The 71,823-nt window shown below is 41.6% G+C and overlaps 1 protein-coding gene across 3 annotated transcripts; it reads right to left on the reverse strand.

Annotated features, from left to right (window-relative positions):
- Positions 1-14,964: 14,964 nt before the first annotated feature.
- Positions 14,965-40,531, reverse strand: thrap3a (thyroid hormone receptor associated protein 3a). 3 transcript variants are annotated; one of them, XM_018726990.1, is made up of 11 exons: positions 40,116-40,531; positions 28,287-28,430; positions 22,888-23,772; positions 21,346-22,080; positions 19,890-20,062; positions 19,074-19,182; positions 18,652-18,736; positions 17,514-17,695; positions 16,798-16,996; positions 15,892-16,041; positions 14,965-15,406 (listed from the first exon to the last, which is right to left on the reverse strand). In XM_018726990.1, exons 2-11 carry the CDS (start codon positions 28,412-28,414, stop codon positions 15,158-15,160), a joined length of 2,895 nt encoding a protein of 964 aa, XP_018582506.1. In that variant the 5' UTR covers positions 28,415-28,430; positions 40,116-40,531; the 3' UTR covers positions 14,965-15,157. The 3 variants fall into 3 exon arrangements, with proteins under 3 accessions (XP_018582506.1, XP_018582505.1, XP_018582504.1); XM_018726989.1 differs by lacking the exons at positions 28,287-28,430; positions 40,116-40,531 and adding an exon at positions 24,671-24,944 and having other exon boundaries at positions 15,892-16,038; XM_018726988.1 differs by lacking the exons at positions 28,287-28,430; positions 40,116-40,531 and adding an exon at positions 24,671-24,943.
- Between the last annotated feature and the right edge of the window lie 31,292 nt (positions 40,532-71,823).

Here is a 71,823-nt window from a genome sequence, read left to right on the forward strand (position 1 = left end):
GGGGTCTTGCCGTGGCAGAAGGGTTTGCGTGATCTAGGGATCTCCAGAGCTATGTCATCTGGAGCAGTATGCTCCTGGTAGGGTCACCCAAAGCGAACAGGTCTGGTGTGAAGATCCAGACTAACATGATCCAAAAATACCCATCAGTACAACGTGTACCCTGCCCAGAATAAGGTCACCGGGACCTACCCCTGGAGGCAGGTCTGGGGGTCGTGTTCCTGGGAGAGCACCTGGTGGCTAGGCAGCCCAAGTAACACTCAGCCAGAAAAGGCAATGTGGAGGGGCCATGTAGACCCACCATCTGTCAGGGGTTGGGTACAATGCCTTTCAGGCAGCAAGAGGGGGCAGGGTGGTGCATATTATCGCGGACCCTCGTGGTAGAAACTGGCTCTTGAGATGTGAAATGTTACCTCACTGGGGGGAAATGAGATGGAACTGGTACAAGAGTTTGAGAGATACCAACTAGATAAAATTGGGCTCAACTCCACTCACAGTGTCGACTCTGGAACCAAACTCCTCGATAGGGTGTGGTCTCTCTCCTACTCAGGAGTTGCACAGGGTGAGAGGTGCCCGGCAAGAGTGAGGATACTCACAAGCCCCCGGCTGCTGCTGTACAGTTTGAGTTTGCCCCGGTGGACGAGAGGGTCACCTCAATGCGCCTTAAGGTCACACAGGGTAAAATTCTGACTGTTGTGTGTGCTTATGCATCAAACAGCAGTTTACAGTATTTGACCTTCTTGGAGCGAGTGGGTGGGGTTCTAGACAAGGTCCCACCTACAGACTCTATAGTCCTTCTGGTGGACTTCAACGCTCATGTTGGCAATGACTGGGAAATCTGGAGTGGGGTGTTTGGGAAAAATGGCTTGCCCGATTTCATCACAATGGCCATTTAAACCCAAATATTGAAATGTTATTGGACTTCTATGCTAATAATGGTTTGTCCATAACAAACACTATGTTCGAACACAAGGCTGCTCATAAGTGTACTTGGTACGAGAGCTCTTTGGGCCAAAGGTCAATGATCGACTTTGTAGTCATTTCATCTGACTTGGAGCCACATGTGACACTCAGGTGAAGAGAGATGCTGAGCTGTCAACCGATCACCAGAAGTAGAGGAAAGGCTCCAGACTCTTTGGTGGTGAGTTGGATCAGATGGTGGGGAAAACTGATGGACAGACTCGGTAGGTTTAGTGAGGGGGTGCTGGGAACGACTGTCGGAGGACCCTGTCCGGAATGGTTTTAACTCGCACCTCCGGGAGAGCTTCTCCCATGTCCCAGAGGAGGTAGGGGATATGGAGCCTGAAAGGACCCTGTTCAAAACCTCCATTGTGGAAGCAGCCAGGCACAGCTGTGACCAAAAGCTTGTGGGTGCCAGTAACGGCAGCAACCCAAGAACCCGCTGGTAGACGGAGGCCTCAAGGAACTGGTTGGTTCTGAGGACTCCGGAGTCACCAGATAGGTACCGGCAGGCAAAAAAAGGTGGCAGAGGCTACTCTTGGAGAAGCAAAATTCAGAGCATGGGAGGAGTTTGGAGATGCCATGGAAAAAACTTTCGGTTGGTCTCAAAGAAGTTCTGGAGAACCATCTGGCAGCTCAGGAGGGGTCGGAGGAGCTCCGCTCAAGCTGTGCTCAGGATTGGCAAACTGGGGTGGCGGTACCTATCTTTAAGAAAGGCGACCGGAGAGGGTGTGCCAGTTGATGGGATATCGCACTTCTCAGCCTCCCTGGGAAAGTCTATGCCAGGGTGCTGGAAAGGAGGCTCCGGTCGATAGATGAACCTCGGATTGAAGAGGAACAATGCAGATGTCGTCCTGGCCGCGGAACAGTGGGCAAGCTTTTCACTCTCCCACAGATAATTGAGGGGGCATGGGAGTTTGCTAATCCAGTCTACTTGTGTTTTGTGGACTTGGAGTAGACCTACAACTGTGTTCCCTGAGAAATTCCGTGGGGGGTGCTTCGGGAGGATGGGGTGCCAGGGCCACTGCTGTGTGCCATTCGGTCTCTGTACACATGGAGCAAGAGCTGTGTCCACATACTCGGCATTAATTCAAACCCGTTCAATGTAGGTGTTGGACTCCGCCAAGGTTGTGCCTTGTCCCCACTCCTGATTATGGTTTTCATGAACAGGATATCAGGCACAGCCAAAGTGAGGAGGACATTCTGTGTGGCGGTAGGCAAACTGCAGTGGGTCCAAAGTGTCTGGGATTAGTGTTCTTAATGTGTCCTGGCACCAATGGTGTCAAATATATCCGCAAAGACAGCAGCTGATCACTGCATGTTTTTAAAACATGTCCTGAGATTCTGCCCAGACCAGCAGTTTTGTGAATGCTGACTCGGTTGAAAGTCTTTCTTACTTCTGGCATAGAGATGGTGAAACTGGAGTCATGCAGCGCTGTGGGAGCTCGTACTGGAGGGTTTTTGTTTGCGAGCTCAAAACGGGCGTAAAATGCGTTCAGTTAGTCAGGGAGAGTAGCACCAGCAGTTGTGACTGTCTGCATCTGGGGTTTAAAGTCCATTAGAGTTTGGATTCCCTGCCACAACTGATGTGCGTCTAGAGCAGACCTGGGCATTTTACGGCCCCCGGGCCACATCCGGCCCTTTGGCTATCCCTGTCCGGCCCGCGAGAGATCAATCGGAAATTAGAAATCAAATGTAAACAAGTGTACGTCATGCACAGAATACAACCGCATTGATTTTATTTTGAAAGCGACGGCTTTTTTTTTTCAATTTACGTATGCGTGTGCCAGTAGGGGGGCGTGGTGGCACAGTGGGTTGAACCGGGTCCTGCTCTCTGGTGGGTCTGGGGTTTGAGTCCCGCTTGGGGTGCCTTGCGGCGGACTGGCGTCCCATCCTGGGTGCGTCCCCTCCCCCTCTGGCCTTACGCCCTGTGTTGCCGGGTAGGCTCCGGTTCCCCGCAACCCCGTATGGGACAAGTGGTTCAGAAAATGCGTGTGTGTGTGCGCATGTGCGTGTCGTAACGAGAAGGATCGAGGACATCGGTCGCGGGAAATCTGGAGCTTCAGCTGCAAAACAAAGCGGATAATTTTGACTTTTTCTCCTTCTTGGCTTTGATGAGAGCTGGGATGTCAGCAACACAGCCCAGTTACTCGTCTTTGTACGTTGGATAACGAAGGAAAGTTTAAGATTATGGAGGAGCTGGTAGCAATGCGGTCAATGAAAGGGACGACGACAAGCAAGGAAGGAGAGATTTGTTCACGGCATAGTTGGACAAGCTGGTAGGTGTTACAACAGATGGTTGTCCAAATCTGACGGGGAAAATGTCGGACTTTTGAAGCAGATGCAGGATAAAGTGACTGAAATTAACCCAGAAACTGCTATTTTTACATTGTATTGTATCAGGAGGTGTTGTAAGTCAGTGTAAAAATCTTCTTGATGTTGTAACTAAAATAGCTAAATTCATCAGGGCATGAGCATTGAATCAGAGATAGTTTGTTGCACTTTTCTCTTTCCCCCTGCAGTGTGGATAATACACCCAGTGATGTTCAGCTCAAACTCATTGACCTGCAGTCTGATACACTACTGGCAGAGCACTTTTAGTCAGTATCACTGCTGGATTTTTATTCTTCTCTCAAAGAGGAGAACTTTCCACACATGAGGAGGCATGCTCAGAAGATGTTTGTTCTCTTTGGATCTACCTACATATGTGAACAAACATTCTCAGTGATGAAGTTCAACAAATCCACATACAGATCCTCTCTCACTCATGATCACCTGTCAGCTGTCCTTTGCATATCCACCTCAGACATTCAACCAGACTTCAGTGCACTTGTTCAAACCCAAGACAGACTGGATTTTTCTCACTGAACACGAAAAAAGAACCAAAAAATATTAAAAGCACTTATTGCTTTTTGTATAAAGTTAATTAATTGCTGGTCTTTAACATACTACAAAACATACACATTTTCAGTATTGTTTTTGTGAAGGTTAAAAGTAAAATGAAATAGTGGTGTAATGATTGGCTTTTCTACTATTTTTTGCTGCTCTATTTGTGTCACGTTCTCCGCATCTGGCACATCTGCGACACCTGCCGTTCCCTGATGGGAACGACAATAAAGAGGGAAGCCGAGGAAGCCCAGATGCGGAACCTAGTTTTGCCTCTTTGTTTCCCTGCGAACCGTGTTACCAAGAGACCCACTCCGACTTTGACCCTTTGCCTGTTTCTTCCTGACCACGTTCTTTGCCTAGCCCTTTCTACGACGTTTGCTGATCGCCTGACCCTCGACACTGATTATGGATTCTGATTCGGCTTCCATGCACGTCGATCCGAGAACTCTGCACTTGAGTCCGTCCGCGCCGCGCGTAACCTTGACAATTTGACCTATTGCACACTTTCATACCCTTATCATAACATGTATTCTTACGCATAGCAGCTAATCAAAACCCCACACACACACACACACACACACACACACACACACACACACACACACACACACACACACATATTTTCAGAACCGCTTGTCCCCTACAGGCCAGGGTCACAGGGAACCGGAGCCTACCCGGCAACACAGGGCGTAAGGCCGGAGGGGGAAGGGGACACACCCAGGACAGGATGCCAGTCTGTCACAAGGCACCCCAAGCGGGACTCGAACCCCAGACCCACTGGAGAGCAGGACCGCAGTCCAACCCACTGCGCCACTGCACCCCCCCAAAACCATACAATTTATTGCTTTTTATGAAGCGATAAAATTAGTATTGATCAGAATTAAGTTCAGTCTATTGGTTTGGCCCTCCACAACAGTCCCAGTTTCTCATGTGGCTCCTTGGGAAAATGAATTGCCCACCCCTGGTCTAGAGTATAGTTAAACTCTGATTCTGCCTTCCTGCTTATTCCCGTTTTGTGCTGGTGATGGCTTTCTGCACGTAGTACTTGCATTTCTTGTACGCGTCTTTGTCTCTGGTCTGAAACGGGTAGGTACATGCATGGATCTTATTTTGGATTTCGAGGGTAATCCACGGTTTCTGGTGAGGACATGAGCGGCCTGTTTTATGGGGTATGCAGACACTTACACAGTACCGGATGAAGTCTGTGACCACTGTGGCATACTTGCCCAGATTGGAGGATGAGTTTCTGAACATGTCCCAGTCCGCGGAGTCAAGGCAGTCCTGGAGCCTTTCCTCCGCTTCTGGGTGTCCAGCACTGCATCATACGTATCACAGGCTCCTCTCCCTTGAGTTTCTGTTTGTAGACCAGGAGCAGCAGAATCGAGGCATGAGTTGACTGCCCAAGGTGTAGACGCAGTAGGGAATGGTACGCTCCTTTATGTGAGGTGTAGCAGTGATCGAGGGTGTTTGACCCCCTGGTGGGGCAGGAGATGTGCTGGTGGTATTTTGGGTACAGATTCCCGATGTTGGCTTGGTTAAAGTCCCCAGAGATAATGAACAGTCCATCGGGTGCTTATTCTTATATTTAGTGACAAGGTGGTACAGTTCATTCAAAGCGCTGTGTGTGTTCCCTTAGGGTGGGATGTAAACTGCAGCTATGAGCACAGCCGAGAACTCCCTGGGCAGGTAGAACGGTCATTTGATCAAAAGGTATTCAAGGTCAGGAGTGCAGTTCTGTGAAATTACTTCCACATTCATACACCATGCATTGTTTATGATAAAGCATACACCTCCTCCTCTTTTTTTTTTCCCCCGAGGAGTCAGTCCGGTCTGCGCAATAGATTGAGAAGGCCTTGGGCTGGACCCCGTGGTCTGGCATGCTGGCGGTGAGCTATGTCTCCATAAAGCAGAAAACACAGCAATTCCATAGATCTGTTTGGAATTTACGTTGTCCTCTGAGATCGTCCAATTTGTTGTCCAGAGACTGAACACTGGACAGGAAAATGCTGGGCATTGTAGCCCATGGTGTTTTGTTCTCACCGGTAGTACGCCAGCCCTGCGGCCCCATTTCCAAGCTCATGTCTTCTGAATGGTCCCAGGTGAGTCATGTTGGCTATGTTGTTCGCAGCAAAGCGAAGGTACTGACTTCAGCTCTCTAATGCCAAGAATTGTGTGTAACTTCCCTGTTTCACATATTTGCAGAAATGTTTGGCGATCATAAGTAATAGAGCAAACTGGAAGGACAGTGACACAAACAAGACAATATACACAATACTAACGAGTCTGCAAAGATTAGCAATCAACACGTCACCATGCACCGGCGGAATTACGTTTTGAGGTGGGGTGCCTAAATAAACAAAAGTCTTTAGTCTGCATTTGAAGACTGATACAGACAAGGCATTTCTGACAGTAACTGGTAGACTATTCTATAGTTTAGGTGCTCTATAACTAAAGGCATGACCTCCTACTGAGGTCTTATTGATCACAGGTACTTTGACGTAACCTGCGTTCAATGAACGAAGACATCATCCTGGGATATAGGAATTAGCAATCTCATGAAGGTAAACTGGAGCAATGGCATGTACTGCCTTATAGGTCAAAAGTAGGATTTTACAATGGACTCTAAATGTAACCAGAAGCCAATGCAATTATTTCAGTAGGGTGTTATATAGTTATACTTCCTAGTTCTAGTAACAATTCTTGCAGCTGCATTTTGCACCAACTGTAGCCTGGATACAGTCCCATATGGACAACCCAACAATAAAGTATTACAGTAGTCCAACCTACTTGAAACAAAAACATGAACCAGTTTATCAGCATCTTGCCTATATAAGAATCATCTTAATTTAGTTATGTGTCTCAAGTGAAGGAAGCACGACCTAGTCAATGTATTAACATGAGACACAAATGACAGCTTTCCATCCAACAAGACACCCAAATCCTTAACACAATCTGTACACTTGAAGCTTATACCATTTGTGGTAAAGATTGGTAACCATTGGACCACAATTATTCCCGTAACCATCGGATACTCACGCCAATAGTTTTATGTCTCTCTTAAACTTCGTCGGTTTTACTCAAGTTGTTAATGGTCCTACTCATTCCCGTAACCATACGCTTGATCTCATCATAACTTACGGCGTAAATGTTCATCATGTTAATATTATTCCTTTAAACGAGGATATTTCTGATCATTACTTATTAACCGTTGATCTATACCTGCCCGTGTCATCCGACCATAGTAAGACCAAAATCGTGCGGCATATTGATGAAAATACTACTGTTAAAACTGTTGATTAAATTAGAAGTTCAGATTTTGGAACGAGCATAGATATTGATCAAACGGCTTTAGATTATAGTTTGGTGGTAAAATTCTCCCTAGACTCTGCGGTTCCACCAAAATTTTACTTATTCGAACTGTAAGAAACTCGTCATGGTTCAACGAATCAACTCATGCAAAAAAGTTAGAATGTCGTAAATTAGATCGTAAATGGCGTACAACTAAACTAAACGTTTATTGTGTAGCCTGGTCCGATTGTCTAAAAAAATATAAAAAGGCACTTTTTCATGCCAGATCCAAATACTATGCACAGTTAATTGATGAAAATCACAAGAACCCTCACTTCCTGTTTAATACCATCGCTTACTTAACTGGTAAACACAAAGACAATGTATTTCTGCTACCATTAATGATGAATTTATGTTGTTTTTCAATAAGAAATTAGAGAATATCTGCAAATCCATAGTGCTCTCTAGTTCGGTTTTAGCCAGCATAAGCGCTTCTGAGAATGATAATATTAGTTGTCCGCACCATCTCAGTAACTTCGATGTAATAACCGTAGAGGAAATTACTGTGCTAATTCACTCTATGGAAGGTACTACCTGTCCTTTAGACCCGATCCCCACTAAATTACTGAAAGCCACAGTTTCCGTGCTTGCAGAACTTATTGTAAATATTATTAATACGTTGGTACTAAATGGCTGTGTTCCAAAAGCTTTTAAAATCGCCATTATTAGACCCCCTACTAAAGAAATTGGATCTGGATTGTAATAACACATCTAATTATAGACACATCGCCAATCTACTGCTTTTATCCAAAATCTAGGAAAGATCATAGCTTCCCAAATTGTAAAATATCTTAATCATCATAATATATTTGAAAAATTTTAGTCTGCTTTCTGCACTGGTCACAGCATTGAAATGGCACTCACACGTGTTGTTAATGATATTCGCACCTCTTCTGATCTTGAACAGATCTCTATTTTTATGTTACTGAACTTGAGTGCTGCATTCAATACTGTAGACCATAGTATCCTAGTAGACTTGAAAACCTGGTTGGACTAAGGGGTACTGTTCTGAAGTGGTTTGACTCGTATTTAGCTAACCGTGAACAATTTGTACTGAAATCTGATGACTGCACCCCCTCCATGTCAACTACGGTTCAGTATGGTGTGCCACAGGGCTTTGTGTTGGGGCCATTACTGTTGTCACTCTGTATGTTACCATTGGGTGACATTATTTGCAAACATAATGTGAATTTCCATTCGTATGCCGATGACACACGGCTATATGTATTGTTTAAGCCTGATGATCCATCACATGTGGTGTCGTTAGCTAATTGTTTTACCAGTATAAAATTATGGATGAGTAAAAGTTTTTTTTTTTTTTTTTGAATCTCTAAATGCTAGTAAAACAGAGGTACTTGTGGTGGGTGGTGATGCCAAAACTCTCGAGATAATCACACCAATCTTTACAGCAAATGCTATTACCTTCAAGGATAGAGATTGTGCCAAGGATTTGGGTGCCCTGTGGGATGCTGTCATTTGTATGTCATGTAAATGCTTTGACTAAGTTGTGCTTCCTTCAATTAATAAACATAGCTAAATTGCAGTAACCCCTATGTAGACGTGATGCTGAGAAACTGGTTCATGCTTTTGTTTCAAGCAGGCTAGGCTATTCTAATGCTTTATTGTCAGGTTGTCCATAACAAACTGTATCCATGCTGCAGCTGGTACAAAATGCTGTTGCAAGAATTGTCACTAGAAGTAGGAAGTATGACCATATAACACCCGTACTTACATCATTACCTTGGCTCCCAGTTGCATTTAGAGTTGATTATGAAATCATTCTTTGTACCTATAAGGCAGTACATGGTATTGCTCCTGCTTATCTTTGTGAGATTATTGATTCTTATATCCCAGGATGTTATCTTCATTCATTGGATGCAGGTTACCTTAAAGTACCTGTGATCAATAAGACCTCAGTAGGAGGTTGCATGTTTAGTTATAGAGCACCTAAACTGTGAAATACTTTGCCAGTTACTGTCAGAAATGTCCCTCCTGTTTCTGTCTTCAAATCCAGACTAAAGACTTTCATGCTCAGGCATTCCACCTCGAAATGTAATTCCACTTGCTTGTTTGTTTTTACCACCCTTATACAAATGCATATTAAATGGACTTGCTTAAGTTACAAATTACTAACTCTGTTCTTTCGTCTTGTTGAGCATTGCCTCGGTACATAAAACCTAAGGAGGCCGGCCAGTGGTGACAGACAAATCCTATGCTGACTGAAGATGATGACCAACTGCCATGATGGACAAGACGTACCATGCTGAGCTGGGGATTCAAGATACCACATAGCAACAATATCATTATTACTTGCTAACTGGCTTAGAATTGTTACTGTTCTAGAATGCCCAGGAGGGATGGGCAACCATTGGCCCTTGGACCCCCAGAGGTTTTTTTTTTTTTTTTCTTTCCCCCCCTCGATTTTCAGTTGGGAGTTTTTGTTCTTTTCCTCTGTGCCCAGTAGGCATACTTATAGCTCTATAAAAGTACTATATTATGGTAGTCATTAGTCAACTGTCTTCTTTGATGTATTTGTTTTTCTTGCCTTATGCCTGTGTTAAAGCGTTCTGTGTCACTCCGTGAGAAGAGCGCTCTATAAAAGTAAATTGAATTGAACTGAATTGAATTGAGGGGGGCGCAGTGGCGCAATGGGGTGGACGGGGTCCTGCTCTCTGGTGGGTTTGGGGTTCGAGTCCCGCTTGGGGTGCCTTGTGGCGGACTGGCGTCCCATCCCCCTCTAGCCTTACGCCCTGTGTTGCCAGGTAGGCTCCGGTTCCCTCCGACCCCATATGGGACAAGCGGTTCAGAAAGTGTGTGTGTGAATTGAATTGAATTGAATTGAATTGGTGTGATTGTGTCAAGAGTTTTGGCATCACTACAGGTACTTGTTTTACTGGCATTTAGAGATAAAAAATTTTACTTATCCATAGATTTATATTGCTAAAACAATTAAAGACACCACATATGATGGGTCATCAGGCTTAAACAAAATATATAGCTGTGTGGTATTGGCATAGAAATGGAAACTCACATTGTGTTTGCAAATAATGTCAATCAATGATAACATATACAATGAGAACAGTAATGAACCCAACACAGAGCCAGGTGGCATAGCGTATCAAACCGTAGTTGTGATGGAATGGGTGCAGTCATCAGAATTCAGTACAAATTGTTCACGGTTAACTAAATACGAGTCAAACCACTTCAAGACAGTACCCCTTAGTCCAACCAGGTTTTCAAGTCTATTCAGTAGGAAAGATTGGTCTACAGTATCAAATGCAGGACTCAAGTCCAGTAACATAAAAATAAAGATCTAACCAGTATCAGAAGACATGACAATATCATTAACAACACGTGTAAGCACCCTTTCAGTGCTGTGACCAGCATGGAAACCAGACTGAAATTTTTCAAATATATTTTACAATTTGGGACGCTACGGTTTTTTGTAAAATTTTGGATAAAATCAGTATACTAGAGATGGGTCAATAATTACTTAAGTTATTACAATCCAGATCTGATTTCTTTAGTAGGGGTGTAATAACAATGGCTTTAAAAGTGTTTGAAACACAGCCATTAAGTAACGATGTATTAAAAATATTAGCAATAGGTCTGCAAGGGCGGAAACTGTGCCTTTCAGTAATTTAGTGGGAATCGGGTCTAAAGGGTAGGTAGTACTTTTCATAGAGCGAATTACCATGGTAATTTCCTCTACAGTTATTATGTTGAAGCTACGGAAATGGTACAGACAACTAATATTATCATCGTCAGAAGTGCTTACACTGGCTAAGACTGAACTAGAGGGTACTATGGATGATCGGGTATTCTATAATTTATTATTGAAAAACAACATAAATTCATATATTAGTTAAGCAATGGTATTAAACAAGAAGTGAAGGATTTTCAGATTTTCATCAGTTAATGTTGTGTAGTATTCGGATCTGCCATGAAAAGGTGCTTTTCTGTAATTTTTCAGACAATTGGACCAGGCTACATAATGAACGTTGAGTTTAGCTGAATGCCATTTACGGTCTAATTTACGACAGTCTAACTTTATTGTATGAGTTGATTCGTTGAACCATGGGGAGTTTCTTACAATTTGAATAAGTTAAGTTTTGGGTGCAGTTGCAGAATCTAAGGCAAATTTTACCACTGAATTGTACCATAAGGTCAGGGGAGAAGTAAATACAAAAGAGTTTTGAGACCCTTTGTAAATGTAGATTCAGCAGTTTTGAGAAGGGGAGGTCATACTACTACATCGGAGCCAAAACCAAAAACTGTGCTTTTGATTTTGATGCTCTTGTGCATTGGACTACCAAGGTGGAGGAGCATAGCAGCCTCATTAAGCTGTAGTGAGTGATAAGGTTTTGTGAATATTGGGGAGCAGATCTGTTGATGGTGCTGTAGGCCATAATCAGAGTTTTGAATTTGATCTGTGCAGCTACAGGAAACCAATGTAGTGAGACATGGGGGGAGGGTATATGGGAACCCTTAGGCAGGTCAGCAGCATTCTGTATCAACTGGAGAGATTTGATGGAAGAGGCCAGAAGACCAGATAGGAGAATTTTGCAGTAGTCCAGATGGCATATTACCATGGCCAGAATAAGGAATTGAGTAGTTTGTTGTGAAATAAGGGCAGATCCTATGGATGTTATGCAGGATGTGTCTGCAGGACCAGGTTGTGGCTTCAACATGTCAACAGGAGGACAGTCTTGAGTCGATACTCCCAGGCTCTTAGCCAGCGAAGCAGGGAAAATGTCCAGATTGATAGAGTTCACGACAGGAAGATAGACCAGGTGGGAGGTGAAGAATCTGTTTTGGAAAGGTTAAGTTGAAGGTGGTGATCAGACATCCAGGCAAAGATGTCTGAAAGGCAGGCAGCCACACACAAGTTAACAGTCTGACAGTGCAGCATATCAAAAGTATCTAATCAGTGACAAGGGATGCCACTGTAGCTAGTCCCCAAGACAAATAGGGAATGTTGTCAGAACTGCTGAAATGCCACACACTCAAGTCAGAACCTATTGTGGTGACACAAATGATAGTTGGAATGACTTGTGTAAACACAAAGCACAAATTAACTGCAATAATTTTCAAACACCTGGGTTGCATACCGAGTTGTGCTGTTGTCTCCGAACAACTGGATGGTGTGAAAAGATACAAGTATTTTACCCACTCAGTCTGTGGGGAGTTTCCATGTTGGCTCTGTGTTTACAAGGGCCAAAGGGCCAGAGTCCAAAGATGCATTTCAACTGAAGTAGTGACTAGTGTACATGTGCATTACATTACCCTGTGGTGAAGATGAGTAAATGGCTGTAGGTAGTGTACTGTAGTGTATTTAGCATTATAAGTCACTTTGAATGACAAGGTATCAGGTAAATACTACACAGCCACTAAGTCACTTTGGAGAAAAGTGTCTGCTAAATGAGTAATCTCTGCTCCTAGCTCGCTACTTACTTAAAAACTAGCACTCCTGTTTTAGTAGCTCAGAGAAAACTCATCATTGTATTAATTTAAAGGAAAATTAGAATTTTAACATGCTACATTAAACATTTTCTTTTTTTTTTCCTAGAGCCAAAAGATTGAACATATTCCAACAAGAAATACTCTAGGGCAAGGGCATAAACTGGTATCACCCTTTCTTTTGATCTCTAAATCATCTAACTTTCTGAAGTTAGTTCATACAGTGGATTGTTACAAATGAACTGTATTATAAAACCACTTGGCTGCATCCAAATCTTTCCTGCTGTAGATGTAGTCTGTAATGCACTAATTCCATTTTTCTACGAGATATATGCTGCTTTGGAGAAAAGCATCTGCTAAAGGATTAAATATAAAGTTATCTGATACTTTTCTTCAAAGAAACTTGCAATGTTAAGCTACTTACAGTTATTTACTGGAACAATTTTAGGGTAAGTACCTTGCTCAGCAGTACCACAGCCAGAGGTGGGATTCCAACCTGCAACCTTTAGGTCCAAATGCAGCAGCTCTAGCCACTAAGCTACCAACTGTGCATGTAGATTTACATTTATTCATTTAACAGAGGCTTCTCTCCAAAGCGACGTACATCTCACAGAAAATACAATGTGTGCATTACATCAGTAGAAAGAGAGTTACATGAAGACACATCATGGTAAAGTGGTTTGTTACTTTCCACCATATGAACAAATGTACGACACAAGTAGCTGCATAAATGTAAATGAAGTCTCTGCTGAAAAGCATTTTTTTTTAAATTTTATAATAAACACAAATAGAAATGGGCTACATGTCCTCCAGAGATGTTAAGACCAATGTTAAGATACACCCATACTTCAGCTATTACTGAAATACATACTGGCTGACACAGGAATGGATCAACAACCATCCTACTTTGAGACACCTACCAGTCATTTTGAAATAAAGAAAACAAGAAATAGATTTGCCAGCCTTTAATGAGAGTTTTGGGGAAAGAAAGAAAAAAAAAAACTACAGGAACAATTTTAAAAAAATCTTATCCTTGCTTCTCGACATTTAACATAAAACATCAATCACAGTCAAAGTATATCCTGTATATTAAAATGCAGTGCAATCCAGAACTAGATGTACAAATCCACATAGTGCAATTGTCAGTATTTGCAACATCTTTCGAGCCAACACTAATATTCTTTGTACGTACTGTTACAGCTTTATACAAATTCAATCTAACAGGAAAAAAATTTCTGGCCTTGTTAGTGGCCTTGACATTTTGTGTGAAGTTGATTTTAAAATGCTGAGCTGCAGGAAGACTGGGACATACTTTACTGAAATACACTGCTAACAAAGAAAGTAGAAAGGAAAAACGTGATTCAACTCAAAACCAACAAAAAACTATAGTTTTAACCCATCAAATACGTAGAGAGAACACACTTCTTTACTGTAGCTTCCCCACAAAGGACAGAATAATTTAGTTTTCACAATCACATCTATTTCATTTTGCCTGTTTAAATGTTAAAGTGAGTACTCTAATATTCGATCAGCACTAACTCAAATCTTTCTCTTACAAAATTACTAAATACAGAAAGATGCATAAAAATACAAATGAAAATCTAGTACAGTATCCACAAAAGTTTTTGCTATGAAAACGAATCCATGAAAGACATGGAGTTAAATCTGAAAAAGAAAACCTCAACAGTGGAAAAACAGACAGGAATTATATTTCCACTGATTGTCACTTGACAACTTACACTGTGATCTCTGTGACAAATTAACGAGATGGCGATCTACAGTGCCATTCTGATATGACCTTCAATACCCCAGCAGATTGGTCCCCATCAGCAGGCGAGGGTCCTGGCTGGACCATGGACAATCCAAGCCCAATGTAATAACTTAAAAATATGCACTGCTTTCACCTAAAAAGTTTTCTATTCCTTTTCTAAAATTACATCCCCTTGCCACCCACAAAAACTTTTGGAAAAATACACTGCGCCAGTATTATTATCTACAGACATCTAAGGCACAAATACACTCTCTGCCCAAAAAAAAAAAGACTTTCCTCAAATTAAGTTCTGCTGTAATTTTCAAGCTATTTTCCCCCTTTGAGCTTGCAGCACATTATTTATGTCACAAGGCTTTTTGTCTTCAGCTGCAAACTGCAAAACTTACATTTGTTGCTTGGTTAATCAATTCCAAAAACAATGTATCTAGAGCAAGCGATTAAGAAAGGAGATTAACCATTAACATAATCTAACAAAAATAATGTCCTGAAAAAAATTCTGCAAGAATAAAATTTGTCAAAATAAAACCACTTTTAAAAAAAAAAAAAAAAAGTTACGGCTGCAGTGTTTCCCTCAACTCTACCTAATATATTTTGTGTATTTAAGTGGTTAAACACGGCTGGGTGCCTCTACACAACTAGCAATGTGGTTTAGTTCAAGAAAGCATCTTTAATGGTTATTTTAAAAAAAAAGACAGGGTTGGAGGGCATCCTGGGGGCCAGAGTGGGGCCGCCTTACTGCTCGGCCCCAGCAGTCCCCACAGCCTTATCATCCTCCTTATGGTCCTGTTCGCTGTCTTCATCATGCAGTTCACCCTCCTCTCCACTGCCCTGAAACTTGTCGTGGGTCCACTTGGGGCTGCTGTTGCTACTGGTGGCCGTCTTGCGGAAGATGAAGCGGCCTCGGCCACGCACAAAGTTGCCCCTACCACGGCCACGCGTATCCACCCACTTCTTCTCCCCTTCTCCTTCACGGTCATCATGCTGTGAGGAGGAGATGAAAGACACTGTCGTCCCAGGGGTCTTTTACCAGCTAATGCAATACTACAGTTGAGACAGATTTTTAATGGATTTACTGTGATATTATTGTTTGTTCATCTTTTCCTGAATATGCAATATGTGTGTTATATAGTGGGACAAATATACAAAGACACAGATTAAAAACAGCCTGAAGGACTTAATATACTAAACACAAGACTTTCTCCAAAGGTTCACTATCAACTTGTGTTTATTCAAAATAGAGAATATAACATTGGGTATTTTTATATCTATTTTAAGAAACTGCAGCACTCCCACCCAAAAATTAAACTGAAATTACATTCAAGCCAAAACACTAGAAGAGTAATTGTGGGGTAAACTCCAGGATGACTCAGTATCTCCACACATTGTTACCATATTTATGTAGCCTCCCTTCTGCTTGCCCATGCTAGACTCTGTCAAGGAGAAACGTGCAAACAGAAGGGACGTACCAAGTAATACTTCCTGCTCTTAGGGGTGTACTCTGGGTCCCAGTCCTCATTCTTGGGATGCGGAGGCATTCCCATGTTGGGTGGGTTGCCATTGCTGTGGTTACCTGGGTAGTTTCCCCTGTTCCAGCCCCGGCCTCTTATTCTGAACTGCTGCAACGACAACCCAGTGGAGAAGCCTTATGATTCACTCAGAAAGCAGCCAAAACCATTTTAAGATCACACAGTGGGTCAGTGAGTGACATTGAGATAAAGCCCATTCCAGTCCATTCTCACGCTTTGCACTACTTATAATCTAAGCTGACATATGGTCATGTGGGTAAACAATTCATTTCACTCACTAAAAAAAACTGTCACACAAAAATAGAAATTGTTCACATTTCACTATCAGCAACCCCAAAAGGACACACTGCATTCTAGCCCCCTCCAGAGGAAAAAACAGCCCTGGGGCAGCAACTAAGAAGGAAGACATTACCAAACATTGTTTGGAGCAAAACCAAGGATCCTTTTCACTGTGTGTATGAGCATGTACTTTTTTGGTATAATAATTTTAAATCTAAACAGAGAACCTGTAATGCAGAACACCATTTACATTATTTCATTTAGCTGATGCTTTCCTCCAAAACAACTTACACTGTTAAGCTACTTACAATTATTTACCAATTATACAGTTGGGTTTTTTTTTTTTTTTTTTACTAGCGCAATTTTAGGGTTAGTACCTTGTTCAACGGTATTACAACTGGAGATGAGACTAACCTGCGACCTTTGGGTCCAAATGCAATAGCTGTATGCTTTAAAGAAACTATGAAGGCCTGGAGCTTTTATTTTGTACTTTTGTTTAGATTTCATCAGAATTTATCAAGGAAATTAGAGTAAATGTGTGTGGGGGGTAGGGGGGGGGACACTTACAAAGCCACCACGAGCCCGGCCTCTCTCCATTGGGCCTCCGAAATCTCTGGGTCCCAGGCGGGCCTTGTTGAAGCCCTCTTCTCTAGGTTCAGCCTCCTCGTGGGGGTACTCGGCAGCCCGATGTGCATGGGTATGGGAGTGTGAGGAAGAGGAGGAAGAGGAGGAAGAGCGAGAGCGTTCACGCTTCTTCTTGCTTTTCCTGCACAGGAAGCAGGTGTGAAAAAAGAAAAAAAAAGAAAACATTGGCAGCTCAGTGAGACCATACTCATGACTACAAACCATATAGCATGTCGACCACATGAACCATCATTCCCTTTCAGTAAAGGCATGCTAGTGTTTGCTGCCTCTTTGGCAGACACAGGCCTCCACAGACAATGTTTTGGATACCGGGCTATTGACTACTCTTTCTCACACACACATACACAAATACCACCAATGACATCAAACATGCCTTTTTATTGTAGGCTGTACAACAAGCCAAAGAAAATGCCCATACCAGGTTTGATAAAGACACCAACATACATGGCTATTTTTCAGCCAACATGCAATATTCATTTTCATTAAATTAAACACAATAACGCTTACCATTCATTTGGGTAAGTTTTTCAGTTCTTAGTAGTTCTGTCAAATGTCATTATCAAAACTCCAATTCCAAAGGTGCAACACATTAACAATTTTTTAGCTTAGGCCTTTGTGAAAGTATCAAATCTGCATACTTGGACTTTTTGTGATACTTGGTGAACTTCTCGGTGGACCTCTCCCTGCTTGACCCCGGGGAGTCTCCAGAATCACGTCCTGCATCCCGTTTGTGATCGTGCTCCTTGCCTGAGTATTTTTTACGGCGCTCAATGTCCAGCCGCAGGTCCATTGAGTCACTCTTTGATTTTTTGCCATCGTCCTGTGGAACAGTGATGTGGACAGTCTTTGCATTAGTGCCAAAATGCCCTCAGCCTGTTGATGCATACTTTCTAAAACAGCAAGCCTGTAAGAGAGAGGATATAAAATCCAAAGTATAATCCAAGAGTAACTTCCATTTACTTTATAAATGCATATTACCACCGAATTACCGGCAACCAAGACTTGAAAGAAAAAAAAAAAAAAAAAACCAAAAACCAGTAAAAACGGGATGTTATTTTGCAGAAAGTGGAAACTAAATTTCAAAATATAATTAAATGAGTGTACAGTGCAAAAAAGTTCACCCCACCTAGTGGTAAGTACACATTACTGCAGGAGAAAAAACTCATGTAATGTTTATTCCTATTTTACACACTTAGCTACTCCAATTTTTGTTAAAAAAAAAAAAACCTGTAAGTGATGAGAACACAGGGAAAATGAATTGTGGGGAAAGCTGGATTGTACAAGGAATTTTATGTTATAGTTCTGAACAAAAAAACTGCATCTTAAAAGAAAATAACAGCATGCCTTCGTGTTTTGTCAATGAGAATGTGTGCACTTTCTTTTTTTTTTTTTAAAAAAAAAAAATCTGCAGGTTCTTTTGAGTGACTCAGGTAGGATTAAAAATACTTACGATGACAACGCTTAGATTCCTTTCACAGGCTGGGATACAGGAGCAATGGTCACCTCCATTTCTGACCCCTCATTGCCAATTGCCCTTGGAAGGCTTGTACTCACAGTATAACCATATCACAAACGTGGAAGGGGTATAGTAATACAAAACAGACTGAGTGTGGCTCATTTGGTTTTAGACTTATGCACCTCCTTTGAAAGAAAGCACAGGCTTAAGACAGAAGGCAGGTCTAAGGTGATCTGGTTCTGTTTTTTTTTCTTTTTTTTTTTTTTTGGTTTGTCTGCTTCTGCTTTCCAAACATGTCATATTTCAAAAGGTTCGGTCACCTTGTAGCTGCTTTCCCTGGAGCTTTTCATCTCCTCAAACAGGTGAGAGTGCTTCTTAAAAGCACTGGGAGAAACATCAATTCTCCTGGAAGAGATAAGGGATAGCAGGAGGAGTTAGTGGGCTTCCCTGGTCCTTCTTCACAAGCACTGCGAACAGAATCCTGAACAACCAGACATCAGATTCACACAGAACTACAAGAACAACACATTTTTTATGATGCTGTGTTCTGCTTCTGCTCAGGTCTATTTCCAACGAGTTATGTGTATCAGTTCAGTTAGGAAATTACAGTACATACACCAAAATATGTTTCACCAGAGAGAAAGAGGGGAAAATATCAAGGTTTAGAGGACAAACCTCAAGAAAGAGCCGAAATGGAATGAAAGTGAAATCTGGCGGTGTACCGTGACGAGCACGGCTCTACCTGTGTATCTCTGGGCTTTTCCTTGGCTTCATCATTTCCATTTCGGCAGCCCTTTGGTACATGGCGAAGCGCTCATTTAAAGTCATCCCAGAAGATGGGAAATGCTGTGCTGTAAATTGGAGGAAAGCAGGAGACACAGTTGATACCTGTCTTGCACCATAATTGGGTCCGATTCCTAAAGGAGCCCACAAGTATGCAAAAGGAAAAGATTTTTGGGCCATTGTGGATGGATTTGTACACTTTCTAGTGGTGCAAGAGTATGGGGAATACTGACAAAGACAGGCATCTATTAACTAAAAATCACCATAAACCATCTTTTGTATAGTCACATGACCTGAACTAGACCGACTTGCTAAAAGGTTAGCCTCAAAGGCAGAGTTTAAAAAGCCCTGAGACATACCTGGGTTTTAGGTATGTGACCTTCGGCATTAAACATTAGTACACCCACTAATGGACGATTCCTAACAGTGGTCATCCATATAACTCCCAGCATGGAGGTTATTGGAAATGCTCAGTAGGAAGAAAAAGAGAAGCTAGGAACTCTGTTGACACAAAGCAGCTGAGATACGGCTGGCAGGATGCAAAATAAATGTCAAACATCGGACCACCTGGACGTCTAGAGGTTCTCACATCAACAATTAAAGCCTTCATGAAATGCTGAAGGGGTCACAGATATGCAGTTTAAGATACAGAAAAACAAAACAATCGTGAAATTGTAATGACTGTGTCAATATTTAACACCATACACATGCCACTTGCAGGTATAGTTTCAGCCATTTGCTGGCAGCCATCTGAGATACTGATCTTATACATTACCTTTAATATGGTGGACGATGGTGACAATGTGCTGGGCGAACAGCTCTGATGGGCTTCTGCGCAGCTGGGTAGCTTGAATGTGCTGAAAAATGGAGCGAAACTTTTGCTCCTTCTTAGCCGGGTGAACAAGATCGCATGAGATCCGGCGCTCATGAGCCAAGATCCCAAAGGAGCTGAGAAGATGAGGATAACAAACAGTTCTGATGAACATTCCCTATAACTAGGAAATTACTAGAGGCAGACAAAGTACAGGTGTTCATGCGCAGACCTCTCGTATCTGACAGATGGTGATAGAGATCTTGTGTAGTCATACACAGTGTTATTCTATTTGGTTATCTTTGTAGTTAAAATATAAAGTTGTACAAACGAAAGCACCTCTGAGCTTCTTTAGGTGGTTTCTCCTTGAACCTGGACATAGTTGGGGGGAGAGCAGGGCCCAAAAAAGATCAACTTTGTGATACTAAAGCAAACAAGGAAGCTCCCATCCAGCACTGCTGGTTTACCAAACAGAACTCTCCTGAAAATTTCTGAATAATTGCAAACAAGTATTTATCTACTTTTTAAAAGTTTTTAACTTTTCAGTGCTCAACAGTCTGCTAAGAAGAGCATTTCATAAAAATAAACAACTGAAATTTATCAGTAGGCCTTGGTAAGCCAACATTTTATGTGCAACTTTCATTTCTCTGCAATAACAGCACTTTGTGCAGCTCCTACGTACAGGACCTGATCATTTCTTACAGCCCAGCAAGAGCACTGCGCTACTCAACCTGATATCTTGGGGGTGCTACTCCTCTAGTTTGGAGGGTCCAAATTTGAATGTCCTTTGGTTTTAATTTTTGGCCCCAGTGTGGTGGCATTCTCTCCCTAACAACTGCTGAATTTCTTCAAGATTCAGATTTAATATTCAGGAAGTTTGACCAAATTCATCTCTCAGACTCAAATATGTCCTGAACTCTTAAGAGCTCTAATAAATTTGCACTACCCTGAATTGCATGTCTTTAAAAAGCACCTGCTAAAATGAACAAATACACGTGCAATGTGAATGTCCAACTCTGCATTTGGATAAAGTATGCTTCGGGATTTAGCACTTGTTCATTCCCCCAGCAAAAAAGTAAACACACACAGTCTAAAACCACTTGTCCCAAGCGGGGGTCGCAGCGAGCCGGAGCCTAATCCAGCAACACACAGGGCGTAAGGCTGGAGGGGGACACACTCAGGACGGCACTCCAGTCCCTTGCAAGGCACCCCAAGCAGGACTCAAACCCCAGACCCACCAGAGAGCAGGACCCGGTCAAACCCGCTGCACCACCACACCCCCAAAAAAGAAAACAGTGTGAGGTAAATAATTCCACTGGGAGAGCACTGCCATTTTAAGAGGCCACGCAGGTAAACTTGCTAATATGAAAATAAGGGGAGTAAAAAAGTGGGGCAGCAATTTTAAGAGCTGTGCTATTACCTTGTAAGGTCATCTTGAAAGGGGTCCATTCTAACACTGAACTCAGCCCCTCTCTTCCCAGAGACCCTAGGAGGCGAATCATCTTTCCGGACCATGAACATCTCCCTATCCCTGTTTTCTGAGCTCCTCCTGGGTGGTGGAGATGGGCTAGAACCTGCCCGTTCCTTCTTCCTAGCCTTCGGTGCCTTGTCTGGGGAAAAGCCCCTATAGGCCTCTCTCTTGGCCATGGCCGCAGCCCTCTCCTGTTTCCGGCTCCGGTATAGCTCCTCCTCTATGTCATCCAGGTCGTCAGTAGCCTCTGGTTCCTTGCGCACACGCTCTTTGGTTGTGGAGAAGTAGGTTGTGTCATCCCACTTGCCAAAGCGCTCCTCAAAGAGCTCCCGGGTAGAGAGCGTAGCCTTGCTTTTAGGGCGGGGCTCATCCTCGCCCTCGCGCTCCTTCCGGAGCTTCGCCCGTGGTTCGGGTGCCGTCTCCTCCTCTTCTTCCTCGGCTTCGCCACAGAGGAAGGGCGAGTTCTTCATGAAGGTACTGGACGACGGGCCACTCTCAAACCCGTCTCCATACTTGTACTTCTCCTTCTCGACCTTGCCGCCATAGTCAACAGCCTTTGTGGCAAGGAGACTACCAGACTTGCCATTACCTTTCTCCCTCTCGGTGTCTCCAGAGATCACCTCCTTCTCTCGACCGTTCTCCCATTCAGATGCCTGCTTTTTTATCTTGTGTTCCTCCAGGAACCTGAGCAATTACAAACAGAGATTGGACTTCAGCACCTCCTGTAGAAAACCTTGTGGTCAACATCTGCATATAATGCTCGAAATGTTTTTAACTGAAAACTACTTCTAGTACCTATGACTGACACTTTACATCCCTTTATGTGGCAAAGAAATGCATGAAAATCCCAAAAATCCAACTGCAGATTAGATATACTTAATTCAGTAATAATCTTGTTGAAATCCAAGACCATTCTATCACCTCCATCTTAATTTGTATATTACTACTTAAGAGTTTTCTTCGAGTCTGTACAACTATATACCAGTAGTCATGGGCAGGACAATCCATAATTCATATAAAATTGTCATACTTACATCTAAATACTCTGACTCCTAAACATTTGGGAAAGCAAAACAGCGAGCAGCTAACAGAGAGGAGCAGGTGTAAAAAGCTGCCATGAGTACATCTGTTATTTAAGCAGAAGGCTACCACTCCAATTTAAATATTATTCCTCCGCAGATCTGCGAAGCTGAGCGCAGACTAAAAAAATTGAAACAAAAATAATTATGAGAAAACACTGAGCAACGGCTTTACGAGAACCTAAGCAAATTGAATGCAATGGTAAATTAAAAATAACACTGCAAATGACTAATTACGAAAGGCTTATGTGTTTACACGACAGGCCTATATTTCAGAGCCCAAGAAATCCAAAAACAAAATTGAAAACACAGGCAGAATCTATTCTGTGAACTATTTGTATCACTGCTGGGTATAAGATCAACCAAAAGTTCCAGTACTCAAACAGAAATCTGAGGCATATACGAAACTCACTTTTTAAATGCTGTGGAGAGTGCAGTCTTTTCTCCCGGCCTGTGGTCCTCTTTGGGAACAAACCCAATGCCAGAGAAGATGGTGGTGGGACTTTTTTCAGCAGGGCTCTTGCCAGAGGGTGTGGCGCTTGTGCTCTGCCAAGGGGCAGCACTGCTGCCTGAGGCACTGGAGCTCTTGGGGGAGGGGGAGGGGTGGCTGCTGGCTGATGCTGTCTGACTGACAATGACAGCAGAACGCACCTGTGGGCTGGCTCTTTTAGGGCTACTGCTATAGTCAGTCAGGCCCTGCCAATTGCTGCCAGTCTTTTCAGGTGCAGCCCCCTCGTCTGGGGCTCCACTTTCCCTGCCAATAACCTCCTCAGTCGCCTCCCCATCACCACCTCCAGCTTGCTGTGCCTCCTTGGATGCTGATCTCTCTTTCACATCCTTGTTACTCCGCTTAGTTGAGCCAGAGCGGCGACGTGGGGATGAGGAGCGTGAAGAAGATGAAGAAGAGCGGCGGGAGTGGCCTGAGGAGGAGCGATCAGAGTAGCGGGAGCGGCTACGAGAGCGTGGGCTTCCCGAGCGCTTCTTGGGCGTACGTGATCGTGAGCGCCCTCTCCTGGGGCTGTGCTGGTGGTGTTGCGGCTGCTGCTGCTGTTGCTGTGGGTGTTGTCGGTAGTTCTGCCAGTTGTTGGGTCGGTAGTTGTTGTTGTAGCCGCCACCCCCACCACGCTGGTAGCGGCCTCGTGGAAAGTAGCCCCGCCCACGCCCACGGTAATAGTAGGGCCTGCGGAAGCCTCGGTGATATCCCCGAAACTCACGGTTGTTCTGGTACTCTCTTGGGTAGTTCCGGTCGCGGTTGTGGGCTGGGGAATGGGATCTGGAGCGGGAGCGGGACCTAGAACTTGGAGAGAAGACAACTGAACTAAGCCAGCCATCTATGCAAAGTTACTGGGGGGGAACCGAAAGATCAAAGACTTGTGCAAAGTCTAGAAATTATACTTGAAAGAAAACCAGACATTCTGCAAATCAGCACTCCTGGTAAAGAAAAATGTCAAAGATGGCAGCGATCAGACATTTTAAGCTGATGGACAGCTGCCTCAGGAGCCTGACACACCAGTGACGTCCACAGGGTGGCTCCGGAGCACCACTGGAGGCTCACATGGCTGCAGCCAAGTTCCCCCACCCATCCTTCAGCTCCAACACCCTGAACAACACTTCAGCCAACACAGAAGTCTTTCTAACGTAATCATAAAACACCTATATGAAATTCAAAGCATGGACATACTACGAAACTCACAAGATTAATCAAGATTAATAAACATAAAACAAAAGCTGTTTCCCATCTTATGAACAGGAAAAAAGTATTATTTGGCTCAACTGAAAACTTGCTACACCAGACACCCAGTACAGAAGAACATTACATTTCAATTTTTAGCCACCTTAGTACTGTATTTTTCACATAAAAAGTAAAAGAACAATGAGCAGCATAAACTTAAAAATCTAAATTACATAAATTAGTCTAGAACTAAAGCGTACAGACACACAAAAACAGGAAAGGCAAACACATAAAGAACAGTGTCAGCTATATTCCCCAGCGCAAAAAGAAATGAAGGCTTTTTGCCAAAACCTACAAGAAACCACGACGTGTCCCAACGCACAAAACCAAAACTAGCACCACTGGCTCAAAGTGTTCTACTATCAGTTTATAACTGACCCCTTCGTTCAAACTTGTCCTTGTGCGAAATTACACAAAAAAATCCAGTTTCTAACAATTTTAAGGAAGAGCCTTTTGGACTTACCCAGTGCGCTTTTTCATTGGAATCAAATGGGAGCAAGGAGAGCAGGACACGGAGCATTGCACACTCGCTGTAGCAAGAGGGACTCTATCTCTTATGTGCGTGCTGGTGGAAAGAGGCGGTCGCACGAGCCATATGGGAAACATTTCTGCTCTAATCCGTCGACGCGAGGAGGGGCCTAGCTTGCCAACGGCTGGAGACTCAATCCTGCCCAGTAGCACTCCACAACGGCAGAGTATACTTTCCATCAGCTAGATTTAAACCACTGTTTAAACTCCAAATTTTGGATGTCATATTGTGTGAAGGTAAAAAGCAGGAAGGTAAAAAACAGGAAAAGAAAGAAGTGCAAAGAAAAGCAGCACAATTTGCCAGGAATCTCTGCCGCAAACAGTGACAGTGACCCAGACTAACTCAAGCCTTGTTTTGTTATCTGCAGGGATATGGAAATACATTCCTTTCATCCTTTCACAAAATTGTGTGGAAGAAATTCCAAAAGGAATTTTAAACCTGAAATTTAGACATAAGACTTCACTATTGCACTTTGTTCAATGATGATGTCAAAGAATTTTTGTATTTTACAAGGCAAATGGAGTGAAAAATTTGACAATTCAGGTGACACAACACACAAAAATACTATGCATGTAGAGCTCTCAAAAATGGTATGCCAGCAGCCTGGCCCATTTATCCTTTTGCTCTCCAATGAATCCTTGCTTATATCACACAAAAACAGTAGTCAACAGTCTCAGGCCCTCTGACACACAGCTCATTTCTTTGCACTAAGGAGCTCCAGACCTCCAAAGAGACAGGGTCACAGCTCCAGCAGCCTACCTCTGAGCCTCTCCAGAGGGAGGATTAACCCTGCAGCCGAGCACGGGAAATGCAAGCTTTCAGCACAGGAAATTTGAAAATGTGGCAACCGTCTCTAGCCCCAGTCCTTAACTGTGCCCATTATTACACTACAGAGAAAGAAAAAATAAATCCCAGCCCAACAACGTCAACCGAAAAAGAAAGCTACTTCCTGACTAAACTTAATAGTGCCGTGTGTCTCTACTTTTCTTCTTCCCTGAAACTATAAAGCTGATTATGCACTGGGCTAATGCAGAGAAATAATGTTAAAGGAGAACTATGATATCTAGAGGTGAAGTAGCTTAAAGCTGCAAGCAGGGCTCAGAAAGCATGGGAGAAAAACAGTTGTCTTAAAAATGTTACATGCCAAGAAGGGAAGGCTGCCTCACAAGATTCAATTGGAGGTTCATGGGGGCTGGGGGTCTTTGAAATACAGCTGAACTCATGTGGACACCTGTCAAGGTTCACTTAGTGGCCGTTATCACATTTCAATTCTTCGCTCGACAGCAATGTGCGGGATGTGCCGAGTACTTACTGATTCCCGCAGACAACAGTGTGGTTAAAAATAACCTGGCTAAATAAGGACTGTGCCTCAAACCAATCTCTACATGCATGGAGAGGCACAGCAGAAAGAGTGCTTTGACAACACGCCTCATCACATCAGTCAGAGGCTCACACCATGCCTATACTCCCCAAAAAAGCACCTTGTGTGAGGTTAACAGCTCGATAACCTGACTCAGTCCTCTACTAAATGCCTTCCTCAGCACACCACTTTACACACTGGGTCATACCGTTTCACTCCCTGTGCCTCTGCAGATGTCACTGTTTGCTGGATTCATGTTTGTAGGGACAGCTGGTAACAGAGCAGTTCAAGCTCCTGCCTTTGAACCCAAAGGTCAACAGGTTCAAGTCTCACCTCCAGCTGTAGAACCCTTGAGCAAGGTACTTACCCTAAATTCCTCCAGTAAAATTACCTAGCTGGATAAATGGGTAAATAACTGTAAGTACCTTAACACTGTAACTCATTTTGGAGAAAAGCATCAGCTAAATGAATAAATGTAAACATAACGTATGTGTAAATGTCTGGGGAATGGCTCTGGCTCCAGGTTTGAACATGCAGCCATGTAAAAATATTGGGAAAACAACTTCAGGGGGCTGCAGGAAAGATAAGCTTTTTTTAAGCACTAAAATATATTCCCACAGACTGCAAACATGAAACTGGTGTGCATCCAACTTCTCTTGGAAAAGAAGAGGGAGGGGGAAAAAATCTGCCTTGAATACTGATACAAATAAAATTTTGTAATTTACCATATAAAGTTGTTAAATTTCAGTTTCCTAAAATCATTTAAAAAGGACTTTACTAATTCATTTTCTCCTCCACAAAAATAGAAAATGACCACAGCCTTTATGCAGTTTCCAATAACAGCCAACAAAAAAAATACAACTCAGAGGTAGCCAAAAGACTGTGGAACTAAATTCTTACTGGAAGGAGGTTACCACAGATCATGTATTTCACTTCTCTCTTGTGGATAACTTGTGCCTGATTGAGGTAAAAAAAACCCTTATTACTGATTTTTAGAACAAATACAAGAATATAAGCAGCACTTCACTAAGTAATGTATTGCCATATATCTAAATAAAAATATTCCCTTTAGAGTGTAAAAGATCATCTAAAGCACTCTCTTCATTAAAAATAACTGTGCCCTGCACAAATTGCCAAAGAAACCTTACAACAATCTTACGAGAAATATTTGACACTCCAACACACCATCAAATTGAGAGCAGTGTCCCCCCCAACAACAGAAACAGGAACCAGAAACAGAAAAACCAGAAACTAGAAAGTAGAGCAACAAGTTCAGAGCTTCAATACTCTGACAGTGGGAAAAACAATTACCCAGTTTTCTTTTAATTTGATATTAAATTAAACTAGCAGCCACAAAATCAAATGGCTACAACTTATTAAAGGGAGCGGAGAAGCCTGTTCACTGATTTCTCTGATGGAATGTCTAGTGGATGGGTATTGGCCACCACTTTGTATTCCTTCTGCACCCACATTCAAGGTATTGGTGTTGCCTCTACCATTACTTCTATAAAAACGGCTTTTTGATCAGACTCCCACTCTCCTAAATTCAATCTGTCCAAACCAGCCAGCTCGTGAACTCACCACGTCTCTCCATCTTCCTTCAGTTCGTCCTAAAGGAGCTCCTGTCCCTCAGACGTTTCTAGTTTTCAAGCTGTCTGTACCAGCCAAGTTCCCTCTAGATAACTAACACTCCATAACTTCAAGATTCATAACAGTCTGAACATCTTTCAAACAAGATCTGACTACTTTTTTTAAACAGAAATTTTGTCTGTGATTAATGTGTTCTAGTGCTCAGAATGTGGCTGAAAATTTCAGGCATCTCTACTTCCTGTCATTATTTCCAAACCACAATTCCTTGCCTGATGTTACTTTCTGATTTAAAGGTGCTGTCTGTGCTCAGAGACCTGGCTGTCCCTCTTTACTGTAAATCGTCCCAGCCTGCACCCTTTTCAACCTAATGTTAGATTGTCATGTCACTGCAATCCCTTCTCCGCATAAGTCAATTACTGTTAACCATCAGCATGTGGGTATTGCGGTACACTTTAAAATCCCAATGTGTGTTGTTCTCTCTTGTCATTTTCACTCTGTAAAGCATTACTGTAAAAAACACAAAGTGAAGTAAAACTAAAAAATTATAGAAGACATGTTGAAAAATAACATCTAAATATTAAAAGAATCTGAGGTAGATACCTGTAGCGGTGCTTCCTGGACCGTGACCGTGAGCGGCTCCGGGAGCGCGACCGGGAGAAGGACCGGGACCGGGACCTTGTCCCAGACCGCGAGCGGGAGTGGGATGGGGATTTTGGAGCCTTGGACATCTCCACAATCTGCCTCCTTCAGACAAGTCCGCAAAAAAAATACAGACAAAAGGGCAATGTTTAAAAAAAACACAAACACACAAGTCCCTAAACAAAACAGAACAGACGAATGACAAGCAAGAAAAGAACCTGACAACTCAGCTGCGATCAGTCAATTTAAAAATCAAGAAACAAACATATAATTCAGTGTTGGTGTTACAATGAGAAAACTCTTCTTTTCACTTCATGTTTAACTTTATGCCCTAATAATTAAATGTTTCCCTGTACCATTGGTTTACTAAATGCTAAGTGCCTCAGAGAACATCTTATATTTTAAGGGTTTCATAAGATTCCTTCTAACTCTTTCAAAGTTTGTGGTCAGACTGGAGGGAGAAGGGAAAATTCCAGGCCTAACTGTGAATCACTGCTTACCCTGTGGTCAGAAGACTGACCACTATCAGAACATCTGCTCCAACAGCCAGTAGTTTCATTACACTCATCAGACTGGAGTGACAGATGGGGAAAAAGAAGCCATTTCAGGAAAGCCTGTATGATCATGTAATTTCCTTACAACTGCTCAACTGATCTGCATGTAGAAGATTTACATTTCATACTAATTTACATACATTTTTATACTGTGAACAATTAGCTTGAAGCAACCAACTGTTCAAGACAAGCAAACATAGTGTCAAATCATATTGCATTTTGTCCAAAGAGAAAAATCCTTCCAAACATGTTCCCCATATTTCTTTGATATGTAAGAATTAAAGCAAGAAAGAATACACATAAGTCTTACAAGAGATACAGTAGGCTGAGTGAACAAGGAATCGTACATCTGTTTGCACTCTTGATTTTTTTTAATTAATGGAACAGCCCCAATGGGCTGTTTTAACAGTGGAAGAATGCTAAGAAAAATAAATGTGGTTTTCCTTTTACAGATATAGGTAGGTATAACCATTGGCCCAAATAATTTCACATACACATCAACTACGTATCATCTATAGAAAGACTACTGTATTTTCATTTAGAGGAATATTCCATATACTAATTTTAATTTCAAAAAGTTGCCAGTTCCAGTACAAGGAATGCCCCTGCTTTTAACCTTTGGACAATGTCTAAGTGCAGTTCCAGTTCACTTAATTCCCAACATACTGTTTTAACACCCTAAATAAAGAATAATACAAATAGCACAAATAGAGGTGCAGCAAGTATGACTAGTAATAATGGCAACACAAAGGCAAAACAAGGGTTGGAAGAAACAAATCCTACAAAAATAGCTCTAGGGCTCAAAGGTCTTCTGGGAAAAGACATTCCATATTCTGCAGTAAATACCCAGATATAGAAAAGTATGAAATTACGGGTTTCAGGCCGTTTGAATTAAGACATCTCTGCTAAACAACTAATAAACTTATAGGTAACTTATATGAACTTATGTAAATTGTAAGGGTGTAAATCTTGGTCATATCTTAATCTGACGGTGCACATGGTTCAAGCAAAATTGGTGCTGCTAGTTCCAGGAAAAAACAACGAACCAGAAAACTACTTGCAACTATTTTACAAAGTCGTGTTAGACTCAAAGACATCAACAGAATCAGCAGCTTGTTCAGATGTCATGAACCGTTATGACTCACTAATACAATTCAGACAAGCATGTTCAAACCATATAAACAGTGCTCATCAGATGCTCTTGCAAAAAGTGAGTTTTGCTGCTGTTCACAACTGTGCAAGAACTTGATTGCAAACCATGAAAACCATGCTTGTCTTTCAGTCTAATAGTTAAATAAAATAAAACTGCAATATGAAGTTGCAACAAAGTGATTAAGGCACTTTAAATGTAGAAGGGTAGGTCAAAAAGTATCTGCAATATATCCTTAATACCTGATACTTTTTGACTTACTCTGATAAATGAACCCTTTTATATTTATTTATTCAGACAATATTTTTTCCAAAGCAACTTAGGTTTTTGGTGTTAAGATACTTACAGTGATTTCCCCATTTATACAGCAACATTAACAGAAGCAATTCAGGGTACTCCCTGCACTAAAGTATTATGGCTAAAGGTGGGATTCTGCAGCTCTAACCACTATACTACCTGCTGCCCCATTCCTTCTTTTCAAACTGATCCAGTGAGCATGTATTTTTGGACCTAAATTTTATATTAAGTTTTTTTTCCATGTCTCTGTACTGAAACATGTACCTTTATTCCCAAGCATCAAACAATGGCAGGACTAAATGCTTTCAACTGTAGAACAAATGCAAATGTTCATGCCTCTTTCTGACACAAGGTCTCTAAATGTAAATATAGTGGAAATTGTCACGTCTCCACAGCTGCTACAGCACCGTTTTTGTATGCGTCTTTACTGAAGCGACTGGATGTTACAGAATTCCACATCTTCCAACCAGGGCTCCCAGCTGCCCTCTACTGGCTTGTGACCCACCTCCCTAACCACTGTTTCGCAACCACAACCCAGAGGTCCAAAGCAAGCGCATTCTGTAGGCTCTAGTAATCAAACCATTTCCAGCACCCTCCTCTGCTGCATTTTGGGCTCAAAATAAAGAAGCCCACATGTGGCTAGAAGGCCAGTTCTGCCATCTTCAAGCAAATGAGAGCATGTCCAAATACTTACTAAAAAAAAAAAAAAAAACTGAACTATGGCTTTGCACTTCCTCTTTCAAACCACATAAGAACAGCATCAAGAAAATGGGTGGTTTCAATAAAGATACTGCTTGGTAACTTTGCAGTGTGTATAACAACTGGTCTTTGAAAAATCAATGCAAATGAAGCAAAACTCAATATAGTTCAAGAAAATTTTATGTCCAGTTGGTTGAAATTAAATAAAACTAATGAGCTAAATGATAACAAAGGTCATCCATGAGAGTTAGAGGAACCTAACCCCATACTATTATGAAACAAAAATCTTTTGTGTATTTGCAGAAGACAGTTCACATTCAGATAAACCTGTGATAGGGGCAATAAGGTCTATGACACCTGAGAAAGCATGAAAGTTTCAGACAACACAGAAATATTATCTGAAACTGGAAAACAAATTATGAAAAACCAGACTGTTATGGTCCGTGTACGTTGCGTTCATTCGTTTGATTCGAAATTGAGAAACAAAATGCAAATTACAATACCATTCAATTTGAAAAATGAGAATTTTTTTTTTTTTTTTTTTGTTTCTGAGCACACACACAAGGAAAAGGACTTGTTTGTTAATTTTCTTTTTTTGTTTAATCAGACAAAGTGTAGAAATCAAAATGTCACAATACCAAATATGATCAACGCCCTAAAGTACACAATAGTTCCAATCTAAAAAGTAGCCTAACCTAGAACTAGCACTTCACGGGGCTTTTAATACCTGAGTTTAATTAGTAATAAGATTCTTAAGAAGTAGCACCTGAAAAATCCTGCCAATTTTCTCGGTGGACATGTCATCCTCCCTGGCTGTCATTCTCTTGCTGCTTTTGAAAAGCACCTAGTGATCCATGTTAATTTATGAATAACCCGGAGCAAAGCCAGCATGTTCAACGAAGCCACCGATGGATTACGTGCAGTTTCAATTCGTTTACACCCAGGCTGTTCAAGAATACCACAAAACTAAATAACTCAAAGTAAAAAAGTTAGTAAGTAGTTGAAAATAAAAAAAAAGAAAAAAGTTAACTGATGTTTTTCATTTTTAAAACAAAAAAATGAAGGCATTGTAATTTGTATTTCAATTTCGAATCAAAAAACAAATGAACACAACATACACGGAACTCTTACGTTCCCCCACCTCTGCCCGCTTGGTGGTCCCATGCACAACAGGTCCAAAAGCAAAAGCACAATGGTTTTTGGTTCTGGCTTCAATGTGGTGGAACGACCTCTCCCCTTCTCACTCAGAACTGCTGAAGCTCTGTCTACATTTAAGAAGAGTCTTATAACTCACTTCTTCAAGATTCACTTTTCCCATGATCTCTTAAGTTCATGTATGTGTAAAGTTTCATGCTCTATAACTTTGAGATCATAACTGTTGAATAACAAACTTTCACGGAGCTACTCGTGTAATGTAAATGTTTTAAAAAATATTAGGAATGTGATTAGGAATTGTTGATTATTTGGATAAACTTATACAGCTACTTGTATGATGTTCACTGGTTCATATGGTGGAAAGCAATAAATTAACTGCACTTTAGAATCACACATCTGCATCTAAGTTTCTTTCTGCTGATGTAATTCACAGAATGTATATTCTGTGAGATGTATGTCACTTTGAAGAAAAGCATCTGCTAAATGAAATGAAAACAAAAATGTAAACTTGGTTTCATGAGACTAAAGACAAAAATTTGTGACAACCACGTTATGCCTGGGAGGAAAATGATCAGAATATCTAAGACACCTACTTCAGTGAACCCACAATTATGATCAAGGGCAGATGACTCCATTGAGAAAAACATATTTGGTGCCCATGATTAGGGTATTTATACATCTAAAACAGTCTCTGACAAGCAAGAGCTGATCGCTCCATTCTGTGAAAAACCCACCACCTCAACACACACATAAACACACTTTTGGTGGGTAAAACAATTTGCAACTGCTGTATTTCAGTCTCATCACCTGTTTATTTCAGTTAGGATCTGGCAACAATGGCTGTGTAACTCAATACAGTTATAACGTAAGGGAGCGAAAACACACAGGACTCAAACATCTCCTGAACAAAGATTGTGATTCTTCAAAAAGATCTGTGACTGCAAGTGCTGGGTCATGGATAGCTTTGCGACAGGCAACAAATGCTATTTCCAAATCTTTCTGAGTGCTCATTTAAACTAAACAACTGGCAATACCATGCTCACCAATTCCCCTTCAGACACATAAGACACGTTATCAAAGATACGATTGCAGAGTGACAGGGCGCAGACCCAGCATTCATCAGCTTTCCAAGACTAAGTTCTTCAGACTTCTGGAGCAAAACAACTGCCATATATGGTGACCTCTCAAGTGATCCTAATACGTTTTCAATTCTGTAAATAGGAAAGAATAAAAATTATAAAGTGCTGAGGATTTTTCCAGGCATTTTTTAATTACAACCACACACAATTCAAATGCTGAAAGAACCATTTCAGTTTAAAATTAGACTGGAGGAATTTTCAACTTTTTAAGTAGAGATTGCAACATTTAGGGTGAACAATATGTCAAGTGCCCTTGCCATTTCAATAGAAAAGAACTGAACTCAAAAAATGTATACTTTAAGTGCTCTGCATAATGTCTTAGGGCATAGGCTATCTTAGGGGGGGAAAAGCAAAACACTAAAACTACAGCAGCTACACAAGAAGCTCATGTCTTTTAAGCTAAAGATAACTTTTCAGAGAAGCGACACATAAGAAATGTGTGGACCTCACTTGGCATGACTGCACAACACAGGTACAGGCCAACCTGCAGAAAGTAAAAGGACTAGTATGCACTGATAAAAGCATCTATAAGAACAGAAGTTCAGTCAAAGCAAACACATGAAAAAGAAAAACATTACAGCACTTAATTACGATACACAGACAAAACAGGACAGACAATGTTGATAATGTGTACAAAAGTTTTGCAAAGTATCCTCAGAAAATAAAAAGTACCGTCCTAGTTCATATGAACAATGAATTTTTTGACATCATTGTACATTCTAAATAGTCTGACAAGACAGAGAAGCAGAAATAAATGGCCAAACACCATACACAACCTATTTATCAATGCCACTTTTCCATTACTGTCTACAGCCACTGTTTCCAGCCAGTAACAATGTTCTTGATTCATAGTAAGAATGCAACTCATTCTTTTTCCCCGAATTTGAAATGTCTGTAGTAACTGCCAAACTCTAAGGGTGATTTTATTAAAACATGCATTCTGAGCTAAGAGAACCATTAAATTAGTCAGCTTTGTGTGTACCTAAAAGAAATGGCTTTGAGACATGAACTGCCAAAGTTATGAGGCAGTTATATGTTAGCCTACCCATCATGCCATGTGCTTGGAAAAAAATATATTTTTATATAAATTAAAATATAAATTTACATTTTTTTTATTTTTAGGGGACAGCTGGTAGTATAGTGGTTACAGCTCCTGCCTCTGGACCCAAAGGTTGCAGGTTTGAATCTCACCTCCAGCTGTAGTAGCCTTCCGCAAGGTACTTACTCTAAACTGCTCCAGTTAAAAAAAAAAAAAAAAAAAAAAAAAAAAAAAAACTACCCAGCTGTATAAATAAGTAGATAATTGTAGCTACATAAACATTGTAAGTCTCTTTGGAGAAAAGATCAGCTAAGTAAATATTATTTATTACAATGATACCAAAACACTGTGCAATATAAACGTCAAATTATTGCTGTAAGTTTATATTTCGGCCTACATGCAGTACAGGACATCTCTCCCAACAGACTAATAGAAGTTCTGTTCTCCTCTGGGCCCAGTGATAATCGCAGCACCAATAACAAATGTTTGGTCAGTCTGTGCTCTTTCCTTTGCAAGAATTCAACAAGTATAGTGGGGGTGATGACCCAACTACAAATTGTGTGCCATAATGAATCCTTTACAACATGTATTGGTTCATGCTTTCGTTTCAAGTAGGTTGGACTACTATAATGCTCTACTATCGGGCTGTCCATAGGAGACCGTATCCAGGCTACAGTTGGTACAAATTGCTGCTGCCAGAATTATTGCAAGAACTAGGAAGTATGACCATATAACATTGGTATTTAAATTGCTGCATTGGTTTCCAGCTAAATTTAGATTACATTATAAAAACTTTCTTGTGACCTATAAAGCTGTAAATGCCATTGCTCCAGTTCACCCTTGTAAGACTGATTCTTATATTCCGAGACACTGTCTTCACTTATTGGATGGGGGTTACCAAAAAGTACCTGAGATCAATAAGATCTCAGTAGGAGGGCATTTATTTAGCTATAGAGAACCTAAACTTTGGAACAGTCTCCATATTATTGTCAGGAATGCCCAGTTTTAAAATTTATATGTTCACTGGCATATCAATGACCAATGTACTTCCTGTTCGCTGTGCCCCCCAACCAACCTCCATTCAGCATAAAATTCTGTAATTTCCATACATTTATATTTATTCGGAGGGGCGGGGTGGCACAGCTGGTTTGGCCTGTGCCTTCTATTCTGGTGGGTCTTGGGTTCGAGTCCTGCTTTGGGTGTCTTGCGAGGGACTGGCGTCCCGTCCCGGGTGTGTCCCCTCCCCCTCCAGCCCTACGCCCTCTGTTGCTGGGTTAGGCTCCCGTTCGCTGCGACCCTGCTTAGGACAAGTGGTTTTAGTGAGTGTGTGTGTGTGTGTGTGTGTGTGTGTGTGTATACACATTTATTCATTTAGCAGACACTTTTCTTTGAAGCAGCATACATCTGATAGAAAATGTATATACTATGTCATGAGCACGAAGAGACCTGATGCAGACGCATGATTCTGAAGTACAGTTACTTTCCACCATATGAACTAATGTAGATTATACGAGTAGCTGAATAAAGGTTTATCCAAATAATCAGCAATTCCTAATATTTTTTTAAAGCATTTACATTACACGAGTAGCTGTGTGAAAGTTTCTGTTATTCAACAGTTATGATCTCAGAGTTATAGAGCAAAAACATTTACACATTACATGAACTTAAGAGATGATGGGAGAAGTGAGTCCAGAAGATGCGAGTTTTAAGACCCTTCTTAAATGCAGTCAGAGATTCAGCAGTTCTAACTGAAAGGGGGAAGTCATTCTACTACATTGCTGACAGAACCGAAAACCTTTATGCTTTTGGACCTTTTCTGCATGGGACCACCAAGCAAGCAGAGGTGGAGGAACGTAGCAGTCTGGTTGGGGTGTAGTGGATAATCAGGTCTTGTAGATATCTGGGAGCAGTTCCATTTATTCTTTTGTAGGCCATAACCAGAGTCTTGAATTTGATCTGGGCAGTTTTGTAAGCCAATGCAGAGATGAGGAGGGGAGATACTTGGGAACACTTGAGCAAGTCAAACAACTTGTGTACCAGCATTCTGTATCAGCTGTAGAGGTTTGATGGCAGTAGACAGGAGACAGCTGCGGTAGTCCAGGCAGGATATCACCATGGCCTAAACAGTAGTTACACAGAGTCTGTGGTTACAGACTCATCCTGCAGACGTTATGCAGGATGTATGATTATCTCATTAAGTCATCAGTCACTAACTACTCTTGTTCAGCACTGCTTCCATATGATGTGACCTGAAGAGGATGGACTGCTGTGATACAAGCCCTCATATGTTGAATGAAGCTTATGACTACCTGCCATAGCTGATGAGACTTACCTATGTGAACCAGGACATCAAGTTAATAGCCCTTGGCTACAATGTTATTAATGACTGTAACTTGACATTTAAAAGTGTTTTTTTAACCTACAATGTCCAGGAAGAGTGGGCAGCCACTGGCATTTGGACCCCTGGAGTTTTTTCCTTTTTCCCTTGCCTTTTAGTTAGGAATTTTTTGTTCCTTTCCACCATTTCTAGTAGGCTTACTTACAGCTTTAATAATTATATAGATGCTGTCATAACTTAATATACAGTCAACTATAAATCTGTCCTATAACTTTCAGTGCTCTGTGTCACTATGTGAGAAGAATGTGCTATAAAAATAAACTGAATTTAATGTATGCTACATCTGTTGACCTAGTGAATGTTGACCATTTCCAACAAAAACAAGCTTCTGTATGTCCCACAAGTACAGGATGTTAACAGCTGTAAAACACAATATTTTCTATAAACATTACCCTGCATAATTTTTGACTTACCTTTGAATATTGTGCAAGATATTTGTATACATTTAATCAATGCACTGCAAAACCCTAAAAAGCAAGCCAAAAAAATACAGAAAAACAAATGTGTATTAATGGAAGGAGTAACTGGAATAAATAAATATGAAGTCACAGTAAAGAGACTAAGTGCCTAATTACAAGAAATCCATATCCATAAGACAACTGGTCACAAAATGACAAATGTAAAAAGAAAAGCATTGCCTTTCAACTTCTGCATAACTAAGGAAACAGCCATCTTACATAACATCACACTTCCCTGAAAAGCATATGCATTTTACAGTGCATTGGGCATTTCCCATCTCACTGAAAAAGTCTTGGAAGAGTGAACAGCGAGCTTACAGGTTAGGACCTTGTATTCTAAAAGTCAGCAGTTTGAACTAGACTCTTACTGTATTACCCTTGATCAAGGTACCAATACCGAATTCATACAATAAGAACATCTATCTGCATAAATAGATGAAGTTAATTAACACTGCAAGTAACCTTGAACAAAAGTCAACTACATAAATGTTAATAAACTGTACATATGCAGCAACCACTTAAATTCATGTATTGGGGAAAAGTGAGTCTATATGTTAAATTCTCTTGCTTATCAGAACAAGCCTAGTGTAATACTGTGCAGAAAAACATTTCTTCCAAAAAACATCATTATGACTTTGTGGGAAGGGAGAAAAACAGACATCTGAATCTTGGATATGCAAGCTACTGCATAAGATACTGAGGAGACAGGTGGAATAGTCTTCTACACTGTACTACACTTGGTCCTAAACTCTTCCTGCTTCCATAGGAATTATGACAGCAGTTATCAGCCAGGTGCTCCTAATTAAATGTACTTGATCAGCAGGTCATCAGGAAGTGTAACCACCTCTATACAGCAGCAGTGAACTCAGATAAGCAGACTGTGGAAGGGTCATAAAACCGCTTCCAAACAATGTGAAATCCATAAATCCATCCATGCATAAAACTTTGCAACTAGAGTATATTTTTCCACATAAATATGTTTCTTTTGTGCATCTTCATTTGAATTTGCATCACCTGTATTTCCCACATGCAGTTGTTATCAGGTAGTAAAATGCACCTAAACAGAGCAGAAATGTGAGATATTAATTCAACTGGCTTCAAGTGGTGTTAGGGAGCTTTGGTGATCAGTAACAAAATGACAATCATCACATACATTTCAGAAATAAAAGTCACCTGTTTGCATTAATAGAAGTTGGCAGAAACAACATATTATTTTGCCTTTAATTTTATGTAGCTGAAAGGTAATTGTCATTCACCTTTTCATTTATTGTAACTATATCCAAGATTTTTGCAGAAACTACCAAGCAAATAAACTGAGATAACACTTTGATGGTATAGACACTGAAGAAAATGGGAAATGGCCAGATGCTGACAAACATCACCCATGTTGTTTCCAATGGAAGTCCTGAGACGAGCTACTGTCCCATTCACAACATTCCCTCCCTTGTGCCCTGCATCTCCAGGACAGGCTCTAGAACACAAAAACCCAGCCCAGAGCAAGTGGTTGATAAAAATTAAGTAAGTCTTACAATGAACTTTTAATTCACTGGTTTTATCTGATTTTCTACAGAATCAGAATGTAACCTTTCGATCAATTGTGCATCACATCTGCATTATTCTTTTACTGATTGTGATGTAGCGATTGGATTTTCAAAAACATTAAGTTACGAGCGCACTTCTGGACCCGGTTTTGTTCTGACGATGTACTCCACCAGAGGAAGAGTTCATGTTCTAATTGTAGCCCAGCAGAGGGGCCACTCCTCCAGTCTTTTCCCTGGAGCCTCTTGCTGAATTCAGGCCAAAATGGAACAGAGTCTCTCTGTCACCACCTCCCAGAGCACAGGGTTCCGCTTACCACACATTTGCTTCAATGTTTTAAATATCTATCAGCAAACACCTATAAATATAACAGCTGGGAAACAAATACAAGACAAATTTAAATGTAATTAAACGCACTGACAGAGATGCTAGTTCTTCTGTCTGCAGCGCGCCCGTCACTAGGACAGAGAGCTTTTCAGATTACTGCCACACTGGTACCTCCATCTAACCTGGCAGTGGCAATACGCAATTATTACAAACCCTTGTTGCATATTAACATTAAATTATCAGCTTGTTAAACAGCACACAAGAAGACTAAAGACTGAGGTAATCAAGTTTAACCATTACCTGCAAATTAGTGGTAGGGAGTGGATCTTACTTTAGTTAAGTTACGCTATCGAGGTTAAACACGGACCACGGGGTTGAGCAGTCAAATCGCCACGGACATCGCGTTAACGACGAAGTAATCATCGGGGTGATACCAGCGTGATATCAGTAAAGCAGGATCGCTGTAAGCGGGACGACCTGCTCGACGGGCCTGTTCTCAACGCTGGCGGCGACACGATTCAGGAACATAGACACACTGCAGCAAAAACAGACAAAGCATCACTTTGCCGATGGAACTACCTACAAAAGCCTGTAAACATACGTTTAACTGGTCAATATGTAAACTAAGTATGTATCCGAGTGTAAAATGTGTCAGCAGAGATAATGGCTCACGATGCTAACTAGCCTAGCTTCCCGTGCGTCCACACGGTGCGGAAAAAGGCCGGAAACGCGCGATCACTCCCCCTCGTCGCGCACAGCGCTGCGTCGCAAAGCAAAGGGCCTTATTCTTTAACTCCTCGTTTGAGTTAATTACCAAGTTAAGGTGGAAATAGACCAGCGGCTCTCCAGCCATACACAGTTGCGTCGTAACGCGTGGTTACACAATTTGACCTACCACTATATAATACCCCAGTTTCAGTGTTTGTACATCTAATTTAAAGTTCCGAGCTGCATGATTACCTGGCAGCCTGGTTAAACTAGTTACTCGCGCAACAGGAACTACTACGAAGGTACAGTATGGACGGCATAGCCTACCTTAGTTTCGCTTTTGCGTGCTTCCTCCTGCCCGCCTGGTGGAGGTGATGTGTCGTGGTGCTCAGTATTTCTGTTCAGAGTTACCTGCTGAGTACTGGCCACCACGATCTAGGGTATGCACGTACTAGCGTTAGCTGACCAGTCAAGTGCGCGCGATCGGATCGTCCCGCGACCGCGTGACTGAAGAAACTTAAGATATAGCCCTAGCTAGCCCCTATGCTAGTCAAATGCACGGTTTCGCGTGTACAGAGCAGTGTTTTTGCTGTAATTATAATTTCAGACCCTAAATCCTCTAAACTGAAATAATAGTCTATATATTTCCTGGTGGCTATTTAGAGCGTTGTAAATGGCTAACCGCTCGCTCGCGCGTAATACTGCGATCGAGAACAAGTGAGAGGTCAAATTTCCTTCCTGGTTTTTCTTGTCAATCTTGTTTTTTTTTTTTCCCCTAAGACGCATCGGTTCCGCCCCTTGGCTCTTTAAAGAGACCGTGCAACACTTAGGAACACTACAACACAGTGTACCGAGTAAGCAGGCATAGCTTGTGAAACTAGAAAATTAAAGGCATTTTTGTTGTTGTTTTTAACCTTTACTTAACACTTTTGCCCAAAGTCATTTCAAATAGACAAGAAAATGTTCAATGATTTACCCGTTGGAACAGAAGGGTGTTTTTTACTGTAAGTCAGGGTAAGTGCCTTGTTATATATATGCGACACAATTGAGACTGGAACTGGAGACTTGCAAATCACGACTGTGCTATTTGCTGCCCTATAACAAACATGCAAAGCAATAACATATCTAAGTGTAATATTACTGACGTATGGGAAACATTTATTAGTTTAGCAGATGCTTTTCTCCAACGCATTGTATATCTCAAAGAAAAATGCAATGAAAATGCACATAAAAGACATAACCTCTAACGTTCTTACTGAACATTAATTATTTTATGCCATCCGTTTGTTCCTGCTGATTCTTTTGGCCGATATGGACTTTCATAGTGTTTAGTCACTTAAGGAGTTAAGGTTATCTTCAGGATGTATTTGCAAAGCAAATGTTTGGCCATCTGTTTACATATGTCTATCTAACTCAGGAAACTAAGAGGAAAGACAACGATGGGGAAGGGTCTTTAATTCAGCTGTGTTGTTATGCTGTAATTTATCATTCCAGATCTATCCATACAAAACAGCAGTATACTATAAATGTATTGATATTGCAGCAGGTAATAAAGTTGACATAGCTGACAGTAGACAGGCCCAACATAAGTTTCACAATTCAAACTAAAACTAAATGCTTTCGATAATCAGAATAATGAAGCTTACAAAAAATACATACGTGGAGACCAGTTTGCATCTGTATGACTGACAGGTTGCAGGCCATATGGCAACTACAGATGTCAGAATGAACTGGTCACCATTGAAAAATGTGTATAAATAAGGGCAGGAGAAATAATAAATACACACACAATGTCTACAAGCGCTTGTCCCAAGCAGGGTCACGGCGAGCTGGAGCCTAACCCACCAGTCCGCTGCAAGGAACCCCAGACCCACTACAGAGCAGGCCCTGGCAAAACCTGGCACGCTGTCGCGCCCCCAAATAATAAATAGATAAATGTAAATACTTTCATATTTTTGTATGGTTGTACTACAGATTTACCACTGCATGCACATGGTATACCCTGAAATGAGATATCCTCAAATATTATATTCATGTGATAACACTTTTTGCATAAAAAGAGTAAGAAACTGAAGACAAGTATGAGATGTTTGTGCAGACCAGGACTAAAACAGATTGTCGTGGAAGAAATGGACACTGTACTTGAAGGCTAAGGCCAAGACTGGCACTGGCAGAAAGGCCATGCAAAATATATCTTTGACTAGTACAGGCATGTCATTGTCTTGGTGTCCTGTTGTCAGCCTGCCATTTTCCTAGAGTCTGCAATATTTTTCTGTTAGGTGGTTTATGAGGGCTGTTTCCACAGTGAACCTTCAAGAAAAAATTTGTAGCAGCAGTACCAAACGGACCATATAGAATGTAGGGGAAATGAAACGGTGAGAGACTCAGGTATTTGGCCACCATATTATAGGTTTGCACATTCAGTAACATCAATGGAAATGCGAGCATGCCAGGCCATGGATTTTGACCACTTCGAAACACTGGAAGCACATCTAATTCTCTAGAAAATTACCCTTGAAATATAATAGGAAGAACGGTGTGCTAAGCTACCAGTCCCTGCCTCCATTTGTTTTGTAATGTAGCAATAAAAATACAGTATATAATACTTGAAGACTGCTAAACAGCAGTGCAGAGCCATTCTGTTAGGTTCAGTCAGCTGGCCCCTATCTTCACACAGATCTTCAACAGATCACTGGAGCTATGTGAAGTACCTTCCTGCTTCAAATGCTCCACCATCATCCCCATTCCAAAGAAACCCAAAATCATAGGACTTAATGACTACAGACCTGTTGCCTTAACGTCTGTGGTCATGAAGTCATATGAAAGACTGGTGTTGGCCTACCTGAAGGACATTACTGGACCCTTGCTGGACCTCCTGCAGTTTGCTTATCGAGCAAACAGGTCTGTGGATGATGCAGTCAACATGGGACTGCACTACATCCTGAAACATCTGGACATACCAAGGACTTATGTGAGGATCCTGTTTGTGGACTTCAGCTCGGCCTTCAACACCACCATCCCACACCTCCTCCTGTCCAAATTAACCCAACTCTGTGCCTACCTCCATCTGTCGGTGGATCACCAACTTCCTGACAGACAGGCAGCAGTTAGTGAGGCTAGGAAAATTCTCATCCAAGACTCGCACTATCAGTACTGACGCCCCCCAGGGATGTGTGCTCTCCCCACTGCTCTTCTCCCTGAACACCAACAACTGCACTCCAAAAGACCCCTCTGTCAAGCTCCTGAAGTTCGCAGATGACACCACACTCATCGGCCTCATTCAGGATGGCAATGAGTCTGCTTACAGACAGGAGGTCAAAGAGCTGGCTGTCTGGTGCAGTCATAACAACCTGGAGCTGAACATGCTCAAAACGGTGGAGATGACTGTTGACCTTAGGAGAAACACCCCAGCATTACCCCCAGTCACCATCATGAACAGCACTGTGACAACAGTGGAGTCATTCAGGTTCCTGGGCACCATCTCACAGGACCTGAAGTGGGAGCTCCACATAGACTCCATTGTGAAGAAGGCCCAGCAGAGGTTGTACTTCCTTTGCCAGCTGAGGAAGTTCAATCTGCCACAGAGACTGCTGATGCAATTCTACTTTGCAGTCTGTCCTCTGCACTTCTATAACTGTCTGGTTCTGCTCAGCTGCAAAAGCAGACCTCAGAAGATTACAGCAGCACACTCTCCAAGAATTGTACTCGTCCAGAGTGAGAAAAAGGGCTGGCAAAATCATCCTAGATCCTTCGCACCCAGGCCACTTCCTCTTTGAACTTTTGCCGTCTGGCCAGCGCTACAGGGCACTGAGCACCAGGACAGCCAGGCACAGGAAAAGTTTCTTTCCTCAGGCCATCTACCTCATGAACAGCTAAATGCCCCCTAGGGAGTAAACTGGTGCAATAAACAATGCTATTTATATTTATATTAATTTTTCACATCATATCTCTTATTTACCCCTCCTTGAACTGCTACCTTAACGTGGTGGAGGGGTTTGAGTGCCTGAATGATCTCAGGAGCTATGTTGCCTGGGGCTATATGCCCCTGGTAGGGTCTCCCAATGCAAACAGGTCCTGGATGAAAGACGACACAAAGTGCGGTTCAAAAGCCCCTTATGATGACAATTAAATCAAGGTTTCCGTTTACCCCGCCCGGTATGGGGTCACCGGGGCCCCACCCTGGAGCCAGGCCTTGGGGGGGGGTTCGCATGCGAGCGCCTAGTGGCCAGGTCTATGCCCACGGGGCCTCTCCGGGCTCAGCCCGAAGCCATGACGTGGAGCCGCTCTTTGGTGGGCTCACCACCTGCCGGAGAGACCATAAGGGGCCGGTGCGTTGTGATTTGGGCGGTGGTCGGGGCCGAGTGCCCGGCCGACCCAAACCTCGGGCGCCAACTCTGGTTTTTGGGACTTGGAATGTCACCTCACTGGCGGGGAAGGAGCCTGAGCTGGTGCAGGAGGTTGAGAGATACCGTCTAGATATCTCGAACCCCAGACCCACCGTAGAGCAGGACCTGGTCCAACCCATCATGCCACCGCGCCCCCCTCAATTCATATCAGTTCAATTTATTTTTATAGAGCACTCTTCTCACGCAGTGACACAGGACACTTTAACACAGGCATAAGGCAAGAAAAACAAATACATCAGATAAGAAACAAAGAAGACAGTTGACTACTGACTGCCTACTAGCCATGAACAAAAACTCCTAACTGAAAATCGAGGGAGAAAAAAACCTCTGGGGGTCCAAGGGCCAGTGGCTGCCCACCCCTTCTCTGGGCATTCTAGCATTCTAGATTAAGTAACAATTCTAAGCCAGTTAACAAGTAATAATGGTATTGTTGCTATATGGTATCTTGAATCCTCAGCTCAGCATAGTATGTCTCATCCACCATGGCAGTTGGTCATCATCTTAAGTCAGCATGGGATTCGTCTGTCACCACCAGCCGTACTTCAGTAAAAAAAAAAAAAAAAATCAACAATTCAGTTTGGACTAAACTCAAAACAACCAAAAGCATATTTGGTATTTATGCCAACTCCTAACAGATTTGCAATACCTCCTTAGGCATGGAACCATCCTACCTGAAAATAATTTTTTAATTTAAAGCAATTGCATTACTGACTTTCAACTTTAATGTGGTTGTTTAATGTTTCAGTGTAAATTCATTAAACAATTAAGTAGTTATTTTAAAGCCTACAGGTCATTTTAAAAACCCTGGCAGCACTCTACACAGATAGTCCTCATGACATATGTGATATATGACAACTGTTACCATGTAAGTCAACCTTATAATATTGTTTTTTAGTCCTTACATGTGGTCATAACATCTAACACCAAGCACTCCATCTGCTGTATGAGAACATCGTCAAGCTGCACTGCCGCCGGGCACCATGTTCTCTGTTGACTCAGTCGGTGTGTCTGTCAGCAATTGCATTTCATGTGTTCAAAAACACTTTTATTCAGATAATGTTTCCTTTGTGATTCTGTTCATGTTACTTTTTCATTAAAAGGGCTAGCAAGGCTAAACATATTGTAATGGTGTAGAAAACAAGTGAAAGAAAACATTTACATTTAACTGACATCTTTCTCTAAATCTCCTTAAAATTATTTACCCATTTAAACAGCTGGGTATTTTTGCTTAAAGTGACAATAATAGTGCAGCATGAAAGTATAATATTTTGCTTAATTTGTATTAGTATTAACATGAAGAATATGTTAAATTAGTGAAAAATGATGCCACTGAGACAATCCCAACTTATAGCGACCACTTGGGTGGTTTTCAAGGCAAGGGAAGAACAGAAGGGGATTGCCAGTATCATCTTCCGTGTATGTCTGGGGGGTGCAAACAGGGGGAGAAACATGTAAACCTCACACATGCTGAGGAAGACTCAAATCCCACATCTACTGAGCAGCTCAGGAATTGTGAAGCACTAGTTTTATCCACCATGCCACCGCCTCTACATAAAATTTAACAAAGCCGTTTTATGTAATGTAACATTAATGGATGTTAATCATTTATATAATATAACTGGGTTTGTAACTTACAAAGAAGTCGACAAATGACAAGGTGGTTGGACCAGAACCTGATTGTAAGTTGAGGACTATCTGTATGTGTTTTCTGGAAGCTCATTTCAACAGTAAATTGCTGTCCACTTCTGTATGTCATCCATTAAGATGGGATCTCAAGTAGGATAAAACGAAGGAAATGGCTTGTGCTGTTCTTCATTGAGGTAAAATACCTTGACCAGATGAGATATGAAGTCATATGGTCTGTGGAAGTCTAGAAGAGATGGAGCATGCGACACTGATTAAATCTTAGCTGGAGTTCCATCAAGACATTGAGCAGACGTCAGCAAGAAATGTTTATTGTTCCTTAGCTCAGCACCCAAAGAGGGATTTATTAAGAGATTCACAATCTCTAATTTGCTTGCAAACATAGTGCTTCCAAAATATTGTTATTTGGACTTACTAAAGTATAAAAGGCTCAAAAGGTCTTTTCCAAGAACTGTTAGCAACATCTGCTTCAGGCCTTCAGCTTTGTGATGTAAACCACTCTCAAAAACTGTTTTATTAAAAGGCAACAATACTGCATCACACTCAGCTAAACCACAGAGTAAAACAATGCTGTCCTATTAAGGCCATCTAAAGGGGGAAAAACACCATTGTGGAATCAGCAGCACTGCTAGAGTCTAATGACTACCCTGCCCAGAATGTAACAGTTAGCCCACACCAGTGTTCCTCCTAGTCCTTAAGCAGCTCTTTAAAGGGGATGATTTTTTTTCCAGGCAAATTATCCCCACCTGCTGTAGCAGAAGGCAGTGACCCAAGGTAATGAGTGAAAGCTACTAATGAGGAGGTTTCAGTGATGATGGTGCTCAGTGTAGTGCCCTGGACATGGGCAGGTGTATTTGCTAAGTAAATTGTTTACATAAGGCAAAGTTCTTGCTGAAATGTTGCTTTAATGTAAAGGTATGTTGCAGTGTATTTTTAGAGAACTGCTTATGTGGTCCCAGGTTACCCTGTCACATGTGAAATCAATATCAATTGTGACCTGAATAGCAGGCTTTTTTGGTTGTTACTCCCAACACCGCTTTGTCCATCTGCACCTGGTAAAAAAAGTTACACCACTCAGACCTCCTCACCTGTTGGTGCCATCTGTTCCTTTTGAGAAGACAGGCCAGGCTGTGGCTATACCCAAAAACCCAACTTGAAACTGATGAAATGTAAATCACCCTTTGAGACTTGAAGAGAACTTGTGACCAGTCATTAACCCTCTGGTTAAGTGGGGAAAATGACTGCAGCACTTCAGCTGAAGTGCATTTTCCTGGCAAGGACTGCAATGTCCACACAATTAACAAAGATTCCAGTAAAGCCACATTTGTCTTCCCAGCACTTTTTTAGTCAGTATCATCATTTGTCAAGCCAGTTCTTCTGCACAGCTGTGGTTTGGCTAAGACATCTGTTACTAGTTAACACTGTTTGGAATAACATCAGAAGTACAAAATGGTTATTATGTTCTTATGGATCATCGTTTCATAGCAGCGTGACAAGCAGATGTTTTCTTATGCTAACTAAGTAAGGTAAAGTGGCAAACAGGACATTTCCACTTGAACAGTAAATTCCTCTTATCTTAATAACACAAATGACCTGATTTTCATTCTGCCTGGCTTGTTTTTTTTTTTTTTTTTAAATTGCATACAATCCTTCTCAAGATGTCAATTCAAGTTATGAAAACTTAACACTACAAAGAGTTTCATATTCAAATTACGAGGCTTGTTTTGAGTTTACAAGAACTGAGTCTGGATTCATGCACTTCCCAACAGCAGATCATTAGAATACATTTACATGTATTACTGATGTTTATTTATTTGTTTAGCTAATGCTTTTGTCCAAAGGAAACTACTGTGATTATTAACTAGTATTTAATTAATACCTTTGTCCGTAGTGACTTACAGTGCTAGATTCACACCATTACATTCCCTACAGTCATTCATGTATCTATGTAGTAGAGCAACACTAGATTTACCAGTCCACCTGAATTTCATGTCTTTCGGAGGAATTGCAAACATGTGAACTTCTCACACAGTGAGCATGGATTGAACTATGTAACCATGTTGAATTATGGAGTCCAGCACTGTGACATGGCGTTATTTTTTTAATCATTATTATTTTATTTTTTATAGCGCGCTCTTCTCACGCAGTGACAGAGCGCTTTCACACAGACATAAGGCAAGAAAAACAGATACACACAAAGAAGACGGTCAACTAATGACTACCATAATGAAAAACTTATTATAGAGCTATAAGTATACCTACTGGCCACCGGGGAAAGGAACAAAAACTCCCAGTTGAAAGTTGAGGGAGAAAAAACCTCTGGGGGTCCACGGGCCAGTGGTAGCCCACCCCTCCTGAGCATTCTAGAAAATAACAATTTGTAAGCCAGTGTTTAACAAGTAATTATAATGTTGGTGAATGGCACTTTGGATCCCCGACTCTGCATGGAACGTCTCGATCGTCACGGCAGATGGACATCATCCTCTGTCAGCATGGGATTTGTCTGTCACCACTGGCCGGCCTCCTCAGGTCTTATGTAGCGAGGTAGTGCTCAACGAGAAGATAGGACAGAGTTAGTAATTTGTTACTTAAGTAAATTTAAAATGCATTTTTGTAAAGGTGATAAAATAAATAACCAAGGCAGGTTGAATTACATTACGAGGTGGAATGCCTGAGTGAACATAGAAGTCTTAAGTCGGGATTTGAAAACAGAAATAGACGGGGCATTTCTGACAGTAACTGGTAGACTATTCCACAGTTTAGGTGCTCTATAACTAAAGGCGCGACCTCCTACTGAGGTCTTATTGATCACAGGTACTTTAAGGTAACCTGCATCTAATAAACGGAGATATCGTCCTGGGATATAAAGATTAATGATCTCACAAAGGTAAGCCGGAGCAATACCATGTATTGCCTTATAGGTCAAAAGTAGGATTTTATAATCAACTCTATAAGAGGCCGGAAGCCAATGCAAGGATTTAAGTACCGGTGTTATATGGTCGTACTTCCTAGTTCTAGTAACAATTCTCACAGCAGCATTTTGTGCTAACTGTAGCCTGGATACAGTCTGGTACGGACAACCCGACAATAAAGCACTACGGTAATCCAGCCTGCTGGAAACAAAAACATGAACCAGTTTCTCAGAATCCCGTCTACAAAGGAATCTCCGCATTTTAGCTATGCTTCTTAATTGAAGGAAGCACGACTTAGTCAAAGCATTTACATGCGATACAAATGACAGCTTTCCATCCAGAAGGACACCCAAATCCTTGACGCAATCGGTACGCTTGAAGGTAATACCATTTGTTGTAAAGATTGATGTGATTGTGTCGAGAGTCAGTTTGTCATTGTCAGTTTGTTCAATGACTAAAAATTCATTTGCATTGCTTTTATTTCTGTTCTCTTTACGGTTTTGTTTTGTTTTGCGGATTAAAGGTTGAATCACTACAAACTCAGTATCACATGGTGGTGCTGCAAGTTTTGAAGATTTCCAGATCAGTTTGTGTGGGGTTTGCATGTTCTCCCTTTGCCTGTAATGGGACTCCTACAGTTCAAAACCATGCAGTTCAGGTAGCTTTGTAATGCTAAATTGCTGGTTGGTTACATGCAGGGTAGCCACACAAACATTCTCCTTTTTTGTGCCCGGTGGGATAGGCTCTGTGACCCTGAATAGGACAAGCGTTTACTGAAAATGAATGGAATATTATTATATTTACTGAATATGTATATTGTGCATTTAAGCATACAGCATATAGGAAGCTGGAAAGAGTTGAAGAGGTACAGGCAGATAGCTGTACAGTACTTAATATTAGTAATAAAAAGCGATAGAATGTTACAGAGTAATTAATGAGGGTAAACTGCCACGTTACACGTCTGGGTGTATCTCCTTTCCTTTGTCCGCAGTGATTCCAGGATTGGCTCCAGAGCACCATGACCCTTTACCAAGACAAGCAGATAAAAAAGTGAGTGAATGAGTGTGCCACGCCCACGTCGCCGAGCCAATGCGGAACACTTGGGGCATGGCACAATCTGACGCATATAAGGCAGCATCAAAGCAGGAGCTGATGTGGAACCTTCTTCAGCCTTGCTGTACCATAGCAACTGCCTTATCCCTTAGTCCTTTACCCTGCTTTCTAGTCTTCATGCCTCTTTATGATTATCAATCTCTTGCTTGTGTACCGACCTTGCCTTTTGGATTGTCCCTTCAATGATGTTTGCACATCAGAGACCTATTGCCTGTTCTGTGATGAAGATTCTCAGATTTCCCTGAATAAAGCCCTTGTCCCACTCCGCACTTGGGTCTGCCACTTCCTTCCAGAACCAGCCATGACAGAGTGTGTGAACAGCCATGTTATTTCATGTTATGGTAACTTATGTCACTTACTGAAGTAATTGTGTCCACTTTAATGGGATTAGGCAATATTTAGTGTGAACAGGTATCACTTTTGGCAGCTCAGGAACACATTAATAGTACAAAAAAATTGTACTATTAATAGTAATTATGTCTTCAAGTTATGAAAGTTTTGTCACAAAGGGTTTGTCAGGAGCACCTAACCTTCATAAGGTAGGGAAGACTGTGTTCTGATGCCAGTGAAAGCAGTGGTGAAAACCTCTGAAGCTGAGACTTTTAGTTTATGAGACCTCTTTGGCATTTTGTGCTGTTAGTAGATGAATTTTTGGCTACAATGATATTCTTGCATTGTAGCAGCAATTTAGGTCAATTTTTTTTGTCAGTATCTTGTTTTACTTTCAGTTTCATTTCATTTGGTGTCCTTAGTGTTCATTCAACATGACCACTTCTCGTGAGGGTTTTGGCCCAGAACAAAAACTGAAGGCTGTGTAACTAGAGCCATGCTGTCCTGTTGTGCAACATCTAGAACACTGTAGCAAGGTTCAAATGGGACTGGGAAGTTTTTCAGTCGTCCCACATTAATTTCTCCAGGATTTACAATTGTTGCATTGTAGAGAAACAGCTGGCACAGCTGCAACACATCTTTCTTCCAGCATGTAATGACCTCTTAAACAACAGTGGAGAATATCTGTGGTTTTTAAGCAGGAGCAATTTGAGCTTGGCTTATGCTTACCTTTGTTTTCCATGCATTTGGCTTGAACTTTTTAATTATGCTGCTTGTGTGTCGCTGTTGTTAAGGGGCATATGTTTGAAATTCAAAAACATCCAGCTTGCTGGCAGGAAAGACAGGCTGATGGACTGGAGAAAGCTGTAGCTTTTTAAGAGCAGAAAAAGTAGGCCACATGCAACAGCACCTTTGGTTTGTGTCTCTTGGTTAAAGTCAGCCAATTTGTTCTTAGATCCAGCAGCTTCTACTATTAAACAGCACATCCATTCTTCATTGTCATCAGCCAATGAGTAGCTGTGTGTTGCCCATAACTAGACCAAGGATTATATTGTGTGACAGGCCCACTAGTCACACATTCACTCAGCTCTGCCCTGGCGACAACTGTGTTTTATAGGTCCTGCCAAGTTGACAGCCGCTCGTTGACCTCACATCAGGCCACCAAACATGGTAGGCAAGTCACCTGTTCAGCAACAACAAAGCCCTAGTATTCAGTTTTAAAATGTCATCCTCATGGGTCCTACATAGTTCAGCTACCGTGGTCATGACTTCAAGTACAGTCTTTGAGCTTTGACTCATTAAGGAATGTGAACCACACAGAAAACACATGAAAATCACAGCACCACCAGTTTAATTTAGACTAGTAGTCAGATGTGTTGAAATAGCTCTTGGGAAATTGCTATTCTTGTATTGTTTGTGCATTTGCTGTTCAGGGGTCTGTTGGCATTGGTTTTAAGCTATGACAAAATATTGTTAAAATGTGGTGCATTTCAATAGGTTTATTTTTATCCTGCACATTGAGAATGGTAATTTCATGTCTTAAGGCTTGGTTGACCTTTTAGAGACTTCAAATTCAAGATGGATGAAGGCAAAATGTGTAGCTGTGTGTCAAAAATACAGTCTAGGAATCTTTGAGCTGTTCTGAATTTCAAAGATTTGGATAGTGGAATAACAAAAAGGAAACTGTACAGCTTTTTACTAACAGCTGAAACCATGGGTTTTCTTTAATATAACTCTGTGCTACTGATACTCTGGTTGGTGGATTCTCATAAAATTTTATCAATATTGTTTTATCAATATCCAGTGATTTTTTTTATCTGTCTCATCATTCAGAGAGTTGAACATGAACACCTTTACTTTCCGGGTGGCATGGTGCCACATTGAGCAGTGATGCTGTCTTGCAGTGCCTGGGTGGTGTGAGAGGACATGGGTTTGATCCCCACTCAATCTGTGTGGAGTTTGCATGTTCTCCGTGTGTCTGTGTGGGTTTCCTTCCACAGTCCAAAGACATGTTGTTCAGGTTTTCCCATAGTGTGTGAGTGATACAGTGAGAGTGCATTCCACTGATGTATGGATGAGTGACCCATTGTAAGTAGTGTATCTAGCAGTGTAAGTCACCTTGGTGAATAAGTTGTGTGGGCTAGTAACACTACATAGTATCCATTGTAAGCCACTTTGGAGAAAAGCATCTGCTAAGTAAATAAATGTAAATGTACTGTACTATATAAGCTATCAATTCAGGTTCTAACTCAAACCCAAGGTCTTGCTGCCTTGTGGTCATTAAGTCCACCTTGGTTGTCGAGCTAAGGCAGCAAGCTTGGGGACAGAATCAGCTATGTTATGAGAGGCACGGCTAAGGGGGCACAGGAAGGTGCTCAGCTGCTCTGCACTTATTATCGCCTTTTAGATATTTCCATAGGGCCTTGAGCTATGCCAAACTGCCAGTCTGTGTCAACACTTCTGGGGCGTGGGGAAGAAACCCAAGAAGGCGCCATTCATAGGCGCTTCTAATTGGAGTGTAATTATGATCAACAGTGTGAAGCGGCAACTGTTGGATTGGTGACCCTGAACTGCCCTGTTCTGCACACTGGTTGCTCACCTTCACATTGCTCATTGTTCTTTAGTCTACAGCCCAATGCAACAGTAAAAATTACAAACTTAAATTACTCTGAGATGGTGCTTTAAAAGTAGTCTTTTTTTTTCAGCTATATTGATAAATGACTGATTCCCTGTAGAAACAGAGAAAGGATAAAGGATAAGTCATAGAATATTTTGATATGAATAGCTGGAATAAATAGAAAAGTAGAAGAAATTAAGAAATAGTAGACAAAAGTCACACCAATTACACTAGTGTGATCAGGAGGGAGGGATCAAAAGACCTTGGAAAGGGGTCACAAAGAAGGGTGCAAAGCTTTGAGTCAAATTTGACTTTCTCCGGATGCTTTCATTGTAAGGGATGGTATGGATGTGGTTTGTCATTGTCTCCTTCTGTATATAGCTTTGGATTTCAAACATATGGGCAAAAATGGAAACTCCACACACTCTGAGCTGGTTTCAAATGTACATCTGAACAAGCAGCTCAGAACCATGCCTTTGATGGCCTTACAATACCAAAAGATTTTTGGTTTTCAAGTTGAATTCCTCCTCATGCAGTTGTCATGGAACACCTCAGCACTCAACCCCATGAACCCCCTGGAACCCCAGCGCTAAACCCCACCCAACTTGCAAATGTGAGTAGGTGATACTAAATGAATGGTGGAGGAAGGTGGTACTGTGGTGGTTAAAGCCATTGCCTTTGTACCCAAAGATGGCAGGTTCAAATCCCACTTCTAATAGTAGTACCCTTCAGCAAGGGACTTATCCTAAATTGCTCCAGTATAGTAAGCAGTTGTATTAATAATTATCACTATCTTAACATTGTAAGTCCCTCTGGAGAAAAGCATTAGCTAAATGAATAAACATACTGCGATTAGACTGGAATAGGTGCTTAAACCTTGCCTGACTGTACCACTTTGGGGGTCACAAAAGGTGGAAATTGTTAAAACCAAACTTGGTGGGACAAGGCAACAACAGACAGGTTCCCTATTGCTCTTATTCTAGATGGAAGAGAAGAGACATGACCTCCACACAAGCTTCCACTTTATTTAACCGGTAAAATATGAAATTTTATTACATAAAAAATATAAAGCCATGTATTTCAAAGGCCCATAGATACACGTATAAATTGTAAAAGAGTTAAATTACACAACTGGACAGGACAACCACCAACACTAATGTGTAAAGCAAGAAGGGTCAGCTGGTGGGAATATACTCACAGTCAGGAGTTATCCCTAGGTTCGACTACCCACTACTATGTGACCTCACTCTAAACTGCAAAACATTTCAGCCAGGGCAACACCTTGCACTCCTAAATTAGGCGAATACATTAAGCATTATAACATAACTGACACTGCATTGAGGACTTGGGCCACAGGCAGAAAGAGTTAAATGGAAGCCAATAACCTCCACACCACAATATAGCACTTCATGGGAATCCAGGGGCATTGCACTCTGCACTGGCAGTGAGTAGCCATCCATCCATCCATCCATCCATCCATCCTTCCATCCATCCATCCATCCATCCATCCATCCATCCATCCATCCATCCATCTTCTGTCCCGCTTGTCCTAAAAGGGTCGCGGTGGCAGCAGGGAGAGCAGAGGCCCAGCCACCCCTGTCCCCTGCAACTTCCTCCAGCTCAACCTGGGGGATCCCCAGCCGTTCCCAGGCCAACTGTGAGATATAATCCCTCCAGCGGCTTCCTGGGCCGACCTCGAGGCCTCGTCCCAGTTGGCCATGCCTGGTATACCCCCAAAGGGAGGCTTCCAGGGGGCATCCTTATCAGATGCCCAAACCACCTCAACTGGCTCCTCTCAATGTGAAGGAGTAGCGGCTCTACTCTGAGCTCCTCCCAGATGTCCAAACTCCTCACCCTGTCACGGAGAGTGAATCCCAACACCCTGCAGAGAAAACTCATTTCGGCTGCTTGTATCCACGATCTTATTCTTTCGGTCATCACCCAGAGTTGATGACCATAGGTGAGGGTAGGGACGTAGATTGACCGATAAATGGAGAGCTTCGCCTTATGGCTCAGCTCCCCCTTCACCACTACAGTCCGGTACAGCGACCGCATTACTGCTGCCGCTGCTCCCAGTCTGTGGCCGATCTCATGCCCCCTTCGTCCCTCGCTCATGCACAAGACCCCAAGATACTTTAACTCCTGCACCTGGGAAGCTGAGAAGTGTGATGCCCCGATAGTTAGCACACACTCTCCGGTCCCCTTTCTTAAAGATAGGGACCACCACCTCAGTTTGCCAATCCAAGGGCACTGTTCCTGAGGTCCATGCAACATTGCAGAGGCGTGTCAACCTTGACAGCCCTGCAACATCCAGGGCCTTAAGCATTTCCCGGCAGATCTCATCCACCCCCGGTTCTTTGCCACTGTGGAGCTTACCAACTACCTCAGTGACTTCCACCAGGGAAATGGACTCTGAAAGCCCGAAAGCCTCTGGCCCTGACTCCTGTAAGGGAGATATATCACTCGGGTTTAAGAGTTCATCAAAGTGCTCCTTCCACCTCCTGACAATGTCCTCATCAGGGGTCAGAGTTTCTCCATTCCTGCTAAACACAGCCTGAGCGAAACTCCTCTGACCCCTTCTGAGCTGCTGGATGGTTCTTCAGAACCTCTTTGAAGCCGACCAATAGTCGTTTTCCATGGCCTCTCCAAACTCCTCCCATGCCCGGGATTTTGCTTCTGCAAGCGCAGCCGCTGCTGCCTTTTTCCCCTGCCAGTACCTGTCTGCTGAGTCAGGAGTCCCCAGAGCCAACCAGGCCCTAAAGGCCTCCTTCTTCAGCTTGACAGCTTCCCTCACCACCAGTGTCCACCAGCGGATTCTCGGGTTGCCACCCTGGCTGGCACCAACAAGCTTTAGGCCACAGCTGTGCCTGGCTGCTTCCACAATGGAGGCTTTGAACAGGGTCCATTCAGATTCCATGTCTTCTACCTCCTCCGGGACATGGAAGAAGCTCTCCCGGAGGTGTGAGTTAAAATCATTCCGGACAAGGTCCTCTGACAGTCGTTCCCAGCACACCCTCATTAAACATCTGGGCCTACCGAGTCTATCCATCAGTTTTCCCCGCCATCTGATCCAACTCACCACCAGATGGTGATCAGTTGACAGCTCAGCACCTCTCTTCACCCGAGTGTCCAAAACATGTGGTCTCAAGTCAGAAGAAACAACTACAAAGTCGATCATTGACCTTTGGCCCAAGGAGCTCTGGTACCAAGTACACTTATGAGCATCCTTGTATTCGAACATGGTGTTTGTTATGGACAAACCATGACTAGCACAGAAGTCCAATAACATTTCACGATTCGGGTTCAGATTGGGCAAGCCGTTCTTCCCAATCACCCCCCGCCAGATTTCCCAGTCATTCCCAATGTGAGCGTTGAAGTCCCCCAGCAGGACAATGGAGTCTGTAGGTGGGGCCCTGTCCAGAACCCCTCCCACCTTCTCCAAGAAGGCCGAACACTCTGAACTGCTGTTTGGTGCATAAGCACACACAACAGTCAAAGTTTTCCTCTCTGCGACCCTAAGTCGTACTGAGGTGACCCTCTCGTCCACCGGGGCAAACTCCAACTGTATGGCAGCCAGCCAGGGACTTGTGAGTATCCCCACACCTGCCCAGCGCCTCTCACCTCGTGCAACTCTTGAGTAGGAGAGGGATCACCCCTTCTCAAGAAGCTTTGGTTCCAGAGCCAACACTGTGAGTGGAGGTGAGCCCAACTATATCTACCTGGTATTTCTCAACCTCCCGCACCAGTTCCGGCTCCTTCCCCGCAAGTGAGTTGACATTCCGCATACCAAGAGCCAGTTTTTGTCGCGAGGGGCCGTGACGCCATGCCCCACCCCGCCCCGCCCCCTCCCACCGCCAGGTATACATAGCACAGGACCCCCATGCTGGACCTTGCAGGTGGTGAGCCCACATGACCCCCCCACAATGCCTTTTCGGGCTGAGCCCAGCCGGGCTACGTGGGCTGCCTGGCCACCAGGCGCTCGCCTAGAAACACTACCCTCAGGCTTGGCTCCAGGGGTAGGTCCCGGTAACCCTATTCCAGGCAGGGTAAACGTTCTTCTGTTTCCATTTTTCATGGAGGTTTTTGGATCGTGTTAGTCTGGATCTTCACTCCAGACCTGTTCACCTTGGGAGACCCTACCAGAAGCATAATGCTCCCGATGACATAGCTCTGGAGATCCCTGGATCACGCAAGCCCTTCCGCCACGCCAAGGCCCCGATCCAGGAAGGGGAGATTCATATTCAAGAAAACAAAATAAAACAAACACAAAAGAACAGGGAAAACAGCATCCAGAGTGATGAGCAGCACCTGTAAGGATCAGCTAGGTTTCAGTGGCAGACTGACATTTGAAGACCATTATATGACATACAAAAAATTAGTGTAATGTAAGCCCTCATTTCCTTGCTTGCAAGAAAATACACACACTATTCTGAGTTACTTTTGCCAGTGACAACACCAGTTTCCAAAACAGGCTCAATGAGACCACCATCGTGGAGAAGAACCTCAGACTGGTTCACAGAAACCTGCATGTAACAGGGAACTGACAGAAAAGAAACTCTTGGGGTAGAACACAAAGACAGGTGCACACCGATGAAACCTGGAAGTCCTGTGTAACAGAAATCTCACGCATCAGTTAACCCATGCAATAATGAGGGGTGGAAATGCCACAGCCTACCTAAATTAGGCAAGGGAAAAAAGGGGAAACCCAAATTCATTCATCTGATCACACAAGTCCCCAGCGACTTATGGGAAAGAAAGGAAAGAATTTTACCAAATGCTGCACTTCAATTATAAATAGAGGACCTCACAAAAGTGCCCCACTACCATCATCATTGCATACATGAGGTGATGCAGTGGAGCAGAGCTGATTTTGGCTAAAGTCAGCATTATTAGAGTCTTTGTGTATGATTTTCACAACCAAGAACAAAACTGTTCATCACAAAACAACACATTGCTAAGAGACCTATTTGATCTTGTTTTCATAATGCTCAGTTTTGAGCCAAAAGAGGGTTACTTCTGAGCTACGAAGCATAAGATTTCTCTTTCTCATTTGTTTTAGATGCAATGCACTGGTGGGTTTGCAGGCAATTTGCAAAAGAGGCGTGTATGAGGAAGTTGGCATATTTTTCAAGAGCCTCTCTTTTCATTTGAAACAGATGTTGAAAATGTAGAAAAAAATGTGAACAGAGCCTCCTTTTGTAAAAATGGTCAAAATGTCATACAGAAGGAGTTTTTTGCACATTTATTTAATTTCCTCTTTAGACAATATCCATGTACTCTACTTTGGATTTCACATATGTCAGCAAAAAAGGCCATGGACTCAAACCTGAGCTGGCCTCTTTAAATCAACATACTGAACAACGTATGTCCTAAACAGACCTTGGAGCTATTGCTGAAATGGTGACAGAACAATACTTTCAGGCTTGTTTCTGCAGCAGTTTGTCTTTATCATTTTCGACCACGATTGGCATGGTCATAACTCCATAAGTTCATTATATTTACTGTGTAGCTTTTTGTGAGTCTTCTGAATGACAAGAAAATGTTACGGTTTTCCACATTCAGGAAAATTACACTTCTGTGAAGATAGCAAACTTCAGCAAGCAATGGAAAATTCATAGTAACAGAAGCTCCATTTTTCCTAACAGGTTTGATCTGTTCAGTTTCAGTTGTAAAGCCATGCTTGGAATGCTGCACCACCACACCAAACCTAAATAGCTTCTTGTACAATACGCTGTTATTCCACTATAAATGAGGAAAGCCATTTATGATGACTGAAGCAGCTGGGCCAGTTACAATTAAAGACTGGCCCACATGTCAAGATATGGGCCATGTTTCTACATATAGCTTCTTGATGAATCATTATTAAAGGGCCTAGGTAGGAGAACCCAGTGCTAAATGTAAATGCATATGGAAAGTATTTGACCGCTGTGACCTCCTCCCCAATCACAGAGTCAGTAAGCAGTTCAAGCTGACATCATTTGTTTTATGTTTATTGTATTCTTCAGTTTGTATTTCATTTTGAAGTCTGAAACAACAAAAAGCCCTACAGCTGTCAAATCCATTAGAACCTCGCAATGTGCCTAATAAATGGATGAGAGTGGAGTCCAAGAGTTAATAAATCTCTAAATCCATTAAATGTCGCCTCTTTAAAATCTACAGCAACCTTTATTGTTCTTTGATTTCAGGGGAGAAACAGAATAATCCTCAAGCCGCTATGAGGTTTGTACTTCATTAGTGTAACTTCAAGTTATCAGTTAGTTCATGGTGTTATCTATGAGAGCTCTTTGCAAAGAGGAACTCCGGCACAGTGAAAGTATGAATAGTGAATTGCTGTATTTTCAGAAATACATTGCATCTCGGAAATGAAATGCAAACATATTAGTAACTGTAGACACACTGAACTTTGCAGTTTTCATTATGCTGATAATGTCATATTTACAGTATAATTAGGCTTTAATTAGGATGTATGAAACACAGCTGATTCATATTTAACTTTAAAAAGTATTGGATTACACAAGGCACATTTTTTTAACTGACTGAGAATTTCTGGAGGTAAATCAGATAAAGCCACCATGTTTTCCCATATATCTTGCTGCTAAGATGTTAAATATGCTAGTCAGTGAGAGCTGAGAAAAAGATGAAAATAATGACATGAGTGGCCTTCATTCTAATCTGATAGAGGGTTAGGAGAATTAAAGGGGAATCTGCTGTGTGGAAGCCTCCATACTCAATATTAAGGACTGACAACAAAGCTAAATGAAGGACTGTGTTTTATATGCTGGAAACAGTGCCAGAGTACACAAGAACTTCTGCTAAGGACACCAAAGGACAACGTGCCAAGAGACAGTGCCAAAGCATGTAAGCACTTCTGTGAGACAAAGTATACCTGCACTCAACCCTTCTCACACACTCCATCCTCAACACTCTCAGAGGTGGCTGAAAAACAGAAGCTCAGAGGTGAGCCTCTACACAAACAGCTAAAGTCAGCTGCGTTCTCTCCTTGTTGCAGTCCTTGCAGAAACCCTTTGGGGAAACAGCGGACACTGCAAGCCTGGAATCATCCATACTTTGCTGCTTTTGCCATAAGCACAGTGTCACAGGTCCTAGCTTCCCTCTTTTGCTTTTCATGGCTACTCCCTCAGGTACACCCCCACAAAACCCACTCCTCCTCACTGTGACCTGGGTAAAGTTACCAGTCATTGAAACCCTTCCTGGAGCAGCAGCCGATGCCCTGGCCCCATCAGTCATCATTAGGGCTTGTTAACAACCACGCCTTTGCTTAACATTCCAGCACATCAGTGGTAACCCAAATCGGGGAAGGAGGAGTGAGACAGACAGTAAAAGCCACAGCTCCTAGGGTTACTGCAATAAAGCCCACAGATGGCTTTTGCCATCATCTAAGAGTTCTTTTTTATTTTTGGGCTAAGGCTTGAGTTTTATTGAGCCCACACAAGGGCAAAACAATAAATCAAAATAGCCATACAAAAAATAGGTTAATTCAAGTAGACAAGAATTAAATTTAAAGTTCAAATTTCTGTCAATGTGAGATGTCCTATGCCAGGGGTGTTTAACCCGCAGCTTTTTGCCCACCACCTCACATAAAAGTGGTCATCAGAAATTACTAATATGCACTGTGTCTATCATATATATTATAAATTTTACTGAATCAGAAGGTGAAGCAGTTACTGTGACACATGCATTGAATGGTTGGTAACATGGATTGACAGAACAGCAGATAGTAGACCTGCTTTCCCTGAGTGGGACTCTGCTGGCTGAGTATTGTATTCACCTTCAGTGGAAAAATGCTGTACTTCTGTTTGGTGCAGAGGATTTTGTGTACTCTCATTTTATTACTGTTAACTTTCACAAGTGAGTTGCATACTCTGTTAATATTTGTATTTACTTCAACTTGAGTCCTGAACATGGCTTTGAAATCAAGAAAGTAATGCTTCCGATGAATATTTTGATGACATTTTATATTATTATTATTTTATATTATATTGATGACATTTCAAGATGGACAATCTTTCATACTAAAGTTTTCAAATAAATAATAAGAATATTTGTTTAATATGCTATGAAGCAGCTTCACTTAGAAGTAAAACCATAAAACCGACATTATAGCACAAAACACCCAGGTGACACTATGAAAGTGTAGAACTCGTTGCTCCCACCTTATATGGCAATATTTACAAAACACTGAAAAGGTGGATAAATTCAGCTGATCTTATGCTGTTTTCCTGTCTGATGTTCTGACATTTTTTTGTCTTTCTTTTGAGGTCCAACTCACTGCATATAACGGCAGTGTTGGAGGCTGAGTCTGACAGCCAATGACTGGAAAAGCGAATATTTCAAGTTGGAGCAGAGAGGCACCAGTGATGCAAGTCAGACTCCATCTTTACATTGATGCAAATCAGTCACTCGGGGGACAAGGTGGTCAGTAATCCTTCCATTTTTAGGAACCGCCTTTAACCCATGATAATTGTTTTTCTTCCATTGTCTGGAAATGGGGAGTGAGACAGATATGGCAAACCCTAATGAATGGTATGTCATCTGTTTCTTGGGACAACATCATCTGGATGTGAAGGATTTATTGGATTCTCGGTTCATTTTGATTACAACAGCTTTGCAGACACAAAATGTTGCCATAAATGAGTAATAAGAAAATTTCCTCTAAGACTTAACGAATTATGCAAATATATCTCTTCATAGCAGGAGGGGGACAAATAATAGTAAATGATAATTTAAGGTTGTGCATACAATGGAACAACATATGTTAAAGTTACATACACTAGTTTGACCACAAACAAATTATTAGGCTGGATGTGTTGCTCGATGTTACTTCTGTTTACAACTACTTAGTGCTCACAGAGGATTATAAATGCCTTAAGCTTAAAAGAAAAGAAAAATATTATCTTGAACTATCAACACCATTTTTTTGTTGTTTCTTACACACTTTAAAGTTTGGCTATAATGCTGGAAAAAGGCCAATTATTCTTTCTGTTTTACATGTGACAACACTGGGGACAGCTGATAACCCACACTGATAGGAAATTTACCAGGGAAGCCAAGTCAAAGTGCAATATCTTTGCCCTGTGCCTGGCCTGGAATACCTAGAGTTGTTGCTACTGCAGCTGACATCAAAACCTGCATAACACTTGGGTTACAGTACTCTTGTAAGCACTTGGTTAATTAATTCATAAGGGATTTCAAGCTGTTACTTGTAAGCATGTCTTCTTATTGGTGCACAGAGGGACTTCGCCTCACTCATACCGGGGCATAGCTGAAAGCTTTTTGAAACAACAAGTTAATGATTACATGGTTTAGATTGTAAGCTCCAGTGAGTGGGGGCATGAATCATAATCGTATTTACTTTGCAAAACATATTTTGAGCCAAGATGTTTTATACCTGTCTTGTTTTATATTATTCAAAAATGCTTTAGTCCATGTTGCATTTACATTGTCCAGCAACGTCTTAGATATCTGATGCAGCACTATTCAATCTACAGATTAAAAAAAATCAAACTCAGATGTCGTCTTGAAAAAAAGGAGATAATCCTCAGACTGTGAATCTGTGATAACACCAATGAACAATGAGTTCTATCCAATGAACTTTGAAAACAAATATCAAAGGCATCCATGAAATTCTGAAAGGAGCTAAATCATGTCCAACTAAATTAACAAGGCTTATCTTCAATAACTAGAAACAATTTTAGACAAAGGTTTAGAACAACAGAAATGGAGAAAACAAGCATCTGATCAAAATCTTAAACAAACAACTGAAAAAAAGCCAACAAAAAGGATAATAAATGAGATGCAGCTGCTTTTGACCATCAGGGGCATAACTCACAAGGCACTTATCCCTGTTCCCTGTCAAATTTCTTTTATATTTTAAAACCACTGGTGTACTAGTTCCTTGTTGTTGAAGTTATTTATTTATTTATTTATTTATTCATTTATTTATTTCTTATTTGAGCATTGCCCAGTTCCTGAAAGGAATGTGCTTGCAGGCCTTGAGATGACTCACTTCTGACCACATAGCTCTCTGCGGGAGCCTTCAGTGCCATTCTGTTTGGCCCGATCTGCAAAATCTGAAGTCTGGATCGTCAAATACTCTTTGCACAGGTCTTCCAGAACCTCTGGAAAAGTCTTAGTCTTTGGGTAAAAGAAAACAGGACACAGCAGCATTTTCAGAATATCAAGTGATGAGACCTTTGAAGCACCCAGGGGACTGCATTCTTGCCCATCTGGGTTTGTTTGAGCTGTGATGTCAGACCCACTTTGTGACATGGGTAGTTTGCAAAGTTCCTATGGTGCCAGGGTCACCCCCTGTATTTTGGAATACCGAGGCACATTGCCAATTTCAGCCTTGAGGTTGCAGTCACAGATGGGCGTTGGTTGGCTCTCTGAGCCCAGATGGAGAAAGTGGTATCCTGTGATGATGGGGCTCCAGACCCCAAAACCTCAGCAAGAAGAATTTACATTCCTGGCTCCAAGTCAGAAAGGCCACAAGCAATCTGAGGAGAACAAAAAATCCGGTACTGTTTACAGAATTTTAAACAGCATGGATGTACAGTAAAAGTGCAATTGCATTGGATCAGATATTTTGCATTATGTGGATTTGTGTATTGCAGTTTTCCTGATGCTACACATAGCAAAAGCCCATGGGCCAAATTTTAGGACATGTACATGCAACATATTTTTGTTCATTGAGCTTCTGCAGAAAGTGAAGCCACAGCCTCTTGCATCTCGTAGTCTGCAGAGTTCCTTAGAACTCAAACCATCATGCCTTAGCTGTCACAGAACAAACCGTCACTTGTTCTGTACAAGGTTTCTTAAGATGTTCTATGTGGTGTTTTCATAAGATTTTCCCATGAAGAAAAAAAGAAAAACAGGAAAACAGGCCAGGAAATAAACCTTTTGGAACTCTAGCTGCTGCAGCGCTAATAAGCTGATGCTTTTTGTAAGATACGCTGTAAACATATGCAGGACCCAGCTGTTTGTCACCCAGTAGCAGCATTGTACACTTGACACATTCAGGAGCTTATTAATGATGAGTGATTGCCATTGTTAGCTTCCTCAGTTGACGTCCACTTAAAACAGCCATATTGCAGGGAGCTGCAGGGACTTATTGCTCTCCTCTACAAAGCTGCACTAATGAATTAAGGATCTGAGCATGTGGTTAAATTTACAGTTAAGATATTCAGTTTAGCCAAGTTTTGATAGGTTGCTCAAGTATTTCTTTTTTATGTGTGTAATGCTCTCATACAAAATACAATAACCCCACTGGAAACCATCACCTGGTATAAATGTATTCTTTTTTTTGCTAATGTAGACATTCCTTGTAAATACACTAGAAAGCATGGTCAACATATTTCTGGATTTTTCACATGGCTTGTACATGGCTAAATCAACACTGGTTTTCAGTCAATCTCAGCATGTATTCATCATGATGGGCTATGCTTCAGTATAGCATTATTGGAAAATCCACAGCTGCTGAGAGTTAAAGGCTAGAACTGTTAGGAAACCAAGGTATTGTGAGGTTTTAATTTTCTGTCCAAGTAAACAATGACATCTTTACACAATTAAAATGTAAAAGTTTTCATTGTACGAATCACTTCCATCAGGAGGTGACTGCAGGGGGTATCTCATCTGAACACAGCAGCTCCAGATGACAGCTGTCTGCTTTTTTCATGCCATATTCATATGTATGTATTATTCAGTATATCACAGTAGGTTATGTTTTAGAATAAATTAAATATTTTCATTTCATAACGGTGCACTATTTGTAAATATCTTCTGTCAAGCCAAGTTTAACATAATAAAGAATGTAATACAAATAATTAATATCATAATAATACACCCACACACACTTTCAGAACCCCTCGTCCCATACGGGGTCGCAGGGAACCGGAGCCTACCCGGCAACACAGGGCGTAAGGCCAGAGGGGGAGGGGACACACCCAGGACGGGATGCCAGTCCGTCGTAAGGCACCTCAAGGGGGACTCGAACCCCAGACCCACTGAAGAGTAGGACCCGGTCTAACCCACTGTGCCACTGCACCACCGCATACATGATAATATAACATCTAAATAATAGGAGGTGTAACAACTTGGGGCAGCAGGGAGCCTAGTGGTTAGAGCTGTCCCCTTTAAACCTGAAGGTTGTAGGTTCAAATCCCACCCACTTGTAGTACTTCTGAGCCATGTACTTACCCTGAAATTGCTCCAGTAAAAATTCCCAGCTGTATAAATTAGTAAATAATTGTAAGTTGCTTTGTAGAAAAGCATTAGCTAAATATAAATTACAGCTGGTGTATTTACAACAAAGAATATATGTGATGAAAAGGCACATATTTACTAAAAGAGATACCCATTAGAGTTGGATAAAGAAAGAAAGCAAATTATTCACTGGGTTTTTGGACCAGTAAAAGTATTTGTTTGCTTTAGAAAACTTCTGTAAATATATGTTAGTCATAGAAGTAGAGGCTTATGGCTGTTCTTGGTCTCTTGAGAGCTGGCAGTGAATTCAAGCCCAACATTATGAATTTGACTAGAAAAATATGCCTACACAACAGGATTGGCCATCAACTGAAAATATCAGGATGGCTGCAGTTTCTAATTAGTCAGGGAACAAAACAGTGACATTACTCATATTCATGCGCCTTGGCAGAAAATGAGAACATCACAAGTCCTCAGGAGCAGTAGCTTGAAACACATAATAACTAACCTAAGGAAATGCAACATAGCTTTGATGTTTCTGTGGCAGCACTAGAAAACGTTGAAGAATAAATTACATGAAACTTGTAATTAGCAATACTTTCTATTGCCACAAATACTAAATTGAAATCAATAAAACTGACTGGATTTATTAATTATAGACAAGATACGTTACGTCTGTTCATATCAGTCTCAGTCAACTTCCAAACACAGAAGTGGCATCAACATGGCCATAAGCTCCCCTTTCAGGTAGAAGGGCCAGAAATTATTTAACTCTTATTCTGTATTAATTTAGTTTACACTTTCTCCAAAATGTTTTACAGTGTTAGGATTGTATATTTTGCCACAGAAAATTCTTATTATACAATATCTATTTGTACAGTTAGGTCATTTTTAGTGGAGCTATTCAGGGTAAGTATCATGCTCAAGATACTTGAACTACAATGCTAATCTTACCACAATGCTATTTTCTTGATGCCTCATTTCTCTCATTCCTGGTCACCACACAAATACACCATCAAAAACCTTGCACCTAATGACCAGTGGTCTGCAGGCCTTTCTTCATATGTTGATGACGTGCATCATGGAATCCTGTCAAAGAGGGCAGCACCATTTTAGTTGTTGTCATGATAGCCTCAGTCTCATTAGTCTCTCGTGTCCAGAATAGGGGATGAGGGAGTGATAATATTTTGCATCCTTTTCTGATTAGTTCCACTGGTATTGATGAAAGCCAAGTTCCCACTGGCCACAGAATCAAATTTCCATATGGTTTTTATACAAGGCCACATTTTTTTCTGAATTTGTTAACTTGTTGAAATAATTTCCCATAGCTCTAACTAAATATGAGAACTATAAATGCCATTTAGTTGGGAACATTATGCCATCTGTGTGATTGTAGCATCTTCTCCATCTTCTGTAAAATACATAAGACCATTTAGCCTCTCATTTATGTACTCCTTAATTAGGCCAAAGCTGTTTTTCCAAATTGCGCTTAGTACTTGGAATCAAAATGTTCAGTTTTGATGCTTTCAGCACCCTGAGATTCAGCTGGACAAAGCTGGCCTGAAGCAACCTTTTATCCTTTTGTGTTGTCTCTCTGTCCTTTTGTGTGACAAAGACCAGATGCTAAGATCCCATGACAGAACAATCAAGCACTTAGGAGAAGGACATTTACTATCACTGACAATGCCCAGGACAACCAGCTGAGCTCATGTAGTGATTGTACAGGATAGGCAGAAATCAAAGAACTATAACATCTGAACAATTTCAGATTCTGACATTTGAAGTTCAAACACTGCTGTTTTGAGAGAAGAAAATTAAGTCTACAAATTTTTCATCCTCTTCAATTTCACTTGTCGTTGCTTTAAATAAATAAAAAATGATCTCATTTTATACCGTTTAAAATGTGCCCAGGGAGTTGGTTGATTTCAATAGAACCTCTGTTTCAGTTCTCTTCCAGTCCAAGAGTTCATTATGTTGTTTCCAGACCCTTTCATGTAGTTCTTGGGCATTATCCAAAGTTCAGTTAAGCTGCCGTACCATGCCCCTGACATACACACAAACACATACAAACAACTCAAACCCCTCTGATAGCCTGTCATCACCAGCTCTAACTCTAAATGCAGCCATCCTCTTCATTCTGGGCCTGCAGTTCTCATTCTACAGAAAACCAAGGCCATTAAATTAGAGTAAACCACCACCAGAAGATCCACATTCCAGTCCAGGTCCAACCTTTAAAGGTGGTTAACACAGATAGTAATGCATTTTAAATCATGGTTTGGATGTTCATAAAAATCTCTTTTAACACTGATACAGATATGAATTGTTTTGAGATTGTTATACAGTACTGATCCATGTTGTGAATATTTTCAGTAAGAGTTTAGTTTGCACAACTCACAACCGGCTGGTGGTAACTGTTGAGTTCAGCTGCATTAAAAAACCATATCCTCAAACATTATTTCATTTGTGCAACATGTGTTAATGGTGTGCACCAACTGCAAAAAAACATTACAAGCTGTATTTTTTGTTTCTGATTACCCAAACCATAATTCACAACATTCTATGAGTACACATTATCAGGATCTGGACACCACCTAACGCTGATGAACTGGCTTTGATCCTTGGGAAGGTGTGGCTTACATGATACTGTCTTCCTCACATGGTCTGAAAGCTGGTCCAGCCCTTACACACTCTTCCCATCCTTGTAGTCTGCATGACTATATGAAGCCAGCATCCAGCTTGTTCTCACTCATTCACTGAATAACTAATGTATGACTAATTTCTGAACACTGTGAAAATAATTGTACACCTGGAGTCAACCTTTGTTCATGCATTCTACTATCCTCTTTGCGTTTGCTATTGCCCATCCTGAGTGACACCTGTTATTGTGTAAGAACTGTTTTGTTTCTGGTTTTAGTCCATTGGAGTTATTTGCTCGTTCACCATGGTCGCAATGAGAAGTGATTGTATCAGCTGGACATTATATTGACTCCACTGAGAGAGTTTCATTCACTGCACTTTTGTGCAACAAATGCTGGACTGAAGTTTTATAGCTACTCTGAATTTGTTCCGGGCTGTCCACATTCAGGCAATTTTACAAGGCCTTGCATTGGGTACAGATTCCCAGAACCTTGCACATCACTAAAATTGGACATTACGAAAGGAAAAAATAGACCCTTATAGAGCAGTTAAGTCCTTTTCCCTGCAGAATGTTCTCTTTGGATTTCTGCTTCGAATAAGCAACACATGTTTCAACCTCAGAATTCTGGCCATCTTTTTCCCCATTCTCCTGTTCCACAAAATGGAAACGAGCTGAACAATTCCCTTTTATACTGATCCTGTATTGACCACGGGCATGTTTTAGCTTAAAACAAATGAAACCCAAAATTAGCTAGCTAGATGTTCCTTGGCTGGAAATGAATCTGTGGGCAAGTTGTGAAAGAAATTACTTGTTTTCTGTACCAGCACACATAACATTTTCTTGGTGGTATTTCTCTAAAAGCAAAGTTTTGTAAACCAATATCAAAAGCAATGATTGTAGTATACCGTTAAGCTGACATTTATTTCCTCCTGGATGCCTCCTTGCCAAAACAAGAGGAACCCTGAGTGATTCAGTCACCTGGGCTGCAGACTGAGACACACGACTCAGACCATGGGTTTCATTTAGTGTCACTCTAGATTGTGTCTTTAGCTGATTGTCACTCTGAGTTCTAGCAGTCGAGTAAATTGAGTTAATTTCACTTGGGAGCAGGGACATGTCCCTTGGCCACTTAATGCATGAACCCCATATCAATCGATCAGGCACCTGCAAGTTGCTGCTTGAGAGCACTGAAGAAACTGTCTCACCTCCACTGAGCACTTGGCCCATCCACATGGTGCAGGCTGAATCACGAAGCAAGAAGAGAGCATTATTTGTTAGGGAGATGAATAAAAGAAGCAGACTCCAAGGAATGTATCCACAGCCTAGAGCAAGAAACTATGAATTGTAAATGACTACACTTGGGGAAAAATATAAATGTTAATGTTGTTATCCATCGGGATGAAACTTTCCCTGGCCTGGAAGATCAACCTTCCTGTCTACAGTGAAACTATCCATGATGATCTCTGTAAAATGTTACATTTTCCCAACATCAATGTTGTTGTCCTGCATTCCCCTTTCCTTCTTTAGCTTAAAACCCAGCTTTCAGAAACTAATCAAATGTACCCATTTACATTTACATTTACATTCATTCACTTAGCAGACGCTTTTCTCCAAAGCGACTTACAATGGATACTATGTAGTGTTACCAGCCCACACACCTTATTCACCAAGGTGACTTACACTGCTAGATACACTACTTACAAGGGGCTACTCATCCATGCATCAGTGAATTATACCCACCACTATAATTGCTAATTAACCCCATTCAGTGTATGTATAGTCATCTCTTTGCTTTCATTTGAGCTCCCGTGTCAAAGAGAACCAGGCTCAACAGCCAACTATGAGAAGACACATTATGGTTTGTGTTTAACCAGCCTATACTATCCTGGCATGAATCATTGATTCCCTCCGAAAAAGCAGTCTGTACTGATGCACTGAGCTTCATACAGTAAAGCACTGGAGGGCAAGAGGGGTCAGCACTAGCAGATTTATCGACGAGCCTGGCATTTGGACGCAGACATGTGAATGTCAAACCTGGCATCCACGTGTCTACTGTGGCTGGTTGTGGGGCAAAGGCAGAACACAGGGCAGAACAAAGGTACGGGACAGGACTTTTAACCAAAAATAGGTTTTGTTAGAAATTATAATCGACAGAATCAGGCCCTTTTGGGCATAAGGCAACAACTAAAGAGAACATAATCAAACCAAACCACTCTTGCCAAGCCACACTCTTGGCCTGTACATTTATATACAGCATAATAAATATATTAAAAAAAAAAAAAAAAAAAACTCTAATGCACCTGAGTCATCTAGCTGGCTGCCTTTATTCCCATTCTCATTAGTCTTAATTGCATGCAGCCAGCTGTTATTATCCACTCAGGTCAGGAGTGAGTCCTTCAGATCTCCCACCACCTGCCCTGGACTAGACCACCCACCAGCTGACACTACATGCAGGTTTCTCCTTCTTTAATGAATTTTTGTATTGTTCTGGATTTATGTTGCTTTGGAGAAAAGTGTCTGCTAAATTAAAAAATGTAAATGTAAATTTAAATAGCTTGGGGATGGGGTCTGTAAGGTTTGCCAACTTGAGACAAAAGATTTCTGTTACTTGATCCGTTCTCACAAATACATTCCACAGAAAATCTTGCAAGTCATTTTGGGAAAATTACAGCAAAAGGCAGCAAGGACTCTGAGTTTTCAAGCAGCTCCATCAGTGAGCACTCAAACAATTGTAGATGATTAGAAAGCACTGCCTCCAGCAGATGTTCAGGTTGAGGAAAACCGAACCTCTGACCTCTGCTATGACATTGTAGTTGAAGAGGAGCGCTGAACTGGTCACTTCAGTAAAGGAACCCATCATGTGGTATTGTTACACCACATTGAAGTCTTTGCATGGCAATCACTGGCAAGGTCACAGAGTATACATAGTGTTCAAGGAGAAGAGAAGCATGAAAAAGAAACGGGGCACAAAAGAAAATGAGATCGGAAAACAATATCAGAGTTGAGACATGTTAATAGAGTGGACTTTGTGTGAAGTGAGGATAGTTAGATGAGCTGGCACCTCAAAGCAATTGGAGATTATCATCAGATCAGTGTAATGAAAGAAATTCTTCTAAACAAAATTTCAATGTGTTGAGCTTATTTATTTTAATAAAACATAACATACTGGAGAATAAACCACAAAGATGACTTAAGAACTTTAAGAAAACACTACTGGACCTTTGAACACACAGCTTTGACCACATTGTGATATTTTTGATCTGAAAACAGACTCAAAGGTAAAAATACAGAAAAAAAAAAAAGGCGCTATGTATTCATTTTACAAATGGCCCTATTTTAAGGACATTCAGACTTCATTTTAAAAAGGCTTTATTATTTCTGTAACATAGGTAAAAATCTACAGAAAGAAGTCATTCTTTACTAAAAACCTGAGTATTCTGTTAACCCCCATCTCCAAACTCTGGGTAAGCACGAAGATATGAAAACAAAGATAATCGAGAGTTTTGCTTTCGGCTATCCTCAGATTAGTACTGAAACAAGGAGGGCAGTTAAAGAAGGTGTTTTCAAGTTAATATCTGTCCCAAGGGTCAACTCTCTTTACTGGTGCTGTGGGCCTATGTTCAAAAAGCAGAACATACTGACCTCAATTAAAGAGGCAAATATTTGTTGTACATTGGCATGTGTACCCCAACCAGAGTGTACCTGCCAACCTTGCACCCTGTGATTCTGAGACAGGCTATGCACAGCTATAAGCCTGCCAGAATAAGTGGTTAATGTATGTAAGTAAATAAATTAGTGAGTGAGTAACAGGTGTGTTGATGGTTTTTAACTGACCCAGTCCTGCTTGTGGACTACAGTCAAAGAGGGTATGACACAACACACAGATAAAGTTTTTTTTTAAGTACCTGGAAAATCAGTTTATGCAAACATGGCACTTTATCTTCGATGAGACAGGGTGACATATCCACCAATGTCCAGACAAAAAAAACTTCATTAAAAAAACTTCCATTCCCGTAATTACTGTTTGCTGTACTGACTACCTGTAGGGGCACTGGCCTTTGATTCCATTAGGATTTCCTGGGTAGGAATGTTTACTGCTGGTGGCATATGCTGTTTGGCTTGAGCCACAATTGAGGCTTCTACTCACCCAGTA

This window comes from Scleropages formosus, chromosome 18 (assembly GCF_900964775.1).
Source record: "Scleropages formosus chromosome 18, fSclFor1.1, whole genome shotgun sequence".
In the NCBI taxonomy this organism is placed as follows: Eukaryota; Metazoa; Chordata; class Actinopteri; order Osteoglossiformes; family Osteoglossidae; genus Scleropages; species Scleropages formosus.

Bases quoted from the DNA above. Each gene is read 5' to 3' on its own strand.
- thrap3a (XM_018726988.1), bottom strand. From the start codon at position 24,915: ATGGAAAGTATACTCTGCCGTTGTGGAGTGCTACTGGGCAGGATTGAG. The intron at 22,081-22,887 runs GTGAGTTTCGTA...GTAATTGCTCAG, and splicing joins CTCTCCACAGCATTTAAAAA to GTTCCTGGAGGAACACAAGA. The intron at 19,183-19,889 runs GTAATGTATAAG...TCCAATTTACAG, and splicing joins CATCGTCCACCATATTAAAG to CACAGCATTTCCCATCTTCT.